This window comes from Humulus lupulus, chromosome 2 (genome assembly GCF_963169125.1).
Source record: "Humulus lupulus chromosome 2, drHumLupu1.1, whole genome shotgun sequence".
Classification (NCBI taxonomy): domain Eukaryota; kingdom Viridiplantae; phylum Streptophyta; class Magnoliopsida; order Rosales; family Cannabaceae; genus Humulus; species Humulus lupulus.
The window spans coordinates 107612282-107684370 of record NC_084794.1 but is presented as its reverse complement, the minus strand read 5'-3'; the positions used below and the strand labels follow the sequence as shown (position 1 = coordinate 107684370).

Sequence of the window (72089 nt, the reverse complement as noted above, 5' to 3'; positions counted from 1 at the left end):
ATTAATTTCTTGTCATGCCAAGCCTTTGTTCTTTCTTTATAAATCTTGGCATTCTCATAAGCCTCATTTCTGAACTCGTCAAGTTCATTCAGTTGCAACAGCCTTCGTTCACTAGCGGCATTCCAATCAAAATTCAACTTTTTCATAGCCCAGAATGCCCTGTGCTCCAATTCAACTGGTAGATGACACGCTTTACCAAACACCAACCTGTAAGGAGACATGCCTATTGGTGTTTTGAATGCAGTTCTGTATGCCCAAATCGCATCATCTAACTTTTTCGACCAATTTTTCCTCAAACTGTCAACGGTCTTCTCAAGGATACTCTTGATTTCTCTGTTTGAAACTTCAGCTTGCCCATTTGATTGAGGATGGTAAGGCAAAGCTTTTCGGTGATAAACTCCATAACGAGCCAGCAATGCATCCAGTTGCTTATTCACAAAGTGTTTCCCTTCATCACTAATCAGAGCTCGGGAAGTGCCAAATCTAGTAAAAATATGTTTATGCAGAAAATTAAGCACAGTTTTACCGTCATTGGCTCTAGTTGCTGCAGCCTCCACCCATTTGGAGACATAATCCACTGCCAATAGAATGTATTCATTGTTGTAAGATGGTGGAAAAGGCCCCATGAAATCGATGCCCCATACGTCAAACAGTTCCACCTCAAGAATCCCCTGTAAAGGCATTTCATTTCTCCTCGAGATATTACCAATTCGGTGACACCTATCACAAGCTTTGACAAAAATATTGGCATCTTTGAATAATGAAGGCCAATAGAAACCACTTTGTAATACCTTGGCCGCTGTTCTTGATGCTCCAAAGTGCCCTCCGCATTGTTGAGTATGACAGTGGTTAAGAATGGACTGCATCTCTTCTTCAGGAACACACCTTCTGATAATCTGGTCAACACAGTGCCTATAGAGAATAGGTTCCTCCCAATAGTAGTGTTTCACCTCAGAAAAGAATTTCTTTAATTGCTGCTTTGACATTTCAGGAGGCACAATCTTGGCAACCAAGAAATTCACTATGTCTGCAAACCAAGGGACAGCTAAAGTTTCACTTACCCCAAACAACTGCTCATCAGGAAAGTGATCATTGATTTGCACTGCCTTCTTATTTTCAGTCTCCTCCAACTCAAGTCTAGAGAGATGATCAGCCACCACATTCTCGCTGCCCTTCTTGTCACGAATCTCCAAGTCAAATTCTTGAAGCAAAAGAATCCATCTAATCAGGCGGGGCTTGGCATCTTTCTTTGACATCAAATATTTAATGGCAGAGTGATCAGTGTAGACAATCACTTTGTTACCAATCAGATATGGTATAAATTTGTCACAAGAAAACACCATAGCTAGCAACTCTTTTTCTGTAGTGGCATAATTCAGCTGAGCATCATTTAGAGTCCGACTAGCATAGTAAATAGACCTGAATACCTTGTCAATCCGCTGTCCCAGAACTGCCCCCACTGCGTAGTCACTGACATCGCACATCAACTCAAAAGGCAACTCCCAATTCAGAGCTATCACAATTGGAGCAGAAATAAGCTTTTCTTTCAAGAATTTGAAATCCCTCAAACATTCGTCATTAAAATCAAAGACAACTCCATTCATAAGCAGATTTGAGAGAGGCTTGGACACTTTAGAGAAATCTTTTATGGATCTCTGATAGAACCCAGCGTGACCAAGAAAACTTCTAACTCCTTTGACTGAAACTGGTGGAGGCAGCTTTTCAATGGTAGAAATTTTTGCTCTATCTACCTCAATTCCCTCACTTGAAATTTTATGGCCAAGAACAATCCCTTCTTTCACCATAAAATGGCATTTCTCCCAATTCAGCACCATATTTGCCATCTTACAACGACGCAACATGCACCGTTGAAATGTTGCAGGGGCATTGCATAGTCCAAATGGCATTCTCCTGAAAGCAAATGTGCCATAAGGACATGTGAAGGTTGTTTTCTCTTGATCCTCTAGTGCAATAGCGATCTGATGATACCCAGAATACCCATCCAAGAAACAGTAGTAGCTATGGCCTGCCAATCTGTCAAGCATCTAATCAAGGAAAGGCAAAGGAAAATGATCCTTCCTTGTGGCCTTATTGAGCTTGCGGTAGTCTATACAAATCCGCCACCCCGTTACAGTCCTTGTTGGAATGAGTTCATTGTTCTCATTTTTCACCACAGTCATTCCACCCTTCTTAGGTACCACTTGCACAGGGCTCACCCATGCGCTATCAGAAATTGGGTAGATTACCCCAACATCCAACCATTTAAGAATTTGCTCCAACACTACTTCCTTCATAGCTGGATTGAGTCTTCTCTGGGCCTCTATGGATGGCTTGCTATTCTCCTCCAACAAAATTTTATGCATCACTGTCGATGGGCTGATTCCTCTAATATCTGCCAAGGTCCACCCAATGGCCAATTTATGCTCCCTTAGAACCCTCAATAGTTTCTCCAATTCTACCTTTGACAGGTCAGCTGACACAATGACAGGTAAAGTTTCATTCTCTCCTAGATAAGCATAGCGCAAGTGATCTGGGAGGACCTTTAATTCCAACTGCGGTGGCTGCTGAATGGAGGTTAGCGGTTTATCAGTCGCATCTGCTAGTTCTTGAAACTTCTTCCAATATGGTAAGAACGAGTTGATCCAGTTCACACATTCTCTGATCTCAGCATCATCATCATCGTCGCCCTCATCACCCAATAATACTGCCTCTAAGGCATCACTGCTCATTCTTCTCTTGGAGACTGCCTTTTCTATCACATCCACACTAAAGCAACTGTCACTAGCCACCGGATACTTCATAGACTTAAAGACATTAAAGACCACCTCATCTCCTTGAACTCTAAGCTTAAGCTCTCCTTTGTGAACATCAATAAGAGCTTGGCCTGTAGCTAGAAATGGCCTACCGAGAATAATTGGGACATCTGTGTCCTCCTCCATGTCTAGAACAATAAAGTCAGCTGGAAATATGAACTTATCTACCTTCACAAGAACATCCTCAATGATACCTCGTGGATGTGTTAATGATCGGTCTGCGAGCTGTAAAGTGACAGTTGTTGGTTTTAACTCCCCCAAACTAAATCTTTACTCGCCCTCTAGTAAATACTAAGTTAAACTGACAAAACGAAACAAACACAAAACGAACACACTAAACCATCATTACCATCTATACTGCTTTGCCAAAACTCATGAAATCTCAATTGCAATAATAATAACCAGAATTTCAGCTCAATTGCCTTAAAGTCCAATTTGTAAAGTTCAATTAGGGAAATCAACAATATATCATGAAAAAGACTGCAACATTTGGACTCTATCATATATGCTCAACTCCTTCCAGACAATTCCACAAACCAATTTTTCAATATGCTTGCATTACTTGACCTTCTCCACTAATGTCAATAACACGTGTTTTGAAATCAAAAGGACTTTCACAGGTTATAGCGTTAGGCTTAGGCAAGGGTAGATAAAATTGTCATTTAGGCTCAATCGTTACCATAAGCATAAAACCTTAAAACCAGCCAAATTTTTCTTTACCACACCAAAAATCACCCTTTTATACAATTAGAGAGAGAGATTACAACACTTTCATCATTTTGTTCTTTTCTTTTCATATCATATTATTTTTTATTTATTTATTTATTTTTTATTATTATTATTATTTTTTTTAATTTTATTTTATTTTTTCACGATTTTCACGGTTCAATCAATACATGAAAATAAAAATAACAACTAAATACTAAATCCCATCATTGTTCAAAACCAAATAAAATAAAATAAAATAAATTTACAACTCAGAACTGCCTCCTCAAAGCACTGTCTTTAACGTCATTTAGCCGGACGCTGGATCCCTCTTCAAAGAGGCTTCAGAAGGAGGACAGACTTTGCTTGATCAAAAGTACCACCCAAATAAGGTTTCAATCTCTGGCCATTGACTTTAAAGGAATCACCTGAATTGCCTCGAACTTCTACAGAACCATATGGAAAAACTTGAACAACAGTGAATGGCCCTGACCATCTTGACTTCAATTTTCTAGGAAACAGTTGCAGTCTTGAATTGAACAGAAGTACCTGCTGCCCTGGTTGGAACTCCTTTCTGATTAAGTTCTTGTCATGCCAAGCCTTTGTTCTTTCTTTATAAATCTTGGCATTCTCATAAGCCTCATTTCTGAACTCGTCAAGTTCATTCAGTTGCAACAGCCTTCGTTCACTAGCGGCATTCCAATCAAAATTCAACTTTTTCATAGCCCAGAAATCTGTGAAGATGGCACAGAATGAAGGGGATGGCAGGAATGTTCTAATTCCTGGAGTTGTACAAGGGGGTCAGGCTCAAAACAATGCTGAGAGGAGCCTGAGAGATTATGTACTGCCCACTCTGATGGGAGTACAAAATAGTATACGCCCACCAGCTGTACAGGCCAACAACTTCGAAATCAAGCCTGCTATTCTACAAATGGTGCAGTCCTCTGTGCAATTCAATGGGTTGCCTTGTGAAGATCCTCACACCCATTTGTCCAATTTTTTGGAGTTGTGTGGAACCTTCAGATATAACGGGGTGAGTGATGACGCTATTAAGCTTAGGCTTTTCCCATTTTCTCTGAGGGACAGAGCTAAAAGCTGGCTGAATTCGCTGCAGCCAAATTCTATTGTCACCTGGCAAGATCTAGCTCAGAAATTTTTGTCCAAATTCATGAGAAGACTTTAGCTGTAGCGCTGATGTTTTAGCGCTGTAGCGCTTGGACGCAGTTTTCAGGAAGTTGGTTCCTGACTTTAGCGCTACAGCGCTATCAAAAGAGCGCTACAGCGCTGGTGCCCAGATTTCCCCCATTTCGGCTCTGAGTTTAGCGCTACAGCGCTACAAGGGTAGCGCTACAGCGCTGGTTTCGCGATTTCTGATATAACTGGTTATTTTTGATGGGCAATTCAGTCTTTTCCAGAGGGAACTTTTAGTAGGGATTTTTGGGAATCATATAGGCGACTGAGACGAGGCAAAAGGGGATAACGACGGCTGGAGTAAGAACACCATATTGGAGGATTCGTCCCTGAGTTTTTCATCTTTTTCTGTTAATTTTCATGTTTGTAATTGAACTATTATATGGGTAGAATGAATATCATAGGCTAAATTTTCTTTTAGGGCTTTTATGTGAATCTTTTGGAAACTCTTGTTATGGTTTAATGCAAAATTGATATTCTTCTTCATCTCTTTCAATTCCTTGCAATCTATGTTAATTGTGCGATTATTGATTGATCACCTCTAATTGCTATTTTATGAATCAAATTGAAATCTGAAAAGTGAAATTTGATATGCTTTGATTGTTTGGATGCAAATTTAATTTAGAACGAAAGTATCTAAATTATTTGCCTATTTTCTGAGTTGCGTGGCTAATGCCCTCTACATGATTCAACTTACCATATAAATATAGGAAGTTGTCATTTAGATTGAATTTCATAAGCCTTGACCAGATTATGAATTGTTTTTGCAACTTATTCTTGAATAGGGAGAAGGGGATATAGATGCTTGCATTAGGAAATAACAGGGTGGAAAAATAGAGGATCATAATTGTCCTAATTGTATTTTCTTTGTTAATTTGTTTAATTCTTCATTGTGCTTCGTTAGTATTTTTCTTAGTTTAAAATTTCTAAAAAATTGTTTAATCAAATAGAATTAAAAGATTAATTGATTGGTAATTGATAAATCAGTCATTGAGGACGATACTTGGTTTTTACCATTTTATTACGAACTGCGACTGTGTGCACTTGCATAGCATAAATATCGCAACAAGTTTTTGGCGCCGTTGCCGGGGACTGAAAATAATTATCACCGATCTATTATCGTATTGCAATGTCTGCCTTGGTAAATGAACCTAGGTCTTGGTAAATGAACCTGGGTCTTGGTAAATGAACCCGTGTTTTGGCAAATGAACCTGGGCATCGGTAAATGAACCCGTATTAGGTATCCGGGTAGAACAAACTCAGTCTTCCTACAGATGGCGTGTCCCCGAGAAACCCGGCAGCTGGTCTCCCTAACTAACCTGCAGAATGGGGTACGTACAATGTTCTTAGGAAACGGTATTGCTACTACTCTGACAGATATTGTCCATAGGATCCCCCTGGTAGCCCACGGGAATCAGTCCGTGCCAACATACAAAGGGCAGCTATAAGGCTCTACTACCCTTAAGTCGGCCCAATGGGCCTAGATTAAGAACTTATAATCATGTTACACCCTTGTATTATGGTTTCGTTAGTAAGCACTTATAAATATATCCTTATTGGGCTTAGATTAGTCCATCCCAAGTCACATGACTGCCTATAAATAGGGTCATTCGTGCACTGTAGCGAGGATCCCCGATTTTCTCTTAGATGCATAAACGCTGCTGAACTTGCAGAAATCCTCCATTCATAAACTCTCTAAAACCTAATACTAGTGACTTGTGGACTAAGACTCATTAACGACCCAACCACGTAAAAACTGTGATCTTATTCATTTCTTAGCCTTTCTTTTTACCTCTTATTTCTCAATATATTTATAGTTTTCAAAAAACTCAGTAAACACCTAAAATAAACTAAAATTAAACAAAAAATACTCTCAACTAGAAATCAAGCCAAAATATACATCAGAACAACTACACATATACCTAAAATAAATTAAAACTCACTGAAAATTAACCAACACAATAACAAAAATTAAAAATATATTCATCCAAAGTACCCAAAATAAACTAAAGATATACCCAACATGTATCGAAAATAAACCAAAATATAATCAATTAGAAATTAGCTAGACAACAACTCACTGCTTACTAAAATATGCTAAAATTATACTTAAAATTTACTAAGAACATTTGAATATCTATTTTATATAAAAAATGTGTAGATAACAAAAATTATTTGTTTTAACAGTTTGTTTTGTTAACTTTAACGGAATATTCTAAATATTTAATGGAATATACCTTGAAAACTAACTAAAATAAATATTTATTAATTATATTAATATAAATTTAAATATTATAAAAGATTATTATTATAATAATATTTAATATAAGACTATATATATAATAATTATATTAATATAAATTCAAATTCAAATGTTATAAAATATCATTATTATAATAATATATAATACAAGACTAGATATTTAATAATTATATTAATATAAATATAAATTAAAAATTTATAAAATATTATTATGATAATAATATATAACCCTATTTTTTTACTAAATATATTAACATGTATTCAAATATTATAAAATATTATTTTAATAATATTTAATATAAGATTAGATATTTAATAATTATATTAATATAGATTTAAATATTATAAAATATTATTATTATAGTAATATCTAATATAAGACTAAATATTTAATAATTATAATAATATAGATTTAAATGTTATAAAATATTATTATAATAATAATATTATATAATTCTAATTTTTTACTAAATATATTAATATGAATTCAAATATTATAAAATATTATGATAATAATATTTAATACAAGACTAAATATTTAATACTTATATTAATATAGATTTAAATATTATAAAATATCATTATAATAATATATTGTTATCCCAAAAATCAGAAGTGAATGACATGGTAGGAATTAATTGCACGCGGCTGATACCTGGCAAAACCCGTATTCGACTATCGACCAGGAAGATATTCGGCATTATGCGATCGGTCTCTTCACGCGACTAGTCTGGTCGTGTGCACGTAACACGCGGAGGAAATCTTAGGCAGTTATGACGGAATCCGAAATTCTCTCCCATGATTTCCTGAGTATCCGATTATTTAGGAAATAATATCTGTAACAAATCAATGTAAATCTTCCCTGAGCTTATAAATAGAAGAAGATGGCTCAGGGAAGCGGATCCTGGATCCTTTTTCTTTTTCTGACTTCTAAATCGCTGGAGATTAGAGTTATCATATCACTCATATTGTATTGTTCTTCTGAGGTTAGTGAAACTCATTGAACCCTAGTTCTTTGATCACTCCTTTGAATCTCACATCAATAACAATCTAAGTGGATGTAGGTTATTACCAGATCCTGGAGCCGAACCACTATAAAATATCGTGTTCTTATTCTTTTCGTCATTACGTTCTTTTCAACGCATTCATCCACGTCAAGCGTATTCTGACTCCGTGTCAGTTGACCAAAATCAGGGTCAACATTCTGGTGCTTTCATTGAGAGCTTGGTATATCACCATTGAGAAAACCAATGGCGAAAACTGCAAGGAAAACTGGACAGGCGGCCGCCGCTGCACCATCAAACCCGCCTCCTCCTCCTCCTGCAAGCGTGGCTGAGGATGAGCCACATTTGGACTTTGAGGAGGAAGAAATGGATGATGCGACGCTGAAGAGTACTCTGGGGGCGTTGCATGAAGAGCTGGCCAATCTGAGGGCCAGTCAGGAAAGTGCTGCCGAAATCATGGCGCGACAGCAGCAAGAGATTGAACGGCAGCGCGCGGAGTTAAGCGAGAGGCAGGTAGAGATGGACCGTCGCCAGAGCGAAGCCATGGCAGCCCTTGAGGCAGCCCTGCAATTTCCTAGGAACCAGGCTGTACCTGCCTTGCAGCCTGATCAACCTACGAATGGGCCACCCCACAGGGGTCCCAATCCTAGTCCGCCTATCCAACCCTCGAGCCCACAAAGGCCCGAGCAGCCACCAGTACCTCAGGACGATGTCCCTCTAGGAGACCCTGAGGCACAGCCTCTTTCCCAAGCTGGTCGCGGCAATCCCCCGCGTCAGAGGCAGAATAGGACCGAGCATCAGCCTCGCAGTTCTAGACGCCATAGGGGCGACGAGCCGAACCTTCCGAACAGAGGACAGCATCCTCCTGGTAACAGGAGGAATTCAGAGTTGGGCTCTACGGTCCGAGGTCCCCCACGGCATGACAATGCACGTGTACCTAACGACCAACACAGGCCACCCTCTAACGCTCGGGACGTTTCAGCCCGGGGAGGAAATCGAGGAAACAGTCAATCCCGTCATAGCCAATCGCGATTCAGAGATGGCAATGGTTATGATGAGGCTGATTCTGGCAGAGGAAATGCCGATCGGAGGAATGAAGAAAGAGGTGGAAACAGGATTCAGCCACCTTAGGATGACCAACCCGGCAGACGGGAAGCTGGGGGGCAATCCAGGCAGAATAACGTCTTCAACCGGCTCGGAGCTAGCGAGTAGCGGAGAAGAGACGAGGATTTGAGAGATGTGCTCAACGATCGCCGTGAGCGACATGGCGAGAACATCCCCCAGCAACAGAGGCCACATCAATTCCTATCACTGTGTAGGCCCAAATAGATGCCCTCAACCAGGCGGTGCAATAGCTGGTCGGGGGAAGAACATTTCACATCGACCACGACAGGAGGAAAGGCACTCCTTTCGTCCAGAGGATAGCTATGGCAGAGACTCCTAGCAAGTTTAAAATGCCTACGCTTCCGAACTTTGATGGGTACAGTGACCCGGTATCTCACGTCAATAAGTTTAAGATACAAATGGACATTCAGAAAGTGTCCGAAGATGCTCGGTGCAGGATCTTCCCCGCAACACTTTCTGATGTCGCACAGGAGTGGTTTTTCAAGTTCCCTCCTGCAAGCATAGTTTCCTGGGAGATGTTCGTAAGGGAGTTTTACAGACAGTTCTACGTAGGTCGTGTGCATCCGACCGAGGCAAACCAGCTGGTTGAAATTCGCCAGCAGGATGGAGAATCGCTGAAGGATTACATCCAGCGCTTTATGCGAGCAGCAGCTAGAGCAAAAACAGTGGGGGACGAAGGAAAAATGATGGCCATAACCGCAGGGGTTAGGCGTTGCTCCCCCCTCTGGAAGAGCCTCCGCAAAGATGGGGTTAGAACTACCCAGGAATTCTTGGACCGGGCTGATCGTTACATTAAGCTCGAAGATGCCATTGCCGATGATGGAAAGCCTCTAGGAAAGGATAAGAAGGCTGCCAAGCCCGCCAAAGCCGCCAATGGGTCTAAACCTAACGGCAACGACAAAGGCAACGGGAATGGTAACGGCAATGGCAAGAATGGTGGAAAATGGCCACACAATGAGCCTTCCACCTCCGACAATAAACGAGCCAAGGGTAACCGTTATGAACCTCGGTTCACTAACTACACTGCCCTTGTTGAGTCTCGGGGAGAGGTTTATCAGGCCACGAGTTCCAGTGTGCCTTATAAGAAGCCTGCCCCCATTCGAAAGGATATTTCGAAAAGAGACACTACCAAGTTCTGTTGTTATCATAATGACTACGGACATGACACCAACGAATGCAATCGGCTGAAGGATGAAATCAAGTTCCTTATTAGACAAGGACACTTGAGAAGAGACGTACGAGCCTCGGGAAACTCCCAACGAGAAGCTCCAGGTGGCAACGAGCAAGCGCCCACACGCCAACGCTCACCACCTTTGCAGCCTGCCCCCGTGACTAGCACACTGTTAACCATTTGTGGAGGCCCGCACCTCGCGGGAAATAGCGGAAAGGCCAGGGAACGATATGCTCGAACTTTGCGCCACGACCAGGACATCGAGATGATGACTGTGGAGGACCGTGCGCCAAAAAAGGCTCGGTTAGAAGAAGTCGAAATAACCTTCTCTGATAGTGATGCCCAGCATGTCCGGTTCCCACATTCCGATCCGCTGGTCGTGGATATCCAAATGGCCAACATGATGGTGAAGAAAGTGCTAGTCGATACAGGAAGTTCGGTGAATATCCTGTATAAGTCTTCGCTGGAACGCATGAAATTGTCCGTTAAGGACCTGGAACCCTGCAACCAAACAATATACGACTTCTCTGGTGAGGGACTCGCCCCCGCCGGATCAATCAGACTGCCAGTGACGACATGTACAACGCTTGCTACCAGGACATTACTCGCTACTTTTATAGTAGTTGATTGTCCTTCAGCGTACAATACCGTCATTGGGAGGCCTATACTGGTTGATCTACAGGCCGTCACCTCCATGTGGCACTTGGCCATGAAATTCCCGACGGACGCAGGGGTAGGACGCATGTTGGGAAACCAGAGGGAGGCCAGAGAGTGCTATAACGTCTCAGTTACGAAGGCGAAAAAGGGAACATCGAAGAGCACTACCTCAGATAGGTTGCAGATGGAAATTGATACACAAGCCCAATCCGGTGATGAGGTCACCAAATAGGGTGTTGCCCAAAGGGAGGATAGAGATCTAGATCCTCGCTTTGGGGATTTTGAAGAGAACGTTGGACCCGTCGAGGACCTGGAAGAGGTCCAACTCGACGAAAAAGACCCGACCAGAGTCGTGAAGGTCGGGAAAAACCTAGAACCAACCACGAAGCATACACTGGTGGAATTTTTGCGGAAGAACCAGGAAGTCTTTGCTTGGTCACACAAAGACATGGCTGGGATAGACCCTGCAATTATCAGCCATGTCCTGAATATAGACAAGACTTTTCCACCCGTGCAACAAAAAAGAAGGCTGCTCGATAAAGATCGGTCGAGAGCCTTAAAAGAAGAAGTTGAAAGATTAAAGGAGAATGGGTTCATCAGGGTAGCGTATTATCCATCGTGGGTCTCCAATCTAGTACTGGTTCCCAAGCCTAACGGAAAATGGCGAACCTGTGTGGATTTTACAGACCTCAATAATGCCTGCCCAAAAGACTGCTTCCCACTCCCAAGAATCAACCAGTTGGTCGATGCTACTGCAGGACACGAGATCCTCTCATTCATGGATGCATATTTGGGCTACAATTAGATTAGCATGCATCCCCCTGACGAGGATCACACCAGCTTTCGGACCGATACGGGCTTATACTTATAAAGTAATGCCCTTCGGACTGAACAACGCATGTGCGACTTACCAGCGGCTAGTCAACCACATGTTTAAAGGGCTGATCGGAGTAAACATGGAGGTATACGTGGACGACATGCTAGTAAATTCTAAGAAGGCAGAAGGACATGTGAAGGATTTACAAGAATGTTTTGAAGTATTGAACAAATACCAGATGAAACTAAATCCTCTCAAATGTTCCTTCGGAGTTGGATCAGGGAAGTTTTTGGGGTTCATTGTAAATTCAAGAGGAATCAAGGCCAACCCCGACAAAATAAAAGCCTTGATCGACATGAAATCTCCAGAGAGGATCAAAGATGTACAAAGTTTAACCGGGAGAATCGCAGCCCTCATGAGGGGAGGGGGCTGGCCATTTCTTGAGTTTGTAAAGGATATAGAGCGCGGTCAACATCCTATATCCGTTCGGGGTAATCTGAAAAGGGGCCACCCCGAAGTAATTAACCACCCCTTGGAAAAATGAATGCAGAGGCAAGGTGGCACCCGCCTCAATGTGATATCTCGACTAGGCGCTATAAGCCCCCCCTGGCAGGTTGGCTCGCTGGTCGATGGAAGGTCTGACTAGTGTTATCCCCGTCAGATTGTACTTATTTAAATAGTTGGAGACCATGCGAATGGTCACCGTGCTTGGAGGTACCACGTGCCACTCGACAGCCGGCTGGTTGGCATGACGAGGACGGGCACGTGCCTGAACTTTGGTCTCAGGAGGGAATTCTCCTCGACCACTGGTCGAGGGGGCATCAGCAGGAGGCTGACTTGGAGAAGGGTTGCGTCTTTTTCTGGCCTTGGTTTTTGTTCTGACCAATTTCTGGGTAGGAGCTGGTGGAGGATTTGGGTTAGAACGTGAAAATGGAATTTCTGGAATCAACGTGGATGGATTCTCTTCGCCTTCGAGCAGTTGGGCTAAGAGTTCGTCTTCGATAGGTCTTTCTCCCCCCCAAGGGTCTTGCATATGAACTGTAAATAGACAATGGAGGAGATAAGACACAATCCGCGAAGTAGTGTGGGGAAGCTGGGATAACGTTGCTCGTGCCTAAATAGCCAGCAGCATCCTAATCCTACGCTAACTTCAACGTGGGAAAATTAAAAAAAAAAAGGGAAAGAAGAACGTTTTCTGAAAACAACTTTTTTTAACTCCTAAAGGGCGGGAAAAAATTTCAGTTTTTTCATCTAGCTTAAAGGTTGAATCTTTCGACAACCTAACGTCCCAAATCAGAAACTCTATCTATCAAAGTATTGATCTAACCCATACAAGGTATAAAGACGCACTTCTACAGAATATTAGGCAGTTTATACCAAAAACCCTAAAAACCCTATTCAAGAACGCAGACATATCAGAGCACAAAAATAGCATGCATGGCGTAATACAGAGCTTAAAGGATGGAATCTTTACCTGAGAGGAGGAGGAGATTCGGAAGAAAGTGAAAACTTGAGGCGGAAGACCTGCGGCACGACGTCGGACTGGTTTTCGAAGCTCTGAACACTGGCGCGAGTTCTTGAAGATTTTAGCAAAGTTGATGGGTAAAAATTTCTTGAAAGAGAAGAAAGGCCTACTTATAGAGGTTGAAGGGACAGCCTAAAGTCGGTAATCATCACTTCCCACTTTCGAAACGTGGGGAAGTGGACAAGCCGTCAGATTGCCTTTTTGGAAATCGAAAAGGCTTGATTAGACATAATTATGACACGGTTTTCGAAAATGCACGGGGACTCTGACACAGACGTGGGAAGACGAACGGTTGTTCCCTTAAGTTTCTTTATTACTGGTCGCACTAAACAAACTTAGGGGGCAAATGTTATCCCAAAAATCAGAAGTGAATGACATGGCAGGAATTAATTGCATGCGGCTGACACCTGGCAAAACCCGTGTTCGACTATCGACCAGGAAGATATTCGGCATTATGCGATCGGTCTCTTCGCGCGACCAGTCTGGTCGTGTGCACGTAACACGCGGAGGAAATCTTAGGCAGTTATGATGGAATCCGAAATTCTCTCCCATGATTTCCTGAGTATCCGGTTATTTAGGAAATAATATCTGTAACAAATCAATGTAAATCTTCCCTGAGCTTATAAATAGAAGAAGAGGGCTCAGGGAAACGAATCCTGGATCCTTTTTCTTTTTCTGACTTCTAAATCACTGGAGATTAGAGTTATCATATCACTCATATTGTATTGTTCTTCAGAGGTTAGTGAAACTCATTGAACCCTAGTTCTTTGATCACTCCTTTGAATCTCACATCAATAACAATCTAAGTGGACGTAGGTTATTACCAGATCCTGGGGCCGAACCATTATAAAATATCGTGTTCTTATTCTTTTCGTCATTACGTTCTTTTCAACGCATTCATCCACGTCAAGCGTATTCTGACTCCGTGTCAGTTGACCAAAATCAGGGTCAACATATATAATACATAATCTTAATTTTTATTAAAAAAATTATTATTTAAAAAGATTATCATATTATATATATTTAAAAAAAATCATAAACAATGTTTTGGTTTAATTTTTCATTTAATATGTTTATGTCATTCTTTTATATATAATATTAGGAAATATAACTGTGTTTCTCGTGATTTTATAATATATTTAAAGAATTTTTATATTAATCTTGATAATTATAATATTTCTAAAAATAGAATATAATCTTAAGGAAATTATAATTTTTTTTATAATGATAAAAATCTATATATTTTTTTTTGTATACATTTGGCAATTCCTCTATTTTTAATGTTATATTTGTGTATATATATATATATATATATATATATTAGTTCATCACTAAATCTATCTAAAAAATTCAATATTTTTTCAATTTCGTAATATTTTTTTTCTTCACTTATTCTCATATAAATTACCTTTGTATAGCTCTCCTTTATATATAACTAAAACATATAGATTTTTTTCAATATATAATTTACAAATTAATATGATATAAAAATATATACTACAAAATTAAATATATAAATATAAATAATATATTAAATATTAATATAAATTTAATTAATTTAAAAAAATATTTGGCAAGATTGAGTTAAATTAATCACCTATATAAGAAAAAAAGAATATTAATATTTCAACATATTACAAATTAGAATGAATAAATGATACTTTATATATAGCCTAAAAGTATAACATCACAATGAATTTGTAAACCATGTGAGACTATATGAATTTTTAAATTGTTAATTAATTCTTTTGCTAAATAAAAAAATTAGAAAAAAATCACAAATTATGACAAATTAGATAAATCATATATAAATGATTCTAACAAGCCACTTCACCTCCTTATAACTTTCCTTTATATAAGTATATAGATATAGATTGTTTATTTATTTGAAATTTATATGGTAATGATACAAATTTAATAAAAATAATTAATAAATTCTATAAATAAAACTAAGCAAATGTGCATTGCACTTTACTTGTATCTAATATAACAAAATAAACATGTATAGTTTAATTAATCTTAAAAAAAATTCAACCCAACATATATTGAATGTAAATTAAAATTATACGCAAAGTATACTTAAATGAAACTTAAATTAAATTAATAAAAACTATATTGAATTAAAAATCAACTAAACATTAACCCTAAATAAACTATAAAATCACTGAAAATTAACCAACACAACTACCAAAAAATTAAAATAGACTTAAAATAAAATAAAAATATATATTTCCCAAAGTACACTCAAAATATATCTAAAAAAACTAAACATATATTCAAAGTAAACTAAAAATCAACTTGTAAAATCTACCATATTTTCATGTAGACATTGTTAATAGTATTGAAATTGTTAATAATAAGCTATTATATGTACATATATATTAGCAATATATAGCATTTATAATTAATGGCTATTTATTACTAATTTTGAACCCCGATGGAAATCAAATGGCTCTCAATATTACTGGTTTGGTTTTAATGAAAGTTTGATAATTATTCTTTTCAATAATATTGATTAAAGTGTCTTTTGTGCCTCTAGCACGGTCTTTATAATAGTTGAAATTACATTTTTGTAAGTTTATATATAAATTTTTTAGGGTAGGGAATTATACTTATTAACATTTTTACTAAACGTACCACATAAAAAATATATTTTCACTTGTTGACGCCGTTTTTCGTCAACTTAAAATGTAGAGCACGTAAACAGTAAAGAACTATGGCAAGAATAACACAATAAAACAAGGAGCGTTTTTTACGTGGTTCAGCAGTTAACTCTGCCTAGTTCACGAGTCTTTGTTATTAGAACTTAGGAAATTTCTGGAAATTCTTCAGGGATGAATTCTCCAGAGGTTCTCTAAAGATCACAAAATTTCAGTCCTTTACAATGGTACATGACTTCTCTATTTATAGAGGAGGTCTTAGAATACTATCCCACACGTTTCGGGAAGTTATTCTGTATATTAATAAATTTAATGGCTTTAAAGCCTGTAACTCCTATATACAAGAAAACGTCCCTTGAAGACCAGGAGGTGTATAACCGACTAGTTAATATCCTTTTATTGTAGGGAAGTTACAACAATAAATATCTCTTAAATGCATAGACTGCGTCTCCTCAAGTGACCTATTAAGTCGTTTGAGATCAGCAATCAGCACATGCCCGTCTAAGTCTCTGAGTAAATTACAAGTTGCCTTATTTTCCCAAGATCAACTCGGAAAGGGTAAATACCACTGAGGTCACCTTACCCCGAGCTCACACTCATGCCAAGCTCGGGCCACTTGATCCGAGGTCACTCGACAATGGACGTACTCTGATGTTCTGTCTTTCGAACTTGTAAGGACTTCGAGGCTGCCCATCTTCGAGGTTGCCACCTGCTTTGAAGATTCGACGTCTAGATTACGAGCATGTATTTTAACTATCGCGAACTCACCCCTGATGGATCCAGCTTTCGAGGTCACAACCTCAAGTCTCGAAATCTGGGTGTAACATTTTGCCCCCTTAAAAGTATTTGTTCGAATCCTATGAGAAGGAAACTTTTGAACTACTTTCTTCGGGAACCGCACCGCCACACATACTCGAGTATGGACACGTGTCAGTTGAGTATTGCTTATTCAAGGTACTCGAGTGCCTTGGAAATCTGCCCACGATCATTCGCCTGCCACCTTTACGGCACCATCTTGTCTCTTATCCCTGACCGTCGGATTTGATACGGAATCTGGCCAATGGCTCAGATTAATCCCTATTTTACAATTTTTGATAGCCTATATATAAGACTCCAATCGTCTTCTTCCTTTCATTTGCACGTTTATCAGAGGAAAAAAAAAGGAGAGAAAACCAGAGGCAAGCCCAGAAAGTGTTTGCTATTACATGTTCTCTCAGCCAAAGAAACAAAGGACCATCAGCTTGTTCGAGACCGTGAGACTGTACCTGCAGCCTCTTCTTCAATTATCTATTTCGCTGCAACCACCATCTTTAGTGCGTAAGTATCTGATCTTGGCTTTATGTATATTTTCTTTTTTCTTTACATCAGTTTCTGCCTTTGTTGCTTTTTAATTTCTGGGAATGTGCTGGTTCAGTCTTTAATTTGACGTACTAGAATGCTTTGATCAATAGATATTAGGCTTAGGTTCCCTCATTACTGGTTCTAAATCCAGTTCATATGTAGGAAGACCCAAATATGGTCTTTTTTCTGGGTTTTCAAATTTCGGAAGGCGTATCTTGCACACCAAGATATCGGGTACACAATCTTGGTTTTAAAGAATGCACGATACTCAAAAATACCATTTTTTAATAACCGCCACCTTTTTTCCCTGATATTTCAGGATTTTAAAAAATTAAATCCACTTCCCTCCCTTTTTCGTGAAATACACGTCGTGACACTAATCGGGTCCCCAGGATCGAACTCATCTCATATCCAAGCATTTTCGAGCTTGACCCACCGAGATTGTTATTCTTGATTCCTTGCATGCATGGCCCTCACCATTTTTTCTTTCTTGCTAGATGTCACAGAATCTGGAAAGACGGTGGGGGTCGTTGCTTGCCATCCCGTATTCGCCAAAAACTCCGAGCCCGGAGTCGTTGTTTGCTTGGAACCAGCGTCTAATTTGTGAACACGAGCTGAGGTGCGAGCAAGAGGACACTCGAGATCACTTCCGACGTCAGATAGACGAGGTTGATGAAGGAAAAAGGAAGAGACTAAGGGTCGCCCTTCATCGAGACCCTGACACTGAGCCTAGACCGATTCCCCTCGACCCTAAACTTAGAGTGACAGTTGCCTTCAAACCTGGTGACTTGCAGTTTTCACTGATGGGGGAGCCCTCTACCTCAAAGCCGAGGAGGGAATTTTTCGAGGCCGAGCATTATTGGAGCTCAGTTACGTCGCTAGGTCAGATAACCGATATCCTAGCCTTTCATGGTATAGGACTTTCAGGCTCGCTAAGGTGTCGAGCCCCGACCTCCCACGAGCGAAGCTGCCGCGCTCCAGGAGATGGAAATCCTGACAACAAGCTGAGATACGCAGCTTGGAGCCAGGAGCCAGGAGCACATGAAGGCAGGAGTGATACTGCCTTTATAGTCTTTCTTCAAAGACTTCACAGATTTTGTTGGGTTGGCCCCATTCTAGCTCAACACCAATTCTTATAGGGTTCTGTCTGCCCTAAGGTCGCTATACCATGAGCTGAAGTGGGAAGGACCATCGCTAGAGGAGATCCTATATCTCTTCTGTTTGAAAAGCAATCCCTCCCGAGCTAGGGGAGGAGATGGCTTCTATTATCTCTTGAGCTACCCCAAGGAGAAAAAGATGTTCGAGGATCTTCCCAACCATCCTTCTGACTTCAAGAAGGCCTTCTTCTAGACAGATGGCCTAGCTCTGTCTTGATACTACTCATTCAGAAGGATTCGTAAGTATCTCAACCTCCTTCTTTTCTGTGCTCGGACTTTTGTTTATAGGCCCGTACTTAGTTGAAATGCGTTTAATTTTCCAGCCAACTATCATCGCCCTGCTCCCACCGATGAGATGAAGCAGCATAGAGAGACTCTGCTCCAACTCCCTTATGGCAGGAGATCCCTCTCATATCTTTTGCACGAAGACAAGCTTCGAGCTTGCAGGCTCTTGGGAAAGGATCAGTCCACCTAGGATTGGTTCAATAAAAAATATGACCGCTGGGAGCTCATGCCTTTGCCAACAGGCATCCTCCCCCCAAGGAGAGAGGTGAGGCCTCCACCTCCAGTTCACCGAAGGAGTCCGTAATCAGGGAATGAGGCCAACGATGAGGCCTCGAGCTCGGGCTCGGATGAGCAAGGTACAGTCATCCTAAGCTCGAAAATGTGGTCCCCCTCCCTATTAAAGCACAAACCTGATAGGTTAGTTATGTGTGAGGATGATAGAAACCATTTTTATGTATGGTCTTGGGTAGATGAATGGGTTCATAGGTTCGATAGCTGGCTCGGGAAATACAACACCATGTATAGCCTGAACGAGGTATGGAATGGAATAGCCGTCCAATATGGGACCAATGACTATAGGGACCTTTCGAGGTTGACGTCCACCTATAGGGAAGGTACTCCCCCCGCCTTTTCTGAAGATGGGGGAATTTCGTGGTCTCCGAGCTCAAGCTCGGGGGAGAGTTCCAGTTAGGTTTTTCTCCACTTGTCTTTTTATTCTTTGTCTGTTAGCGCCATGCTAAATCTTTAATTGCTATTATGCAGGTGCCATGGATTCCGACCTTGACGCCGTGCTCACTAGTGGCGAGGGGGCTCAAAAAAGCAAGCGCCCGCGAGGCTCGTGGAGGTCGGACCGACCCTCCAAGGTCCTTAAGCGAACTGAGAAAATTCCACCAGCTCCGACTACTGCGAGCACAACCGAAGACCCGATTGCCTAGGTCGACGCATCCATCTCGGCTGCTTCTGCTATGCTTCCTCCGACCACAATTCATCCAGTCCTCGGCCTACCTCCGAAAAAACCCTCAACCTCCAAGTTATAGTTGCTGTCGGTCCGAACTCATGTTGATGAGTTCGTGGTTGACAATGCCGCCGGGGCCCACGGAGCTGTAATTGGTTCGGATATCCTGACTCGGGTGTGTCAGAGCCTTACGGGATTCGACGCTGAGCACTGGGAGTTTGTGAATAAAGCCCAGGACTACAATACTCTTTATGATAAGAGTATTGAACTTATTGCCGCGGTAATTTTCACAATTTACTTTTAATTGCTTATGTGCCTTGGTTTATGTTCTAATTCAATCTCTTTGTGTTTCAGGCTCTTGTTGTCTCAGCTCAGCTTAATTATAAGTTGACCAATGAAGTGCACTCGAGCATGTCTTTAGCTCAAGAGTCAAAGGATCTTCAGCTTAAGATGGCTAATGACCTCAAGGCTGCGAAGACAGAGGTCGAGGCTAAGACAGCCGAGCTAGAAAAAGCGAACGCTCGGCTTGCAGAGCTGGAGAAGACCAATGCCAAGCTTGAGGAAGAGAAGGTCGCCACTTTCGAGATAATTGAGAGTGAAAAAGCTCATCTCCTTGCCGAGTACAAAGAGAAGAAGGACAAGGCGGTTGATCAAGCCATGTACAGGATCTGGGCCAGCAACGCCGACCTCGACACCAGCTTCCTGGGCTCTTTCGAGGCAGGATTTGTGGCCAAATGGAAAGCTCGGCTTGACGTGGAGGAGGCTGCTTGGGAGGTTGCTCAGAAGGATAGTCATGCTATTCGTCCTGGAGGATCTAGTGCTACTGGTGCTGAGAAGGCTAAGGAGACTGCTCCTTCATAAATCTCACCTCGGGGCTGCGTCCCTTTATTTTTTTAATTTATGCCCGTAGGGCTGATACAATTTCTCTTTCTTTTAATATATATGCTTTACATTTCTTGGTTTGAAATATTTTGCACATTTTATATTAAAGGGTCGTATATGCTTGTTTATTCATACAAACATAGTTTGGATTTAGGCTCGAGGTTCAATGCATTCATGCACAGTTTGCTCGAATTATCCGCTTCTGATCTCGTTATTTGTCAAGGTCGGATATTACTTTAACCATGCACCCGAAAGTACTTGTATGGTGTGTAATGCAAATGGTTTAGTTATATCTTTTTTTTAGTTACTTTTGCTCGTCCTCGTTTATTTCTCCGAGGTTATGAGTTCGAAACTTTTGTGTTATAAGATACTCCAGCCTCGATCTCGACTTAACTCGAAGTGGGTTTATGTTCCAACTTACTGTCGATTAGTTTTAGCTAGTTTGTTCCAAACCTATTAAGGTCGTGTTTGGTTTGTAATCCATACACTTATATTTTTAATTCAGTTCGCATATTTGGTTACATCCAAACATTTTTATCTTTTGATAATTTGGTTATGTCCAAACTTTCTTAGCTCGCGCATTTGGTTACGTCCAAACACTTATATGTTTTTGATAGTTTGGTTATATCCAAACTTTCTTAGCTCGCGCATTTGGTTATCTCCAAACACTTGCATGTATTTCGTATATGTTATTTTATTTTTCAAGTTGATGGTATTTATATATACCAATGATGCCCCCTTAATATCCTATGAATGTGACCATAGGTTATCAGATTAAGAGAGATTGCAAAAATAAACCATATTAGATGAAATAAATCTTTATTTGACAAAATCCAAAAGTAGACAAAACAGCACAAATAAACAAGCATGGTTACAGGCAACATCCTTCCTATTGATAGTAAGGTCGTAGGTGTTCGCCATTCCATGCTCACGGTACTAGGCTCCCATCCAATCTCGCCAACTTGTAAACACCAGGTCGGATGACTGACTCTATCTGGTAGGGTCCTTCCCAATTTGGCCCAAGCACTCCAGCTACTAGATCTTGAGTTGCCAAGAATACACGCCTTAGCACTAAATCTCCCACACAGAATTTTCGATCCCGAATTGAAGTACCTGGCAACTCGCTGTTGGTATGCAACATTTTTTAGCTGGGCTTCATTCCTTCGCTCTTCGATCAGGTCAAGAGTTTCTTTGAGCTGGGTGTGGTTCGAGGCTTGATCGTAAGCTAGGGTTTGAATTGTGGGAATTTCGGCCTCAACTGGCAACATAGCCTTGCAACCGTACGCCAGAGAGAACGGGGTATGTCCCGTCGATGTTCGGGCCATAGTTCTATATCCCCATAGGACTTGGGGCAATTCTTCAGGCCATCGTCCTTTTGCTTCTTCCAAATTTTTCTTCAGCGAACATTTTAGAGTTTTGTTTACAGCTTCGACTTGGCCATTCGCCTGGGGATGAGCTACTGACGAAAAACTCTTTATTATTCCATGTTTTTCTGCAAAAGTTGGTGAACAGATCGCTATTGAACTGGGTTCCCTTGTCGGATACAATTTTCCTTGGCATCCCATATCGACATATGATGTTCTTCACTACAAAGTCAAGGACTTTTTTGGAGGTTATAGTTGCTAGCGGTTTTGCTTCTGTCCACTTCATGAAGTAGTCTACGGCAACTACTGCATACTTCACTCCGCCCTTGCCAGTTGGGAGAGAGCCTATGAGGTCGATTCCCCATACCGCAAATGGCCATGGGGAGGTCATTATAGTCAGCTCGGATGGTGCAGCTCGAGGAATCGTGGCGAATTGTTGGCACTTATCACACTTATTTAAGTACTCGAAAGAATCCGACTTGATGGTAGGCCAGAAATAACCTTGGCGTATGATTTTCTTGGACAGGCTATGTCCCCCAGTATGTGTTGATGCTCAAAATCTCATCAAGGAAAAACACGCAGTTTACAAGGTGTGGATGCTAAGATGTCATAGCCTTGCACGACCCCGCTCAGATGCTTAGGCGCGAGGCGACATGGCCTCGCTTGGCCTCGCGAGTTGCCTAGGCCACACCTCCCAAGTGGCCTCGCGAGAAGGTCTCGGCCACACCACCAAAGTGGCCTCGCGAGATGCCCAGGCCACGCCACCCAAAGGGCCTCGCGAGATGCCTAGGCCACACCTCCCAAGTGGCCTCGCGAGATGCCTAGGCCACACCTCCCAAGTGGCCTCGCGAGATGCCTAGGCCACGCCACCCAAAGGGCCTCGCGAGATGCCTAGGCCACACCTCCCAAGTGGCCTCGCGAGAAGGTCTCGGCCACACCACCAAAGTGGCCTCGCGAGATGCCTAGGCCACGCCACCCAAAGGGCCTCGCGAGATGCCTAGGCCACACCTCCCAAGTGGCCTCGCGAGATGCCTAGGCCACACCTCCCAAGTGGCCTCGCGAGATGCCTAGGCCACGCCACCCAAAGGGCCTCGCGAGATGCCTAGGCCACACCTCCCAAGTGGCCTCGCGAGAAGGTCTCGGCCACACCACCAAAGTGGCCTCACGAGATGCCTAGGCCACGCCACCCAAAGGGCCTCGCGAGATGCCTAGGCCACACCTCCCAAGTGGCCTCACGAGATGCGCCCATGGCTTCGCCCATGGCCTCGCCCTGGCTTCACCCATGGCCTCGTCCATGGCCTCGCCCATGGCCTCGCCCATGGCCTTGGAGGCGAGAATACTCACAAGGGGCACGGTACATGCATGAGTATGGAATGTGCCTACACACCTAAAGAAGTCAGAGTACGGATATAGTACCTCTACCAGACAAGTAGTGGGAACGCCAGGAGTGGGTATGCAAGGATAGGAGTTATGGTCCGTACGTGTACGGCCATAGGTCAGAGCCGACACCACTACCCCTTGCGCCACTACGCCTGCCACCACGCGTTAGACATGGGTACCGACAAGTAGTGGAGACATCCTCCTGACACCTACTTCTGTACGGGATGTACGACCACAACCTCTGAAGCCACTCCTCTGACACAGTACGTATGTACCACTTGGTCCCCTGGACCACTATGTATCTAAAGCCATTAGAGCCTACTATAAAATGGACCCTAAGACCACCTGAAAGGGGGTTGGAAATTTAACTGTAGCAAAGACATTAGTGTGAATGAGATACTGAATTCTCCATTGTTGTTATTCCATTGTTCTTGAGTTATTGTTCAAGTTTTCATAGCTTTCCAATTAGCGATTTTAATTTGATAATTTTTCCAACTTAACTTTGTTGACGAGTTCACACCGTCAACAGTTTGGCGCCGTCTGTGGGAACGTAAGCACCAAGCTACTGTTCTGCCATTACTTCCGGCAAGGAGAAATGCCAAGACGTTCGAAGCGACTCAGGGAGCCTCAAGAAGTGGAGGTCCACCTTACCGGAGTCCAGTTGAAGGCCTCCATGAAGGATCCACCTCCACCCCGGGACGTAGAGCCCCCAAGGGACCCTGAGGTTCACGAGAATGACAAGGAGGCCTCGTCACCGGCCATCCCACACGGTGAAAGTCCTCCAAGGACAACTACTACACCACCCGGGAATACCAATGAGTTCCCTCCTCCCAAACCACCACAAGTACCGAACCCCGGCCGCCAAGACCCGGGCCCCTCGACGCGTAGACACGATAAGCAACCCCGGGTCCATTCCGTGAGCTCGAGTTCCAAATCTCGTTTCTATGAAGAGGAGATTCGTGAACTGCACCGTAAAAACCAAAGACTAGAGACTACCCTAGAGAACATGCAGGAGGTGCTGAATGGCCTGTTGCAAGGTAAGTCGAACATGACCCTGCCCCAGAGGAAAGAGAAGGGTCGGGAAACCACTGTCCCAGTAGACGACGGGAGGACCAGACACTCCACCAGTAACACCCCCAGGGAGAAGCCGCAGGAGCGTCCCGGACCGTCGAGGCCACCCCAAGGGCCAAGGCAAGGGAACAATGGTGGCTCTCACAACGACATCGAGGTCACCTCAAGGAGGACGCCTGCGGATCTACGAGAGGAGCTCAACAAGAAGAGGGCGGATAAGAGGACTACCCCTCCTACTGTCCCTCGGGACGGCGATGGAAAGGAAGGTGTCGACCCGTCCATGTTAAGAGACTCCCTGAGGAAGAAGAGGCAAGACCTCGATACAGAGATGAAGAGCCTGCGGAGTAAGATTGTTATCGCGTCTGGAGGGAAAAGCCTTGAGGAGGAGTTCGACTATGAATCACCCTTCACCAAAGAGATCCAAGCCATCCGACTCCCAGCCAACTTCAAGGAGCCTCATATGACCCCGTATGAAGGAAGCACCGACCCCAAGTACCACCTAGACACATTCAATGACTTGATGAAATTAAGAGGGATAAGTAGCGGGGCTAGATGCCACTGTTTCGCAGTCACGCTGAAAGGACCCGCATACAAATGGTTTAAGAGACTTCGGCCGGGATCCGTCAGGTCTTGGCAACAGTTTTCAGATGAGTTTCTCCAACAACATCATGCTGTGCGTGATTATACTATGCCGGGCACCAGCCTCGCCAATGTAAAACAGGGCGAAAATGAGAGTCTCAAAAGCTACATTCACAGGTTCAACATGGAAGCAGCCAAAGTGGGGAGCTTGACCCGCAGAGAGTTAAAAATGGCCATTACTGCTGGAGTGCTCCCAGGAAGCAAGTTGTGGGACAACATGTTGAAGAGGGAAGTCGCCGACTTAGACGACTTCTATGAGAGAGCGCAGAAGTACATCCGCGTGGAGGATGGCCATGCAAACCTGAAGGTGGGAAAGGAGGAGCCCCCCGCGAAGCCCCCAGCTAACGACGGGTCGAATGTAGCAAAGAAGAAAAGGGCATACGATGGATCAAGAGATGACCACCAGAGGAAAACCCAACATGGGAATGATCGTAGGCAAGCGGCTTACACTTACTACACAGACCTCACAGACACCAGGGAGCACATTTACCTCACCAATGAAGATCGAGTTCCTTTCAAAAGACCCCCACCAATGAGAAAGGAGTGGTCCAAGAGAGACCCTGGTAAATACTGTCAGTACCACAAGGATACCGGTCACACCACGGCAGAGTGTATCCATTTGAAGGAAGAAATTGAGGAACTCATCCGTAGGGGACATTTGGACAAGTATGTGCGCAAGGATAACCAGAGGCCGGAAGGAGGAGTGCCCACCTCACGGGCACGTGAGATGGCCCCGGAAGTGCAGGGGGAGGTTAGGACCATCTTTGGAGGACCAGGATTCGGAGGCGATTCTAGGAAAGGGCGAGACAGGTATGCCAGGGAGGCCCGGAAAAGTCCACCACATTGCGTTTTAAGTTTGGAGCAACGCCCCCCGAAGAGCTTCAAGGGCGAGAATGACTCAATAACTTTCACTGAAGAAGATGCGTAGGGGGTGCACTTTCCTCATAATGACCCCCTGGTGCTAACCGCCCAGCTAGCTAATATGAGGGTACATAGGGTCATGGTGGATAACGGGAGCTCTGTGGACATCTTGTATCGACAGGCGCTGGAAAGGATGGGGTTGAGCCTCCGTCACCTAAAGCCTTGCACCACGACTTTGTATGGGTTTACGGGAGATTCGATGCGACCCCTGGGGACGATCGAATTAACCCTCACCATGGGGGAGCAACCCAAGCAAGCCACCGTAATGGCCAACTTCGTCGTAGTAGAATGCACCTCAGCCTTCAACGTGGTGTTAGGGAGACCCTCTCTGAGAGAATTGAAGGCAATAACTTCTGTATATCATCTGGCCATGAAATTCCCCACCCCTGGGGGAGTAGCATGTGTGAGAGGGGAGCAGAAGGAAGCGAGGGAATGCTATAACATGTCCCTCCGTGCAGCCACCCAACTGTCCGTGCCAATGGCGATGGCTGTGCATGAAGGAGCGACCTGCACAAGTTAGACCCGCACAAGATTGGACCCGCAGGTTATGGAGCCTCTCGAGAAGTGCAACCAGCAAGACTTCGGCTCTTAGTGCCAAAAGAACCTATGTTTAGCTTGTTCTTCGTTATGTTAGCTTAAGTAAGAATCAAAGAGACTACCCTAGGTAGCCTCCTAGTTATATGTAACCTTTTTCTTTTTTATTTACAAAGTTATATGTAAACCGCGTGCTATAAATGAAACCGTTTACTACTTCCCGTGTTTACTTTCTTCGCTGCACAAGCATCAGCCAAAGTGCCTGCCGAAATAAATTTCACCAAGCGCTTGGGGGGCAGGATAGGAGGCAATAACATGCAGCTAGCAAGGGGAACCTAAAAAGGGCCCTCTAACGGAGGATCTTAGAAAGGACCCCTCGCCCTCCTAAAAAAAAGACTTCTAAAAAAAAGAGGCTCCTAAAAAAGACCCTTTAATAAGGGATCTTAAAAAGGGCCCTCAATTAGGAGTAACCTAAAAACGACCCCCTATCAGGAGGATCCTAAAAAGGGCCCTCCATCAAGAGGAAGTGGCCCGTGGAGACGAAGCAAGCAACAAGCAGGAGAATCCAAAGAAGGACCCCTTGCACCAGGATCCTAAAAAGGATCCTATGCACCAGGAGGATCCTAAAAAGGGCCCTCCATCAGGAGGACCCGAGAGGGACCATGGCCATAAAAAGGACCGTTTAATGGGAGGTCCTAGAAGGACCCCTTATATCGAGGCCCTAGGCAAAGTCCCTAAACACAGGAAACAGTAAAAAGACCTTGCAAGGCGTCCCCTGGGTTTACAAGGATTAGCTACCCTTGTGAACATCAAGGAGGCCAAAAGGCCTTACAAAAAAAAAATTATATATATATAGTGACAACACTAATAAGTCTAGAGCGGCCACCAAGTCGTCTAGCCAAAAAGGGTCCTAAAAGAGACCCTTGCAGAAATAGTACTATGCATAATGACGAGAGGGACGCTTCTCGCAAAGAAATAATAAGCGCGCGCAAGAAAAACATAAAAGGATAACTAAGACCCAAGGGGTCAAAATATCCTTATGAAAGCAACCAAGAGGCACCAAAAGAGGTCCCAGTGAACCCTTTCACATGGGCTCCAAAGGACCTCTAGCCTGATAGATAAAAGAGGGGAACCAACTAAACCCCTTCACACATGCTTAAAAGGGCCTCAAATGCAATAGAACAAGAAATAAACAAGCAGCATATGTATTTATACATTAAAAGAAAAAGGGAGTTCTTGAGACAATACAAGAGTTACCAAAAGAGAAGTAATACTAATAATGAAGTAAGGTGCAAATATTAAGCCATGCATGAAGGCCTATGTATAAGAACCAAGATGAATAGTCTACAAGAGCACCTAAAGGTCCTCTCCTAGACTAGGGGGGCAAGTGTTGATGCTCAAAATCTCATCAAGGAAAAACACGCAGTTTACAAGGTGTGGATGCTAAGATGTCATAGCCTTGCACGGCCCTGCTCAGATGCTTAGGCGCGAGGCGACATGGCCTCGCTTGGCCTCGCGAGTTGCCTAGGCCACACCTCCCAAGTGGCCTCGCGAGAAGGTCTCGGCCACACCACCAAAGTGGCCTCGCGAGATGCCTAGGCCACGCCACCCAAAGGGCCTCGCGAGATGCCTAGGCCACACCTCCCAAGTGGCCTCGCGAGATGCCTAGGCCACACCTCCCAAGTGGCCTCGCGAGATGCCTAGGCCACGCCACCCAAAGGGCCTCGCAAGATGCCTAGGCCACACCTCCCAAGTGGCCTCGCGAGAAGGTCTCGGCCACACCACCAAAGTGGCCTCGCGAGATGCCTAGGCCACGCCACCCAAAGGGCCTCGCGAGATGCCTAGGCCACACCTCCCAAGTGGCCTCGCGAGATGCCTAGGCCACACCTCCCAAGTGGCCTCGCGAGATGCCTAGGCCACGCCACCCAAAGGGCCTCGCGAGATGCCTAGGCCACACCTCCCAAGTGGCCTCGCGAGAAGGTCTCGGCCACACCACCAAAGTGGCCTCGCGAGATGCCTAGGCCACGCCACCCAAAGGGCCTCGCGAGATGCCTAGGCCACACCTCCCAAGTGGCCTCGCGAGATGCCTAGGCCACACCTCCCAAGTGGCCTCGCGAGATGCCTAGGCCACGCCACCCAAAGGGCCTCGCGAGATGCCTAGGCCACACCTCCCAAGTGGCCTCGCGATAAGGTCTCGGCCACACCACCAAAGTGGCCTCGCGAGATGCCTAGGCCACGCCACCCAAAGGGCCTCGTGAGATGCCTAGGCCACACCTCCCAAGTGGCCTCGCGAGATGCGCCCATGGCTTCGCCCATGGCCTCGCCCATGGCCTCGCCCATGGCCTCGCCCATGGCCTTGGAGGTGAGAATACTCACAAGGGGCACGGTACATGCATGAGTATGGAATGTGCCTACAAACCTAAAGAAGTCAGAGTACGGATATAGTACCCCTACCAGACAAGTAGTGGGAACGCCAGGAGTGGGTATGCAAGGATAGGAGTTATGGTCTGTACGTGTACGGCCATAGGTCAGAGCCGACACCACTACCCCCTGCGCCACTACGCCTGCCACCACGCGTTAGACATGGGTACCGACAAGTAGTGGAGACATCCTCCTGACACCTACTTCTGTACGGGATGTACGACCACAGCCTCTGAAGCCACTCCTCTGACACAATACGTATGTACCACTTGGTCCCTTGGACCACTATGTATCTAAAGCCATTAGAGCCTACTATAAAATGGACCCTAAGACCACCTGAAAGGGGGTTGGAAATTTAACTGTAGCAAAGACATTAGTGTGAATGAGATACTGAATTCTCCATTGTTGTTATTCCATTGTTCTTGAGTTATTGTTCAAGTTTTCATAGCTTTCCAATTAGCGATTTTAATTTGATAATTTTTCCAACTTAACTTCGTTGACGAGTTCACACCGTCAACAGTATGGTTTCCACAGAACCCTTCGTGAATTTCTTCAATGATTTTCTTGGCTTCGGGTGGAGTCACACACCGAAGTAACGGCATGGAATATCCTCTTCTATATAGTCTTCCATCCATAATGGTGTAACATGGGACTTGATACATTAATTTTCGAGCCTGGTTTCGATCTTTCGGAAGGACGCCGATCTCAAGATATTCGACTATCGGAGTCATCCAGGTAGGCTCGAAATCAATCATACACACGTCTTCCTGCTCTGGCTCATTAATACTAGGTGTCGAGAGATGTTCAATTGGTACGACATTTAGCTCATCATTCTCGGTGGAAGTAGCGAGCCGAGCTAAGGCATTTGCATTCGAGTTTTGTTCTCGGGGGACCTGTTCGATTGCGTAAAACTCGAAATGTTCCAACGCTGACCTTGCCTTTTCTAAGTAAGCTGCCATTTTCGTGCCACGAGCCTAGTATTCTCCCAAAATTTGGTTAACCACTAGCTGGGAGTCACTGTAACAATGTATTGCTTTAGCATTGAGCTCCTTGGCTATACAAAGTCCCGCCAGTAAAGCCTCGTATTCGGCCTCATTATTTGATGCGTTGAAGTCGAATCTTAAGGTAGAATGAAATTTGCTTCCTGCAGGAGTGATCAAAATTACTCCTGCCCCCGATCCATTTTCATTAGATGACCCATCAACGTAAAGTTTCCACAGCTCGTGGGCCGGGGTTATAACTTCATCGTTGGTCATGCCATTACATTCCACTATAAAGTCTGCCAAGGCTTGTGCCCTAATGGTCATCCTTGGATGGTAGGTGATCTCGAATTGCCCAAGTTCAACTGCCCATTTAAGAAGTCGTCCTGAAGTTTTTGGCTTGGATAAGACTTGTCTTGGTGGTTGATCAGTTAATACATGGATGGGGTGCGCTTGAAAGTAGGGTCAAAGTTTCCGAGATGAATGAATTAAGCTGAGAGCTAGCTTTTCCATCAAGGGGTATCTCGACTCTGCTCCCAGTAACCTTTTACTAACGTAGTATACGGGCATTTGCACCTTTTCTTCCTCTCGCACGAGCTCTGCACTTATGGCGTGCTCGGTAGTGGCAAGATATAAATATAGCACTTCTCCCATAATAGGTTTTGATAAGTTAGGTGGTTCTGCGAGGTGTTTTTTAAGCTCCTGGAAGGCCAACTCGCATTCTTCTATCCAGTCAAATTTCTTGCCTCCCCTCAATAGGTTGAAAAACGGAAGATAATGGTCTATAGATTTCGAGATAAACCTACTTAGTGCTACCATCCTGCCGGTCAAACTCTGGACATCTTTGTGTTTTCGAGGTGAGGGCATATCGATCAGGGCCTGGATCTTGTCTGGGTTAGCTTCTATTCCTCGAGCGTTTACAATGAAACCCAGGAATTTTCCTGAAGATACCCTAAAGGAGCATTTCTGAGGGTTAAGCTTCATGTTATATTTCCGGAGCACGACAAAGCTTTCTTCGAGATCATCAACATGGTTATCATTAAGTTAGGACTTGACTAACATGTCGTCAACATAAACTTCCATGTTGTTCCCTATTTGTTCCGAGAACATCATGTTCACGAGCCGCTGGTATGTGGCCCCAGCGTTTTTGAGTCCGAATGGCATGCCGTTATAACAATATAGCCCTTTGTCTGTTATGAAGATCGTATGTTCCTGGTTAGGGGCATGCATGGCAATCTGGTTATATCCAGAATAGGCATCCATGAATGACATCAGTCCATGCCCTGCTGTGGCATCCATGAGCTGGTCAATCCGCGGTAAGGGAAAGCAGTCCTTTGGACAGGCCTTGTTGAGGTCCGAATAGTCAATGCAGGTTCTCCACGTCCCATTAGGCTTCGGGACCAGTACCGGATTGGCTACCCAATCGGGGTAAAAAGCATCCCTAATGAATCAGTTTACTTTTAACCTATCGACTTCCTCTTTCAGTGCCTTTTTTCTATCGTCGTCCAGTTGTCTTCGCTTTTGTTGCTTTGGTGGGAAGCTTTTATTGATATTTAGCGCATGGCTCACAATATTTGGACTTATTCCTACCATGTCCGAATGTGACCATGCGAAGACATCCTGGTTTCTCTTCAAAAAGCAAATTAATTGCTATTTAGTTTCTTCGTGTAGATGTTTCCCGACCTTTACCGTTCTCGAGGGATCTGACTATTCGAGCCTGACATCCTCGAGTTCTTCTAATGGTTCGAGATCAGCTCTTTCCTCCACTCTTGGGTCGATCTCTTCATCTATCTCCAAGACCGTCCTGTCCTTATTCTGGATAATGGCGAGTGCTTGTTCGCTCGCCTGTTTCTTTCCTCTTACGGAAATGCTATAGCATTCCCTTCCGGCTAACTGGTCTCCCTTCAGCATCCCAATGCCACTAGAAGTCGGGAACTTGATGGCCAGATGCCTTACAGACGAGACTTCCCCCAGCCCTACTAGGGCGGGTCTCCCGAGCAGCACGTTGTAGGCTGACGGCAGGTCCACTACTACAAACTCCATCATCTTAGTTACCGAGATCGGGTAATCTCCCAAGGTTACCGGGAGTTTGATGGACCCCATACAGGAAATCCCCTCTCCTGAAAAACCATACAAAGTTGTTGCACATGCTTTTAGGTCTCGAAGCGCGAGTCCCATCTTTTCTAGGGTGGCCTTATAGAGGATGTTCACGGAGCTCCCATTATCAATGAGAACTTGGTGAACTCTCTTATTCGCGAGCTGGAGAGTGATGACCAGTGGGTCATTGTGGGGGAACTAAACATGGGACGCATCGTCCTCAGTAAAGGTTATCGGCTGAGATTCAATTTTCTGGCATTTTGGAGCTCTAGGTTCGGGTTCACAAGGAGACCCGTCCCCAGTTTTTAGCTCGTTCACATATCATTTTTGGGCATTCCTGCCCATTCCAGCGAGATGAGGCCCACCTGAGATGGTTATCACGTCTTCTCCATCAATTGGAGGGGGCCTATCTTTTTCCCTTGCTCGGGAATTGTTGTTTTGGGCAGGTTGTGGTGCAGCTGCCCTCTGGCTAGTTGACGCCTAATTATTATTCTGGTTTTTGACATACTGTCTAAAATTACCTCTCGAGATCAATCCTTCGATCTCGTCCTTCAACTGCCGGCACTCATCAGTAGTGTGCCCAGTGTCTCGGTGAAAATGACAGTACTTGCTGGAGTCCCTCTTGGACTTCTGATTTCTCATGGGGTCCGGATGCCTGAAAGGGACCTGGTTTTCATTAGCCAGGTATATATTCTCCCGAGACTCGTTGATCTCGGTGTACACTTTGTACACAGAGAAATACCTCTCCCCCTTCTTCTTATTTCCCCCTTCGGCCTCGGGGTTACTCCCTTCGTTCTTTTTTCTTTTGGAAGGGTTTTCCGCAGTAGGCTTTGAAACTGGTGGGTCCGCCGAGGTTGAGGTAGAGTTTATGTTTATCGTTGTAGTTATGGGCTGAGAAGTCATATTCAGTGTCGACCTCGCCTCTTCTACATTGACAAACCTCTGAGCTCGCTTATTAAACTCGGTTTAGGACCTCACCGATTTTCTCTGCATATCGTCCTAAAGAGGACTTCCTGGCATTACTCCAGCTTGGACAACCATTAGATGACCGCTGTCATCCACATTTCGAGCTTGGGAAACTTCTAAATTAAACCTCGTAAGGTAGCTTTTCAACGTCTCGCCTGGCTGTTGCCGAACGTTGGTCAGAGTTGATGCCTCGGGTCTTACCCCGATCATGGCTCCGAACTGCTTCTTGAAATCCTTTGATAGCTGATCCCAAGAAGTAATCGAATGTCTTTTATATTTCTCGAACCAGCTTTTGGCTGGTCCCGTAAGCGATGCTGGAAATAATATGCATCTGAGCTCGTAACCCACGTTACTTGCTCTCATTATGGTATTGAATGTACTCAGATGGCTGTATGGGTCGGACTTCCCCTCAAAAGGTGGGACATGAGGGATCTGAAACCCTTGAGGAAACAGAGTGTTGGAAATATGGGGAGCGAACGGTTCGAGCTCCTTGTCAGAATCCTCATCCCGACTCCGACTTCGCTCATTTTGCAAAAGCCTAAAGGCTTTTTCTAACTGATCAATTCTTTCTTGAACCGGGTCCGCAAGGGGTCTTGCCCGGAATTAGCTATCATCGATCACAATTCTAGGCTCGCATCTTCGCATGGGATCTTTACGCCCATTTAGACGATCTCTTAGGTCCGGGTTCAATGGGTTACCATTACCCCGATTCTGATTCAAGTGTTCCCGCAGGTTGGAGCGGTTCCTGTGGTTCCCAGTATTTTTTCGACCTCGATCATGCATACTGACTGATCTAGTATCTCCTGAGTCATCACTGGCAAGGCTTGTCGCATGATTATTCCAAGATAAATCCTTTTCATGTTGCCTCGTGTCTGCAGTGCGAGACCGGGACATTTGACTTCTTGTAGACTGGGCGCCTCTCCGCTCCCTGAAGGCTTCTCTGCTACCTTGTCTCCTTCCCACACATCTTTCCCCATCATCTTGAACTGGTTGAGCATTCCTGCGAGGCGATGAAGGGTATCTTATAGGTGATGGAGGGAATTGTATGGGTGACGGTGGCTGCCACCCATTTCGAGCCCTAGATGGTCCGGAGTTCGCCTGTGTTGGGTCGGTAACATTCTGCGTGTTACCAGGGATTTGAGTTTGAGCCTCTGTAGGGGATCGGTTATTCCCAGTTCCCACTGGTGCCTCCGCAGTTGAATTAACCGGTGCCCTAGCTTGGGTACTTCTTCGGGGTCTCGAGGGAGCGGATTTCTCTACTGGTGCCGAAGGTTGCTCTGGTCTCCTTGTGGCAGCATTTTTTTGAGGTCGTCCACGAGGCCTGCAGGGAGGAACATGCACGTCCCTCGGAGGTGGGGCTTGGTTATCACATGGAGGTGGGGGCTGAGCCGCCTGGGCCTCTGCGGCTAATCTAGCCAACTCCTCATTTCGCTTGTTGGCCTCAGCCAACTGTTTTTTCAGCTGTCGGTTCTCAAGTTCCACAATGGGGACGTACCGTTCAGGATTATAGTACATGTCCTCATCCCTTGGAGCTGGAGGTGCTGGAGGTCCCCGAGAATCGGAGGACTCGCTTCTCTCTTCAGTCTCTGGATTTACCATTGGCTGCTTCCCAGGGCGTCTTGGATAGTTTTCTTCAGGAATGTTTTGATCATTCGCGACCATAACTGTTCAGGGATCGTACTGCTCAAGGCTCTCAATGAAAGCACCAAACTGTTGACGCCGTTTTTCGTCAACTTAAAATGTAGAGCACGTAAACAGTATATAACTATGGCAAGAATAACACAATAAAACAAGGAGAGTTTTTTACGTGGTTCAGCAGTTAACTCTGCCTAGTCCACGAGTCTTTATTATTAGAACTTAGGAAATTTTTGGAAATTCTTCAGGGATGAATTCTCCAGAGGTTCTCTAAAGATCACAAAATTTCGGTCCTTTACAATGGTACATGACTTCTCTATTTATAGAGGAGGTCTCAGAATACTATCCCACACGTTTCGAGAAGTTATTCTGTATATTAATAAATTTAATGGCTTTAAAGCCTGTAACTCCTATATACAAGGAAACGTCCCCTGAAGACCAGGGGGCGTATAACCGACTAGTTAATATCCCTTTATTGTAGGGAAGTTACAACAATAAATATCTCTTGAATGCATAGACTGCGTCTCCTCAAGTGACCTATTAAGCCGTTCGAGATCAGCAATCAGCATCATGCCCATCTAAGTCTCTGAGTAAATTACAAGTTGCCTTATTTTCCCAAGATCAACTCGGAAAGGGTAAATACCACCGAGGCCGCCTTACCCCGAGCTCACACTCATGCCAAGCTCGAGCCACTTGATCCGAGGTCACTCGACAATGGACGTACTCCGATGTTCTGTCTTTCGAACTTGTAAGGACTTTGAGGCTGCCCATCTTCGAGGTTGCCTCCTGCTTTGAAGATTCGGCGTCTAGATTACGAGCATGTGTTTTAACTATCGCGAACTCACCCCTGACAGATCCAGCTTTCGGGGTCACAACCTCAAGTCTCGAAATCTGAGTGTAACATCACTAAATAACATAATATAACTTATCACATTTTGCGCTTGGGAAATCATCTTTTTTTATAAATTAATATTAATAAATCCAAACACAATAAAAAATAATTACTTTATTATTATTATTCAAATCTATATATAAGAAATTTATATATAGTATTTATGTACGTTAATAAATTAATTTAAATAATTAATATCTATTATAATTATTAATAAACAATTACTTTATTATTATGAATCGCGATTCAAATTAGTTATATATAAAATATTTGTATATTATTATTAATTTATAACATAAATTAATTTTAATAATTTCAAACACAATAAAAATAAATAATTACTTTATCATTATTCAAATCTATATATAAGATATATATAGTATTACTAATTTAAATAATTTCAAAACAATAGAAAATAAAAAATTAACATTTATTATAATTATTTTTAATTAATAACCATAAATTAGAAAAACTAGAATACTGTAGAAATAACTCTCACTCAACATGTGCCCAAACCTAATGACTAAAATTCTCTTAATTGTTGCGTGCATTAAAATACAACCTTTAAAGTAATAAAAAAAGAGTTATTTGTGGCATAAATACCATATTTTTTTTCGACGGATTAAATACCAAATGTTATGATTTAGCCAATTCTGTCACTATACTCCGTTAACTGGGAAAAGAAAAGATATGTGTAGGGTTCTGAATAAATCCCATTTATTTTTGTCAAAAACTTATAAAACAAAATTAAAACATAAAACTAAAATAAAAAACCAAAACCCCAAAAAACTAAAATCCATTCCTTCAAAAACAGAAACCCCAAAATTCAAACACTCAAATTCTCCCTCTCTCTATTTGGGTCAACACCAGGGGACACAAACCATTTTCGACAGTGTAGCATGAAATCGACAATGGGAGATGCTTCCTCTTCATCTCACGTAAGCCCTCGAAGAAATTGGCAAAGAGTAAGCCCTTGTAGTAACTCTGGGAGGAAGAAAGATTTTTCAAAATCTAGGGGTCCTAACACTTGTCACTGTGGGGAACCATGGTTCAGAGGATGTCATGGATAGACGCTAATCCTGGAAGAAGGTTCATTGCTTGCTGGAAGAAGAAGGTAAGATCGTTGTCCCTTAATTTTTTTTTCAATTTTTTTTTGTTTAATCGCAGGTTCTTTGTTGCCTTTTTTATTTTTTTTTTGTTGAATTTCCAGTCAGCAGGTGGGTGTAATTTTTTTCATTGAGTTGACCCTGAAATTTGTGAAAGATCCAAAAAAGTCATACTGGGGCTGTTGAGAAGAATTAGGGAGCAGAAGCACGAGATTAGCAATATCAGAGAACCACTGTAGACTATGGAAAATGAAGACAAAATTATGGGACCAATGGCATGTGGAACTTGATATTTGAGAGACCAAGCTAATGAAAATGGGGCTAGCCTTGTTTGGATTTGTAAAAATTTCAAATTAATATTGTTGATGTCTATATTTGTTGTTGTGTCTGTTTGGATAAAAAATTGAACTTGTAATTTGAATCAACGACTGTTTGTATATTGACAATGAAAATGGAATTTGTAGCTAGTATTTTGCATCAATAAAATTTTATTTATTTTGAATCCAAAATGTTCTTGCAAGTTGTCTTTTTAAATGTTGCAGCTGGTATTTTGCATGATTTTGCACCAGTAAATAAGCCATAAATGAGTAAATAGCTGCTACATCATTAATTAAGTCAATTTGAGTGCCATTATCATTGTAAACCTTCAAATTGGTCAACGACACGGAGTCAAATAAACGATATAAAATGAGATGAAACCAAGAAGAAATTCAAATGAAAAAGTAAACGACACAAACGATTTGTAGTGGTTCGGCCCCAATTGGATGGTAATGACCTACGTCCACTTAGTGTTCTTATTGATGTAGAGTCTCAATACTGTGATCAATGAACTATGGTTCACGAGTTTCACAAGCTTTGGGAGAATTACCACTTCGGTGAATAATCACACTACAATTTTCTCTCCGGATTCAAAGCTCGAAAAGTCCCTTCCCTAGAGCCCTTTTATTCTTATTTATAGGCTCCAGGAAGTTACACGGGCCAATGGGCCTTAATTACAATTAAGACTTGCGTATCTAGGTAATAAAAGAAATTACAATTAATGCATAATTAGAGATTTGCATGAATAAAGGAAGTAAATGAAAGTATGCGACCAGGCTGGTCGCACATAAGTATGATGCTTGATAAACCAATAAGTTTCTAGTAGATGGTCTAGCAGGATATTATTCACTTAAAGCCGCCACGTGTAGGTCAATCTTGCCATGTCATCAGGAGCCGTTTTTGGGTAAACATTTGCCCCCAAGTTTATTTTACTGCAACCAGTATAAAGTAAACTCAGACAACCGACCTTTCGTATGCCCTGTCAAATCTGTTAGAGTCATCCATGCCTTATCGAAAAAAGGCAACCAATAATGTCTTTGTAGTTTCCCAAAAAGTGATTTGACGGCTATTACGCTTACCCATGCCTTGAAAAATCACCCCTCATGATTACCTCTGTAACCGTGCTTCGACCAATGTATATATAGCCCTTCATATTTACCTTTTACCTTTACTTTCTATCTTTTTCTCAAGAACACTGGAGAACAGAACCCTTCGAACCTAGAAGACCCAAACGATCCCAACGATCCACAGAGTTTTTTCCCAGCCATTCATCGTCTCGGAAGTTTGCACTAATCTTTATCCGAGTAAGTTTCTCGAACTTCTCCGTCGTCAGACTGCCATGCAATATTTAATTTCTGGTTTGTTTCAGACTTTGAGTTTCTGAATGTTCTTGAAAAACCGATTTGGGGTAAATGGGTACGTAGGTCTTAGGATGATAGGATAAGAAAATAACACTATATGAGGCTTAGGAATCAGTTTGGGAGTTAGGATTATTGATTTAGGGCATAAAATCGAAGTAAAAATTCGACTTTCAAGCATGCAGAAAAAACTGGGTTTTCCCCGCCCTTTCAGAGTTGAAAAGTTTTTCTTGAAAAACTTTTCACTTTTGCTTTTTAAACCGTTTCCGAAACTGTTTGCATAGAATTTAGTGTTTTTGTTAGAATGCTGCTGGTCGTATAAAAGCTTAACTTTTATACACGAGCAACGTTATTCCAACTTTTCCACTTTCGAGGTCGCTCCTTTCCAAATCACCCCAAACAGATATAGAGTGCTCTCTGCTCTCTATATCCTGTACAGCCATAAGAAGTGGCTCGTTCCTATGCCACACGAGATCAATTATTTTTTTGATCTCAAGTCCAACCCCAATCACAACAACACGGGGTTCTTCCACTTTTACCACTAGGAATCTGTCACACTTTCTAGAGTGAGATCACCCACAAGTCCAACGTGGGAAAGTACTTTCAGGAGTAATTTTTAACACTGGACTTGACTTGGTCACCAACAATCTAGCCTTCACTGAAGGAGGTAAATTGTTTATTCACTGGTCGCTTAATTTTCTTTAGCTTTTCTGCACATTCCTTAGAACTTTGGTGTCATCCAGGTCCATGGTGTCGACCAACTCCTACTCCAGAAATGGAGATACGAGCAACTTCCCTGGTCAGCATGACCGATATAGAAAAAAGTGTTAAAGAGTTGGTCATGGAGAATAATCTAAGGCTAGTTGGCCTTTTGGCCCCTCACCAGGATGTGAGGGAATCAACTGCAGGGAGTGCTACCGGTGGAGAAGTTCCCGAGCAACACCAAGATGTGTCGCAACCTCTGAGGAGGAGGACAATGGGAGTGACCATCAGGGAACCCTCCAGCATCCCGCGAGCAGCTGCTGCCCCTGCCCCACTAGGAAAGGGCAAGCGGAAGGTTTCTGAGCATCCTGAGCCTATTCTTCAATCTTCAGATGAGAATGGTACTGACTTCTCACTCTTAGACAGTTTGCCCATTCCCTGTCATTTATTTGACGGGGACGACAACTTTAAATACATGCCTAATTTAAATTCAGACTTCTTCAAGGTAGTGAGTGAGTGTAGCAGTAGTACAATAAGTAATGTAGCGACCAGTAGTTGTAGCTCGAGTATTTTACTTATAATTTCCTTGATCCTATTTTCTTGATTTAGTAGATATCTCCATCTATAATGCCTGACTGTTCACTTCTTTTTTTTGCAGTCATGTCAACTGAAGATTTGTTCGACCTGTACTGCGAACCTAAACCCGTCACTCCTTTGAGCAAGAAAAAGGGGAGTAGGCAACACCGCAGAGAAAGTAGCAAGAACTCTCCGACGAAAAAGGTTCGGACCGGGGATCCTCCAATGCCAGTTCCTTCCAAGGAAACAAAACCTCCTCCAGCTCCCATCGACCAGACATCTCCGCCAGCCCCTGTCAACCATACACATCCTTTAGCGCCTGTTAACCAACCTCCTCCAGCTCCTGCTGACCAGACACCTCCTGATCAGACAGGAGAAGCTTTGACAAACATTGTGCTTAGTTCGGCCAAAGATAGGATGACTAAGCTATCAAGGCACTGACACAGCCGAGAAGCCATCATCGGTACCGACTCCATGGAGGTTGACCAGATCATTAACCATGCGCTGAATGAAGTGCTTAGTGTGAGTTGCCATTTCCTACTGAGCTTTATTTTTTTATCTTGTCATTTTATTTCTACTAGCAGTTTTACCTTCTTGCTGATCGTAGGGAGTTCTAACCATGAGCGCTAGCTGGCGCCACTCGGGAGCCCTGGCTGTTCAATTTGAGAAGAGACTTGGCGAGCAGCTTAAGGCGTCCGAGGACAGACATGCTGAGGAGCTTAAAGCGTTCGAGGCCAGACACGCTGAGGAGCTTAAGATGGATGAGGTCCTTAAGGTAAAAAGACCTAAATGCCCTCAAGTCTAATTAAAATCCTTAACAGCCACCAAGGGAAAAATCGTCCTTTCTCACCTATCCCTTTAACCATAATTAACACCCTCCAATTCTTGTTATTCTCAAAATTCTCGAATGCCAATAATTCATATCCCGTTACCCCTTAACTCCCAGCAACGCTCTAATCACCAAATTACCCCGGGACTCACCCCGAGCCCCGAACTTAATCCCGTTATGACCAAACCGCTAACTTATACTCAAAGATCGTCTCATGTCGAACAGTTCGAACAAATCCACATTATAATGTGGTCTCAATAATAGTTTACCAATACACATACCAATATACAATTACGCCCTCAACAGGCCAAATTACCAAAATGCCCTCATAACAAAATATATACCCCTATGCATGCATTTATCATCATATAATAATGTGATCCACATAATCATGCATATAGTCATATAATGAAACAATAAATCAAGTATGGCCCTCCTAGCCTCCTAATCAATGTCCTAAACCTTATTAGGAAATTTGAGTTGTTACAACTATCCCCTTCTTACAGAAATTTCGTCCTTAAAATTTTATCTGAACTGCTTGGAATATAAATTTCGCACAATTGATTCCAGTTTCCTAGGTCATTCCTTGACCTACTGTTTCTAAAATATTACCTTAACTCAAGGTACATTTTTATTCCTCAAAACCTTATTTTTTCAATCTCATAACTGAGCTAGCCACTCCACACAGAATAACTCCATCTTCAGCTGCAGATCCCCATAACTCAACACATGAGTTTCTCTAACCCATGTCCCCAACATGGAATATATATACACTGTGTACAGCTGACAGTGCCAGAACTGTTATCAACTTAAAAGCAACCTCATTGATCCTTTCCAGGATCCAAACAGTCTTAACATTCTAGGGTCCAACTTGCTCTTATCTCCTCACCCCTTTATCCTTGGTGATACTTTGAGAAAGGTACAATCTTCTAATTGGAACCCCATATTTTTTCTTTCCAATTTAATAAAACTCTTTCATTTACTTTGAAAAGTGAGCCTCCAAGCTCTAACCTTTAATAATCTCAATGATCCTCTGAGCTACCTTAGGATCCAAATATAACACCTCACTTATCTCATTCCAACAAATGGGTGATATACATTCTCTATCATACCTCATCTCGTCAAGTGTTCTTCCAATAACTGGATAACTCTCTCTGATTTACCATCAATCTGAGAATAATCATCTGCACCAAATTCCAATTATATACTCATCGTCTTCCTTAACCCTCCCAAGACTTGGGAGTAAAACAAAGTCCTCATTCGATAAAATAGACCTTGAATTCCATGAAGGCATACTATCTATCTCACATAGAGTTCTGAATATTGATCAACTGTGTAACTTTCCCTTACTGATAAGAGTGAATTCACCCAAAATGCTGGTCCATAATGACCCAACCATCCCACCCTGACCCACCGTCCTGGCAGCCCACCGCGAAACCCATCGCAATGATTCTTTATTCCCATTATAAAATACTCAAAGGCTGCAATAGCCTTACTGGTTTCTGATACCTTGTCCTGACCTACTAACAGGTTAAGAGCTTTGTCATATATTCCATTATGTCCCTCTCCATCCCAGGCCACCAATATAAAACCTCCAAACTCTGGTACCTTTTTCCTGATGCCTGGATGAAAAGACCAAGAGAGTAGTATGGGATTCATCTAGAATTTTCATTTAATTCTAATGTCCATTAGATTCCAGATCCGATCCTTATATTACAATAAACTTATACCTGACATTGTATAATCCTTAGCTAATCCAGCTAAGACTTTGCCTTCAATTCTCCCATCTGTGGTTCACTTAACTGTCTTTCCTTAATCCTTTATGAGATAATAATCTCAAATATCAAATTGGCCACTTAGCTCACTAGAAACTCTATTCTAGTTCTGGTAAGATCCTTTAATCAACACGATGCATAGAAAATCACTTTTTCCTGTCACCGAGGTGTTGTAACAACTCACAAACTGATTCTGACGTGTAAAAAGACTCAGAATTCATCCCAAAATACATGTACTATCACGCCCGTCCAAGGAAACTCCTACTCTTAAGGCGTTCCTTAACCTTGGTGAATTTCCAACCAAGAACACATCACAATACCAACGATTGAGACAATCACAAATCTAATTTAGATAATCCTTGGATATTCTGTTCACCCATTCAACAAAAGCAATTTGGCATTGACCAAATCCTCAACACATGACTCAGCATCCCCAGTGCCCTTATCTAATATGATAACAGTCTTTTTTTGGATACCAAAAATCCACCATAAAAAAAAGAAGTTTCTAGTCCCTTAATGAAGTAAGCAACTAAGGGGCACCAAAGGCGCCAAGTACGTGATGGAGGCAGAAGATTATTACAGGCCATCAAAATGTCAGACATTCGCAAGGCTCTAGGCCTCATGAGGTCATTCCAGGCCTCCAAGCTGCATCACCTCGTAAGACGCCTCTATCATGCACACATGGCCCTTAGCCATGCCCCTCGGAGTCAAGGCCCCAGCCTCGCGAGATGCCTCCATCTAGCGCAGCACCCAGCTGCGCCTCGCGCATGGGCCTCGCGGACACCACTCCGGAAACACCTAGCTGCACCTCACGCATGCCAACACCTCATGGACCACGCCTAGCCTTGCCTCGAGGGTCTCACACCATGTGTCTCGCGCCAAGTGAGGCGCGCCTAGCCTTGCCCCGAGGTGTCCCACACCATGGACCTCGCGCCAAGAAGACACCTCGCACCTGGGATGTGTCCCACGCCTCACCAAAGCATGCGCCTCGCGGCCCCCAAGCACCTGGTGCCCACGCGCACCAGGGCCTCGTGCCCACGTGCACAGGGGCCTCGCACCCGCGCACACATGAGCCTCGCGCCTACCACACGCGCACTAGGGCTTCGCGCTCGCGCGCATAGTGCCTCGCGCCCATGCGCACAAGTGGCTCGTGCCCGCGCGCACAGGTACCTCGCACCGGCGCACACAGGGGCCTCGCGCCTGCGCGCACAGGGGCCTCGCATCCGCGCGCACCAGGACCTCGCACCAAGGCCTCGCCTCATACGCCTAACGAAATACATCTTGTGCCCAGAGTACACACGTGGGGTCGAGGGGCCCTTCTCACCTCTTTCTCATGGAACCATTTCGCAAGGTCCATGAGTTAGAGTACAGACGTGATGTCCATGCCAGACAAGTAATGGCCGTACAAGAATGGTACATGGTACAGACTCCCTCAGCACGCTTATGTGGTTTGTACCCGACAAGTAGTGGAGGCATAACATGGCATCAAGACATGAGCACTTTTGTAGACCTCTGACACCTACTGGAGCCAACCACCACTCTTCCAACACCACTACCACCTGTGCCATGACCCTGATAGTGTACTCCTATACTATTTTGTCCAAAAGGACCATCATGTATAAGGGGCCATAAGAGCCCTGCTATAAATAAGGCTTTACCCCTCAGAATAGGGGTTGGAAAATTCATTGTAAGCTGGAGCTATTAAGCAATATACAGTTTTTACTCCATTGTTGATGTGTGCTTATCCTTCCATAAGTCCATTTTAAGTTCTCATCTGAACATCACTTGACTTAACTTTGAGTTTTTCGATCTAATTTCGTTGACGAGATTTCACCGTCAATAGTTTGGCGCCATCTGTGGGAAGAACAAGCATCAAGCCAGCGTTCTTCCATCACTTCCAACGAAGAAAGATGCTAAGACGTTCAAAACGCCTACGGCAAATACAAGAGGATGAGATTCGCCGGGACGAAGTAGAGCGGAGGGCTTCCAAGAAAGACCCCCCTCCGCACAAGAATGGAGGTAGACCGAATGAGCCTCTTCCCCCAAGGGAGGATAAGGAAGCATCATCCCCGGCCATCCGGCCTGACGGAGGTCATTCAGAGCTGCCAGTGCATCCACTTCACCAGCCCCCGGTGGCACCACGCTCAGGCCACCAAGACCCAGGTCCATCGATGCAAGGGCCAAGTAAGGGTCCCGGGGTACACTCGATAAGTTCCAGCTCAAGGACTCACTTCTACAGGGATGAGATTCAAGAGTTACATAAAAAGACTCGAAGGCTAGAAACCACAATAGAGAACATGCAGAAGGTCTTAAACGACCTACTACAAGGAAAGTTGAGCACACCCCTTCCTAAGCGTAAAGAGAATGATCATGAAAAAGGGGGAAACACTGTCCCCATAGACGATGGGGGAACCCGACTCTCCACGAATAAAAGTCTCCCGACAAGGTCCCATGGAAAACCTAGGCTGACGAAATGCCCCCAGGAGCAAAGGCAGAAGGAAGATTATGGTCGCAAGAATGAAGCAGAAGTCACCTCAAAAGAAGCGCCCCCCGCGGTTCCCCCGAGGAGCACGACCAAAGCAAGGGTTCAGTCTGAGGACCCGCGAGACTCCTCAAGCAAAAAGAAGAGGAGACTAGACACTAAAATGCGAAGCCCTCGAGACAAGATTACCACTGCACTTGGGGGGCACAAAGATGAAGAATTTGACCGTGATTCGCCCTTCACAAGGGAGATCCAGGCTGAACAAATGCCTACTGGCTTCAGAGAGCCTCGCATGACTCCGTACGAGGGTACTACAGACCCAAAATATCACTTAGACTCCTTCAATAACTTGATGAGGTTAAGGGGGGTCAACAACAGGGCAAAGTGCCATTGCTTTGTCGTTACGCTTAAAGGAGTGGCGTACAAGTGGTTCAAGAGGTTAAGGCTAGGAACAATCAAATCATGGCAGCAATTCTCTGATGAATTTCTTCAGCAACACCATGCAACATGTGATTACATCGTGCCAATTACTAGCCTCGCTAACATAAAACAAGGCGAGGATGAAAGTTTGAAGAACTATATCCATAGGTTCAATATGGAAGCAACGAAGGTGGGAAGTTTAACCAAAGTAGAGCTCAAGATGGCTATTACAGCCGGAGTACGACCAGGAAGCAAGTTATGGGGTAACATGCTCAAAAGAGAAGTTTCAAATTTGGATGACTTCGAGAGAGAGCACAGAAGTACATACGTGTGGAAGAGGGCCATAAGAACTCCCACGTTGAAGAAAGCAAACCTTCCTCCAGTCGCCCTACTACCAATACGTCTGAAGATTCCATATTGAAGGGGGCGTCGTGCTAGAGGGGTCGCTGACCAAGTTTGAGATTGAACAAAGACCATCTAGCCATGAAAGTCCCGACCCGAGGGGAGATCACCTCAAAAATTGCAAAAAGGGTCTCCAAAGTAGATGCTTGCAAAAAGGGTCTCAAAAGTAGATGCCTGCAAAAAGGGTCTCAAAAGTAGACGCCTGCAAAAAGGGTCTCCAAAGTAGATGCTTGCAAAAAGGGTCTCAAAAGTAGACGCTTGCGAAAAGGGTCTCAAAAGTAGACGCCTGCAAAAAGGGTCTCAAAAGTAGATGCCTGCAAAAAGGGTCTCAAAAGTAGATGCCTACAAAAAGGGTCTCCAAAGTAGATGCTTGCAAAAAGGGTCTCAAAAGTAGACGCTTGCGAAAAGGGTCTCAAAAGTAGACGCCTGCAAAAAGGGTCTCAAAAGTAGACGGCTGCAAAAAGGGTCTCCAAAGTAGATGATTACAAAAAGGGTCTCAAAAGTAGACGCTATCAAAAAGGGTCTCAAAGTAGACGCTTCCAAAAATGGTCTCAAAGAAGACGCTTGCAAAAAGGGTCTCAAAGAAGACGCTTGCAAAAATAGTACTATGCCTAATGACGAGAAGGACGCTTCTCGCAAGAAATAATAAGCGCGCGCAAAAGTATGCAAAAAGATAACCAGAACCCAAGGGGTCAATATAACCTGATAGATACAATCAAGGTGCACCAAAGAGAGACCTATCGAACCCCTTTTTGCGTGGGCTCCAAAGGACCTCGAGCATGATAAATACAAAAATAAAATAAAATGATAATAATAAATAAATAAAAAAAAGAGTCTACAAGAATGCCTAAAGGCCTCCCTATAGACTGGGGGGCAAGTGTGGATACCAAAAATCCACAATAAAAAAAAAAAAAGTTTCTAGCCCCTTAATGAAGTAAGCAGCTAAGGGGCACCAAAGGCGCTAAGTACGTGATGGAGGCAGAAGGTTATTACAGGCCATCAAAATGTCAGACATTCGCAAGGCTCTAGGCCTCACGAGGTCATTCTAGTCCTCCAAGTTGCATCACCTCGTAAGACGCCTTTGTCATGCACACATGGCCCTTAGCCATGCCCCTCGAAGTCAAGGCCCCAGCCTCGCGAGACACCTCCATCTCGTGCAACACCCAGCTACGCCTCGCGCATGGGCCTCGCGGACACCACTCCGGCAGCACCCAGCTGTACCTCGCGCATGCCAACACCTCATGCACCATGCCTAGCCTTGCCCCGAGGGTCTCGCACCATGTGTCTCGCGCCAAGTGAGGCGCGCCTAGCCTTGCCCCGAGGTATCCCACACCATGGACCTCGCGCCAAGAAGACACCTCACACCTGGGATGTGTCCCACGCCTCGCCAAAGCATGCGCCTCGCGGCCCCCAAGCACCTGACCTCACCTGGCACCCGTGTGCACAGGGGCGTCGCACCCGTGCGCACTAAGGCCTCGCGCCTACCTCGCGCACACCAGGGCCTTGTGCCCGCGCACACAGGGGCCTCGTGCCCGCGCGCACAGGGGCCTCGCGCTCGCGCGTACAGGGGCCTCGCGCCCGCGCGCACAGTGCCTCGCGCCCACGCACACAGGGGCCTCGCGTCCGCGCGCTCCAGGACCTCGCACCAAGGCCTCGCCTCATACTTCTACAGAAATACGTCTTATGCCCAGAGTACACACGTGGGGTCGAGGGGCCCTTCTCACCTCTTTCTCATGGAACCATCTCGCAAGGTCCATGAGTTAGAGTACAGACGTGATGTCCATGCCTGACAAGTAATGGCCGTACAAGAATGGTACATGGTACGGACTCCCTCAGCACGCTTATGTGGTCTGTACCCGACAAGTAGTGGAGGCATAACATGGCATCAAGACATGAGCACTTTTGCAGACCTCTGACACCTACTGGAGCCAACCACCACTCTTCCAACACCACTACCACTTGTGCCATGACCCTGATAGTGTACTCCTGTACTATTTTGTCCAAAAGGACCATCATGTATAAGGGGCCATAAGAGCCCAGCTATAAATAAGGCTTTACCCCTCAGAATGGGGGTTGGAAAATTCATTGTAAGCTGGAGCTATTAAGCAATATACAATTTTTACTCCATTGTTGATCTGTGTTTATCCTTCCATAAGTCCATTCTAAGTTCTCATTTGAACATCACTTGACTTACCTTTGAGTTTTTCGATCTAATTTCGTTGACGAGATTTCACCGTCAACACTTTTGCATGTCCTACTCTCTGATCTTTAGCTGGTAATAACCAGATCAAAGATCTCTAGCTGTCCCTGATCTCTAGCTGGTAATAACCAGATCAAAGATCTACCTTGAAGAACATTATCCTACTCAACAATTGAGCCTTTAATTCTTACAGCTTTGTTGAAATCGTTCAATACAACGCCCTAGATCTAATTCCACCCCTGGCATCAATCCAATCACCATTCTATCTCTTTATACAGATGTACCCCTTGACAAATTCCTTGGAAACTTATCCGGAATCTCACAGACTAATCCAGTTTGTCTTGATCCCACTGGTACAACTTAAGTAGTGTCCATCACACTAGCTAAGGTTCTAAACATCCCCCTGCAGTAGACCTCCAACTCTATATACAAATGCCATATATACAACGCCAATTACTGCTAGGGTTTCTCCCTTTTAAACTCAAGAGTTACTGTTCCTTCCTTACAATCCATCACCGTCCCCATACTTGACTAACCATTCCATATTCAAAATCCTTACGTTGTAGCTGTCTTCGAAGATACTTTAAGTAGTAGCTGATATGTTCACCGGTCTTGATGTGCTTTTGATCAAATTTCTTCATACCCAATCTCTTCCCTTCCTATAATATGACCTTGAGTACCCTTGAAAAACGAAGTTAATACCTTCTGAAACCTCACCTATGACCCTGCTGCTTCAGTCGTAATATCATCAGTGTAGTAGTCGTTCATATTCTGATTCTAGCTGGGGAGTAGTTCAACACATCGCTAGTGCACCTGAATGCAACCCATTCATGTTGTATTTTGTATTCTCTGCTTGCCGGACTTATCAATGTCATTGAAGTACAAAATGATTAGGAACCTTTACTATTGATCCATCGCGCCCCACTTGGTAGAAGTAATAATTCCTGAAATGTCTCTTTCCTTGATCCTTATCTGGTGATAACTAGATCGATGATCAATTCCTGAAGACATTGTCCTGTCTTGTAACGGGGCATTTAAACTCTTCATCCCTAACATGCGATAACAATGAGTCCCATGATACAACGCTCCGTCCAATCCAACCCCTAAGTCAAATACTTATTCAGATGAACCAGGAATTCCTTCCACCAAATTAATATCATTCCTTATAGCGTCCCTGATACCAAATCCACCCATGCCCAAGTTTTGAAGTGAACCCAACAATTCCTTGTATACTCAGTTGAACCCTTACAGACCAATTTAGTTTCCGTTCAATTAAGTCAATATACTTCAAGTAATATTCCCTACAATCCATGGTTGTCCCTTATTCAACACATTAGCTTTCCTCAGGCCTATGTCGAAGCTCTTATATGACAAGCTCAACCACTTCCCCTATGAACCCCTCTAGCACTCATATTCTAATTCCTCTTTGTAGAGTTGCTAACCCTTCCTCAACAAGTACTCACATCTCAAGCCCCTCGTATAACCACCTTGCGGTATGTACTTCATATCTAAATCTTTCCTGGGAGACACCCAGCACCAAATTCTTCCAGATTATTTTCTAACCAAAACAAAAATGATCCAATCCACTGGTCAAATCTGAGGAACTAGTCTCGGGCTCAGAATGTAACAAGGCATCCCACTCTTCCTTTCTCTAATCTTGGGAAATCCGCCCTAGCGTACCAAATCATCCCATATAGAAAACATATCCTTACCTAGCATCTTTCAGATAGCGTCTTTCACTTCTGGTGCATACTAAATAACATCACTAAGCCTCATCCTTATCTTGATGGCCAACCTGTAAACTAGACCCCCTGTTGCCCAAGTACAGATAACCATCTCATGCACTAGAGCGGCCCCAATGCTCCGACCCATCCCAGAGTTCAATCCATAGCTGAGCCACAATAGTGAGCATAGCTCCCTCTAGCCATGTGACGATAGGGTCACCAGGGCTTAACTGATAAGTGATTCTTTCATAAGTTTGATCAGGACAGGTGCATGGTGATTGGTCACCAACATAACCTTCCTCTCAACTCTAGAGTCGTAACTATGGACAACGTCTCCTAGCCATGTGACAAACAGTCACCGGGGTCATATACCTTGGCTATAAACATCTGGTCTTAGACCAGGCAAGCACTTATAAGTTCTTCGACCTTAGGGTCGGTCCCGCATTAATGCCATGGAGCCATTCAATGCGTGTTCATCGACTTTAGGGTCAGTCCCTGACCAGTCAATGTCATAAACAGGTAATCAACATTCACTAGCATTTAATATGCAATCCATGTCCACATATATCAACCAACATGCTTCAATAGAAAACCATGCATGTCATATATCTATACAGGGTGCAACTGTATCCATACACTGTTTTCTTACCTCAGATTCGAGCTAGAAAGATTAAAAGAACGACCCGTGAGAACGATCAACCTTTAGTCCTTTAGCGGTCAACTAATTAAAACCAAACATGAGCCATCATTAATAATAATGATCAACATAGGTTCCCACACCAATATCTAGCCTCCGGAAGATCAATCCCAACTAATCCAAGTAGTAGGAACACTCCCGAGGCCTATAACTAAGTTCCCGGGGTCAAAACGAGCAAACGGGGCGAAAACAGGGCAAGGGCTGCGGCCCTAGCACCTTGGGCCGCGGCCCCCAGGGTTCCCAGAGGCAAGGGCTGCGACGCCCTCCATCAAGGGCCGCGATGCCCAGCAAGCACAAAGCCTCCACCTGCTTCTTCAAAGAAGGGCTGCGGCGCCTCAAGAACAGGGCCGCGGCTCTCCACCCTGGGCCATTCCCAAACGTGATTTTATCACTCCAAAGCCTCCAAAATCATACCTAAACATTCCCCAATCAACAAAACAAAGTTCCCAAGCTTCCCCATGCATCAAAACCCTCAAAACCCAAGGTTCAAACGAATCAGAAACTCAACAATTCACAAAATCAATTCAAAGCTTAAAAACCCGGAAAAACTCAAAACTTAAACCTCGATTACCTTCGATTGGGTTGTTTTCCGTCAAATCCTTCGGTTAAGATGCTTCTAATCTTCCCTAGGATCGCTATGCCTCAATCCTTGCTTGATTCCGACTCCTAGAACTCGAGATATCTTCGAAAATGCTCAAACGGTAAAACGGGCTATCAAAAGGAAGAACGAGAGGTTTTCTTATCGTACGATCTATCTGACAGCTACTTCAAGCTTAAGTAACCTCAAATAAAACCTAGTGCTCGGGGTCCCAAAAACACCCCTGGGGACATTATAGTCAAAACCTCTGAAATTTCACCCTGATCTCAAATATTCCCAATTTTTCATCAAATAAGCATTTCTATTACCCCAAAATTGACCCCGCTACGACAAAACTGCTAATCCATCAAATATGACCGTCTCATGCCGAATAGCTCGAATATATCTCCATAATAATGGGATCTCATTCACAAATCAAGTTATGCACCCAAATACACAAATTCACCCTCAATGGGCCAAATTATCAGAATAGCATAATTATTTAAATGTGGACCCACATGCACGCATATAACATCATATCATAATATAATTCACATATACATGCATAAACTCATTTAATGGCATAATTAAACAGTTATGGCCCTCCCGGCCTACTAATCCAGCCATTAAACCATATTAGGGAATCCGAGGCATTACAACTATCCCCTCCTTACAGAAATTTCGTCCTCGAAATTTACCTGAACAGCTCGGGATACTGACTCCGCATATCTTACTCCAGTTCCCAGGTCGCCTCCTCGACCTTGCTGTTCCTCCACAATACCTTAACCAAAGGTATTGTCTTATTCCTGAGGACTTTATCTTTCTGATCAAGTATCTGAACAGGCTACTCCTCAAAGGAGAGATTTGGCTCAAGCTCTAGATCTTCATAACTTAAAACATGTCTCTCATCAGATACATACCTCCGAAGAGCGGATACATGGAACACATTATGCACGGCTGACAATGCCGGAGGCAAAGCTAGCCTGTAAGCCACTTGACCAATCCTCTCCAGGATCTCAAATGGACCCAAAAACCTGGGACTCAGCTTGCCTTTCTTCCCAAACCTTCTCACCCCTTTCCATGGTGAGACTCTAAGGAAGACATAGTCTCCTACCTGGAACTCCACGTTCCTGTGTTTGGGATCTGTATAGCTCTTTTGTCTACTCTGAGAAGTAAGCATTCGAGTTCTAATCTTGTCAATAGCCTCACTGGTCCTCTGAACTGCCTCAGGACCTAAGTATCTCCTTTCACATGTCTCATCCCAATGAAAGGGGGATCTACACTTCCTACCATACAGCATCTCATAAGGTGCAACACCAATGGTAGACTGATAACTGTTATTATAGGAGAACTCTATCAAAGGCAGATACTTACTCCATGATCCACCAAAGTCCAGCACACATGCCCGCAGCATGTCTTCCAATATCTGGATCGTCCTCTCAGATTGCCCATCTGTCTGAGGATGATAAGCTGTACTGAACTTCAGTCGTGTACCCATAGCTGTTTGTAAACTCTCCCAGAACTTGGAAGTAAACGTATGGTCCCGATCTGACACGATCGACCTAGGAGCTCCATGGAGGCGCACGATCTCTCTTACATAGAGATCTGCATACTGGTCAACAATATAAGTAGTCCTCACTGGAAGAAAGTGAGCTGACTTGGTATAGCGATCCACTATCACCCAAATGGAATCATGCTGACCAACAGTCCTGGGCAAGCCCACCACAAAGTCCATTGTGATGTCTTCCCACTTCCACTCTGGGATATCCAGAGGCTGCAGTAACCCTGCCGGCCTCTGATGCTCAGCCTTGACCTGTTGACATGTCAAGCACTTAGCCACATACTCTACTACATCTCTCTTCATCCCTGGCCACCAATACAATGATCTCACATCCTGATACATCTTCGTGGTGCCTGGATGCGAAGAGTAAGGTGTAGTGTGAGATTCATCCAGAATCTTCCGCCTTAACGCAGTGTCTAACGGAACACATATCCGCCCTTTGTATCTCAACAACCCCAAATCAGACACTATATAATCCCTGGATGCTCCAGCCAAGACATCCTCTCCAATCTTGATCAGCTGTGGATCATTCAACTGACCCTCCTTGATCCTCTATAGCAGCGTAGACTGTAGCGTAATATTGGCCAACTAGCCCACCAGCAACTCTATTCCAGCTCCGGTCATATCATCAGCTAATTCCCTGGCTATCAGCCTAATACCATGAATCTGTCCCGGACCCTTCCGGCTTAAGGCATCAGCTACCACGTTGGCTTTCCCTGGGTGATGCAGAATCTCACAATCATAACCTTTTACTAATTCCAGCCAACGCCTTTGCCTCATATTCAAGTCTTTCTGGGTGAAGAAATACTTCAGGCTCTTGTGGTCTGTATAAATCTCACACTTCTCTCCATAGAGATAGTGCCTCCATATCTTTAAAGCAAAAATCACCGCTACCAACTCTAAGTTATGAGTAGGATACCTCTTCTTGTACTCCTTCAGCTGACGAGAAGCATAAGCTATAACCCTCTCTGATTGCATCAAAACACAGCCCAAACCCTGATGAGAAGCATCGCAGTAAATCACAAACTTCTCCTGGTCTGTCGGAAGACTCAGAACTGGAGCTGTAATCAACCTCTATTTCAACTCCTGGAAGTTGTTCTCACATTTGTCTAACCACACAAACTTCTGACCCTTGCGTGTCAGCTCAGTCAACGAAGTAGTAATCTTTGAGAACCCTTCCACAAAACGCCTGTAATACCCTGCCAATCCAAGAAAACTCCTAATCTCAGAAGCATTCTTCGGCCTTGGCCAATCTCTGACCTCTTCAATCTTTGATGGATCTACTTTAATCCCCTCCTTACTAACAATATGCCCAAGAAAGGACACCTGAGACAACCAGAATTCACACTTCTTGAACTTTGCAAACAATTTGTGTTCCCTTAATCTCTATAGAACCAACCTTAGATGATGTTCATGCTCTGAATCAGTTTGAGAATATACCAGAATATCATCGATAAAGACGATCACAAACTGGTCTAAATAATCTTTGAACACTCTGTTCATCATATCCATGAAAGCAGCAGGGGCATTAGTCAATCCAAATGACATAACTAAAAACTCATAATGCCCATACCTGGTACGAAATGCGGTCTTCGGTATATCTCCCTCCTTAACCCTCAACTGATGATAACCAGAACGAAGGTCGATCTTAGAGAATACCGTCTTACCCTACAATTGATCGAACAGATCGTCTATCCTTGACAAAGGATACCGGTTCTTAATTGTCAACTTATTCAGTTCTTTGTAATCTATACACATCCTCAGAGAACCATCTTTTTTCTTTACAAACAGAACTGGCGCACCCCAAGGTGAAAAGCTAGGTCTGATAAAACCCAAATCCAACAGCTCTTGCAACTGCACCTTTAATTCTTTCAACTCAGCTGGGGCCATTCTGTATGGTGCCCTAGACACTGGCTCCGTCCCTGGGGCCAGTTCTATAACGAACTCAATCTCCCTGTGTGGTGGCAACCCTGGCAAATCCTCAGGAAACACATCCAGAAACTCACATACAAGTCTAGTATCCTCTGGTCTCACTGGCATGACCTGGGTGGTATCAACCACACTGGCTAAGAATCCAATGCAACCCCCTTGCAATAAATCCCTAGCCCTCAATGCATAAATCATAGGAATACGGGGTCCATGCACAGCACCAACAAATACAAAAGGATCCTCACCTTCAGGCTCAAAGGTGACCATCTTCCGTCTGCAGTCAATGGTTGCCCCATACTTGGCTAACCAGTCCATACCCAGTATCATATCGAAGTCAGTCATAACCAACTCTATAAGATCCACTGACAACTCTCTGCCCTCCACTATCACTGGCAAAGACCTGACCCACCTCCTGGATACAACCAACTCCCCAGTGGGTAACAAAGTACCAAACCCCACAGCATAGAAATCACAAGGTCTACACAACCTATCAATAACACTACTAGCAACAAAGGAATGTGTAGCACCAGAATCAATCAATACATTATAAGCAGTTCCTGCACTAAGAAGCTGACTTGTAACAACTGAGGGGGAAGCCTCAGCTTCTGCCTGAGTCAATGCAAACACTCGCGCTGGGGCCGAGCTGTCTGCCTTCCTGGGTTCTTCCTTTCTTGCCTTAGGGCAGTCCTTTTTTAGATGACCCACTGCTCCCCAAGAGAAGCAGGCCCTTGCCTTACACTCTCCCAAGTGATGCCTCTTGCATCTAGGACACTCAGGATAAGACCTCCAGGCTTCATTGCCACCTGGACGACCCATAGAAATACCACGGGGCCGTCTGTCAGGGCCTGGAACTGGGAAGGTATCAGGAACCTTCCTCTTCTGATCACTGGGGCCAACACCCCTACTAGAACCCACAAATGGAGGACCTGGCCTCCTGAAATCCCTTCTGGCTGCATTGTCACGCTAGATCTTAGTCTCTGCACTCTCAGCTGTGAGTACCTTCTCCACCACCTGTGCATAAGTAGTCACTCCTGCCACAGTGGTGATGCGTACATCTCGGGTTAACCTGGGCTGTAGCCCCTATAAGAAACGCTCTCTCCTGGTCCCATCAGTGGGCACCAACTCCTTGGCAAACTTTGCCAACCGGTCAAACTTTAAGGCATACTCGGTTACTGATAAGCTTCCCTGAAGTAGCCTCATAAATTCATCAGCTTTCGCCGCTCTAATAGCGTCATTATAGTACTTTTCATTGAACAAGGTCTGAAATTCCTCCCAGCTCAGGAGATTAACATTCTTGGTCTGACCAACCACTTCCCACCAAATCCGGGCATCATCCTGAAACATATAGGCAGCACAGGCCACCCTCTCAGTACCAACTACCCTCATAAAGTCCAGAATAGTGGTAATCATGCTCATCCATTGTTCAACTTTCGTAGGATCGGCACTGACTTCAAACACAGGAGGTTGTTGCTTCCTGAACCGCTCATAAAGAGGTTCCAATCTGTTTTCAACCCCAGGCAGTTGCCCAATAACTGGCACCGACACAGAAGGTGCCTCTGCAACACTGGCCACAACAGACACTTGCTGCTGTCTTAGGAGACGAAGCTCCTCTCCCCGTTTTAACACTGTAGCCTGCAATTCCTCAAACATCTGTTGCCAGTTTGCAGGTGCTGGCTGTGGAATCTGGGATTGGTCATTCTCTTGACCCTGACTGTTATTATTCTGGCCTGGATCACTCTGGCCAGCTGACATGTCTGTTTGCCCTGTGTTCATTCTGTCACTGATACCTTACTGAAACAATAATCAATACGGCCAGTCAGGTAGTAATAACTAAACCTCTTGCCGCCTTACGGTCTAAGAACAACAGACAATTATCACATTCCATAGTCATTCAATATTCACATTCAGATACATGTTCATGGCACTCAACACTCAGCATGTATCACATAATAACTTATAAACAACCATACTAATAAGCAGGTGCCAGCAATCTCAGTACTAATTAGCACACATTTGCTGAAGATATAATATTTCAGGGCACAGGCTCAACATGGTATCTCATGCACACAGGTAAAGCATATATATCACATTTAAATGATTATTCATATAACCACATAAATAGTTACCAAACCATGAGTCGAGCTTGACTTCGGTGATGTGTGTACATAGCCGGCCAGTCTACAGGAACCTTAACCTTGGCATTGCTCTGATACCAAGTTGTAACGCCCTGGTTACCCCAGAACAGTTACGGTGAACAGTGAACCGGAAATTTGACTCGCTACCCGAGTCCTTTGGTTAAAAACGTGATCTAAGTGTTATTATTAGATTAAGGTGGAAAACTAGTAAAAAGGAAAGGATACATTTCATGAAGTAAATAAACTGCTCATGAGCCTTTCAAAATATTTACAAGCTATTCATAATACAAAAGTGTCGCTACTGTTTCAAATATACAATTCCTGCCGGCCTAAGCGGCAAAAATAGGGTAAACCCCTAGTTCCTCTGAGAACTCCTTGACCGTGGCGGTCAAGCGGCCCAATATGTACACCACATCGCCCAAGCTCTCCACTCAGGGTTGGTTAAGCTTCTCCTTTCCTTTACCTGCACCACACAGCACCCATGAGCCAAGGCCCAGTAAGAAAACACAATAAAGCATGACATAATATCAACAATGATCATAATAACCATTCAGGACTATCAGTCCAAACAAATAGGTGACAATAGCCAAAAGCCACAATAGTGAGCATAGCTCCCTCTAGCCATGTGACGATAGGGTCACCAGGGCTTAACTGATAAGTGATTCTTTCATAAGTTTGATCAGGACACGTGCATGGTGATTGGTCACCAACATAACCTTCCTCTCAACTCTAGAGTCGTAACTATGGACAACGTCTCCTAGCCATGTGACAAACAGTCACCGGGGTCATATACCTTGGCTATAAACATCTGGTCTTAGACCAGGCAAGCGCTTATAAGTTCTTCGACCTTAGGGTCGGTCTCGCATTAATGCCATGGAGCCATTCAATGCGTGTTCATCGACTTTAGGGTCGGTCCCTGACCAGTCAGTGTCATAAACAGGTAATCAACATTCACTAGCATTTAATATGCAATCCATGTCCACATATATCAACCAACATGCTTCAATAGAAAACCATGCATGTCATATATCTATACAGGGTGCAACTGTATCCATACACTGTTTTCTTACCTCAGATTCGAGCTAGAAAGATTAAAAGAACGACCCGTGAGAACGATCAACCTTTAGTCCTTTAGCGGTCACCTAATTAAAACCAAACATGAGACATCATTAATAATAATGATCAACATAGGTTCCCACACCAATATCTAGCCTCTGGAAGATCAAGCCCAACTAATCCAAGTAGTAGGAACACTCCCGAGGCCTATAACTAAGTTCCCGGGGTCAAAACGAGCAAACGGGGCGAAAACAGGGCAAGGGCTGCGGCCCTAGCACCTTGGGCCGCGGCCCCCAGGGTTCCCAAAGGCAAGGGCCGCGACGCCCTCCATCAAGGGCCGCGGTGCCTAGCAAGCACAAAGCCTCCACCTGCTTCTTCAAAGAAGGGCCGCGGCGCCTCAAGAACAGGGCCGCGGCTCTCCACCCTGGGCCATTCCCAAACGTGATTTTATCACTCCAAAGCCTCCAAAATCATACCTAAACATTCCCCAATCATCAAAACAAAGTTCCCAAGCTTCCCCATGCATAAAAACCCTCAAAACCCAAGGTTCAAACGAATCGGAAACTCAACAATTCACAAAATCAATTCAAAGCTTAGAAACTCGGAAAAACTCAAAACTTAAACCTCGATTACCTTCGATTGGGTTGTTTTCCGTCAAATAATTCGGTTAAGATGCTTCTAATCTTCCCTAGGATCGCTATGCCTCAATCCTTGCTTGATTCCGACTCCTAGAACTCGAGATATCTTCGAAAATGCTCAAACGGTAAAACGGGCTATCAAAAGGAAGAACGAGAGGTTTTCTTATCGTACGATCTATCTGACAGCTTCTTCAAGCTTAAGTAACCTCAAATAAAACCTAGTGCTCGGGGTCCCAAAAACACCCCTGGGGACATTATAGTCAAAACCTCTGAAATTTCACCCTGATCTCAAATATTCCCAATTTTTCATCAAATAAGCATTTCTATTACCCCAAAATTGACCCCGCTACGACAAAACCGCTAATCCATCAAATATGACCGTCTCATGCCGAATAGCTCGAATATATCTCCATAATAATGGGATCTCATTCACAAATCAAGTTATGCACCCAAATACACAAATTCACCCTCAATGGGCCAAATTATCAGAATAGCATAATTATTTAAATGTGGACCCACATGCACGCATATAACATCATATCATAATATAACTCACATATACATGCATAAACTCATTTAATGGCATAATTAAACAGTTATGGCCCTCCCGGCCTACTAATCTAGCCATTAAATCATATTAGGGAATCCGGGGCATTACATATAATCACGTGCAATCCATATACCAATCATTATCCAAGTATTCATTCACATGCAAGAGCAATGCTAATCAGCACGCCTCAATATCATCACACAGCAATCAAGGGCCAGGCCCTATCAGTATCTCATGCTCCCTATTGGTCATACCAATTAATACATTCATATTTCATTCAAGCACTTAAGCATATAGTCTCATGTATTCAATTACAAAACCTTGAATCAAGCTTGTCTTCAGCGGTGAGTGTACATGTTCAGCCAGTCTTCAGGAACCCATAAACCTAGACCGCTCTGATACCAAGTTGTAACGCCCTGGGTAACCAAGACCATTGCACTGTGTGTTTAAAATAGTGCAAGACTTGCTAATCAAGTCATTTAAACAAAATGTGAATCTAACGTCATCGACGGATTAAGAATAAAATATTTTGGTTATAAACATGTTATTTTATTAAAAAAAAAGACAGTTTAGTACATGGAATCTCAAAACAGGGTTTAGATGACATATTTACAAAAATTCCAGAAGTTATAAATAACTCAGGCCACTCTAATGGAAAAATACACATTTTAGGTTTCCGTCCCTGTACAAACCCTCGACCGTGGTGGCCGAGCAGCTGACAATGTACCCCTCACCCCCAGAGCTCTCCAACTCATGGTTGAATCAACCTACCCTTGCATTTACCTGCACCACGTAGCACCCGTGAGCCGAGACCCAGCAAGAAAACATAATGACACAGTATGATCAATATCAATAACCAAATATTCCACAAAGCATAACCAAGTATTCAACAATTCATAACATTCCCCTATTCAGTGATAACAATCGACAAATTAATAATTTGTCATCCAGATAATCAACATATCATATTCATTAGATTAACAACAATAATCATAGTTTATTGCAACCATTACACAATATTCAGGGTCAACAATCTTAGGCTGCTCCCTCTGTTTAACCCACTATCTTCGGCTCACTTAGGCCACCGCCAATGTTATACCCACTGACTTTGGCCAGCTTAATCGAGCTCAGTGATTAATAAGCTGTCCTCAGCTACCAGTGGCTGAGCCACACCCTGTGCGCAAATATTGATTCCGACACTCTTAGGTCGTTTATCACATGTCCCTATGGCATAATACCATCTCATGACATTTATACAAATATAGGGAGCTCTTCGTCCCAACATATTCACATGGTTTATCACAATCATATAACAATGCATACAAATATAGGGAACACTTAGTCCTAACCTATCCACATAAACGAGTGTAGTTTTCTTACCTCTTGTTTGAGCGAGAAATATGTTACGAACGACCCTTGAGAACGATCTATCCTTTGACCCCTTAGTGGTCACCTTGTCATAACCAAATATGGAATCCAATTAATGAAGATATCAATAAATGGGTCTTAACCTAAACCTCACTCCCGGGACCCTGAATTGTACCTAAATGATGAGTAGATTCGATCCCGAGCCTTAAGGATTGAAACCCCGAGCCAAAAACCCTTGAAAACACCCAAAATATGCATTTGAGAAAACAGCGCCCCAGCGCTACAACCAGGGACATTTTTCCCTGGCTAGCACTGTAGCGCTACCCTCTGGGCGCTACAGCGCTAGGACCAGGCAAACATGGCCCTGGTTCTTCCTCCTTCGAATCCTCCATCTCCAACCTGATTCAAAAGCTTCCAAACACCATTTAAACCCCTAATTGAACCCAAATACCATATATACTAGTCCTAGACATCATAACCTACCCAAGCTTTGCCAAAAACCCCATTGAATTCTCAACTTTCAAACCCAAAATCTCAACTGAACATAATAAGAAAATAGAGTAGGAAGCCAGAGTTCTAATGGTTAGAATCTTACCTCAAGCTCAGTATGAACTCATCTTCAATGGTGGAGCAATACCCTAGATCCTCAAAACTTGATTCCCTAGCTTGGTTCCTCAAAAGAAGCTTCAAAATCCAAAGAAAAATGGAAGGGAGATGGTGTACGGAAGAAGATGTGAAGTGCTCTATTTTGCTTCCTATTTTCTACAACCTTCCTTGATTCATATATATCTTTAAGGTAAAAAGACCTAAATGCCCTCAAGTCTAATTAAAATCCTTAACATCCACCAAGGGAAAAATCATCCTTTCGCACCTATCCCTTTAACCATAATTAACACCCTCCAATTCCCGTTATTCTCAAAATTATCGAATACCAATAATTCATATCCCGTTACCCCTTAACTCCCGGCAACACTCTAATCACCAAATTACCCCAGGACTCACCCCAAGCACTGAACTTAATCCCGTTATGACCAAACCGCTAACTTATACTCAAAGATCGTCTCATGCCGAATAGCTCGAACAAATCCACATTATAATGTGGTCTCAACAATAGTTTACCGATACACATACCAATATACAATTACGCCCTCAATGGGCCAATTTCCAAAATGCCCTCATAACAAAATATATACCCCTATGCATGCATTTATCATCATATAATAATATGATCCACATAATCATGCATATAGTCATATAATTGCACAATAAATCAATTATGGCCCTCCCGACCTCCTAATCAAGGTCCTAAACCTTATTAGGAAATTTGGGTCGTTACAGAGCTACTGAAAAAAAGATGTTGATAATCCCGTGCCTTTCACAAAAATCCATGAACAGATCACTATCAAACTGAGTGTCGTTGTCTGAGACCATTTTTCTTGGCAATCCATAGCGACACACTTTTTGACCACAAAATCCATCACTTTTTTTGTCGTTATGGTTGCAAGAGGTTCAGCTTCGGCCCAATTTGTGAAGTAATCAATAGCTACCACGGCATATTTGACGTTGCCTTTTCCTGTGGGCAAAGACCCAATCAAATCTATTCCCCACACTGCGAATGGCCACGGACTTTGCATCTGCTTTAGCTCATTAGGGGCTGCTCGCGGAATCTTGGAGAATCGCTGACACTTGTCACACCTTCGAACAAAGCCCATAGAGTCTTCATTCATTGTTGGCTAGAAGTATCCTTGCCTTAGGATCTTCTTTGATAAACTTTGCCCCCCAGTGTGATCCCCGCAGAAACCTTCATGGACTTCTCGCATTAATTCGTTGGCCTTTTCTTTTGAGACACACCTTAAGAGTGGCATTGAGTACCCTCTTCTGTATAGAATTCTATCGACCAGAATAAACCAAGCAGCCTACCTTTGGAGGGCTCTTGCTTTGTTTCTGTCCGTCGGCAACACTCTATGCGTCAAGTACTCAATGAAAGGTATCGTCCATGTATCCGCTGCCTGAATTATCAGAGAGTTTTCTTCTGCTTTGATGCTTGGTGCGGATAGCCGCTCAACATGCACTAAATTCAGGGTGTCAGCATCCTTTGCACTCGCTAATTTGGCCAAAGCATCAGCGTTTGAGTTCTGGTCGCGAGGTACTTTCTTGAGAGTGTATTTTTAAAATTGTGCCAACAAATTCTTTGCTTTGTTCAAGTAAGCAACCATCTTCAGACCCCGGGCTTGATATTCTCCAATAATTTGATAAACCACCAATTGGGAGTCACTATAGATTTCAAGTGACTTTATGTTCATGTCCCTGGCTAATCGTAAACCTGTGAGCATCGCTTCATACTCGGCTTTGTTATTGGACGCTGTGAAGTCGAATCTGATTGTGCAGTGGAATCAATGTCCTTCAGGCGTTACCAAAATCACTCCGGCTCCAGCGTGGTGCTCGTTACAAGAGCCGTCTGTAAACAACTTCCAAGAAGGAGTTTGGTTTTGAGGCTCAGGCTCTTCTATCTGTTTACTGTTTGGAAGCCTAGTGAGCTCTGTGACAAAGTCTGCTAGAGCTTGTCCTTTTATTGCTGCTCGTGGTGAGTAAGAAATATCAAACTGCCCAAGTTCAACTGCCCATTTCAATAATCGACCAGTAGCTTCTAGCTCTTGCAGAACTTGCCGTAAGGGCTGGTCGGTTAGTAGTGTGATGGGGTGAGCTTGAAAGTATGGCCGCAACTTTCTGGAGGCTAAGATCAAGCAGTAGGCTAATTTTTCAATGGGCGGATACCGCAGTTCTGCTCCTATTAGCCTTTTGCTTATATAATATACAACTTTTTGCACATTTTCCTCCTCTCTTACCAAGACAACACTAGCAGCACATTCTGTGACCACCAAATAGATGAACAAAGTTTCTTTTTCAACTGACTTAGATAGGATTGGTGGCTGCGACATATGAGACTTTAAGGTCTGTAAAGCCTGCTCGCACTCCTCCATCCACTCAAATTTCTTATTGCCTCTAAGTAGATTAAAAAATGGGACGCACTTGTCCGTCGATTTGGAGATAAATCTACTTAGAGCGGCAATCCTCCCTGTTAAGCTTTGAACATCTTTTATCTTTGTTAGCGATTTCATATCGACCAGGGCCTTGATCTTTTCGAGATTAGCTTCAAGACCTCGTGAGTTCACTATAAATCCCAAAAATTTCCTTGATCCAACCCCGAAGAAACACTTGAGGGGATTCAACTTCATCTGATATTTGTTCAAGACGTTGAAGCACTCTTGCAGGTCCCCTACATGTCCTTCTGCCTTCTTCGACTTAACCAACATGTCATTAACATATACTTCCATGTTTGTACCGATCAGCTCTTTGAACATGTGATTGACTAATCGTTGGTAAGTCGCACCATCATTTTTCAAACCGAAAGGCATTACTTTGTAATGGTAAAGCCCTGTATGGGTCCGAAAGCTAGTGTGATCCTCATCAGGTGGGTGCATACTGATCTGATTATACCCAGAGTATGCATCCATGAATGATAGGATGTCATGCCGTGAAGTGGCATCGACCAGCTGGTCGATCCTTGGGAGCGGAAACAATCTTTTGGGCAGGCTTTATTAAGGTCTGTGAAATCCACGCATGTTCTCCATTTTCCATTTGGCTTGGGTACTAATACGGGATTAGAGACCCACGATGGATAAAATGCTACCCTAATGAATCCGTTCTCCTTTAGCTTCTCGACTTCTTCCTTTAGAGCCTTCGATTTGTCTTTGTCGAGCAACCTTCTTTTTTGTTGCACTGGTGGAAAGTTTTTATCTATGTTCAGGACATGGCTGATAACCGATGGGTCAATTCCAACCATGTCTTTATGCGACCAGGCAAAGACTTCATGGTTTTTCTTCAAAAATTCCACCAACTTTTGCTTTATTGTTGTCTCTAAGTTTTTACCGACTTTCACAACCATGGTCGAATCTGCCTCATCGAGTTGGACCTCTTCGAGGTCCTTAATTGGTCCTACTTCTTCATCAAAATCCCTAAAGTGAGGATCTAAATCCCTATCCTCACTTTGGGCAACACCCTATTTGGTGACGTGCTCACCTTGTGCCAAACCGAGGTTACAGCTCGCATGTCGACCAGAATAGGTCTTCCAATTACAACATTGTATGCGGAAGGAAAATCAACTACTATAAAAGTAGTGAGTAATGTCCTATTCACAGGTGCAGTTCCTGCTGTAACTGGAAGCCTAATTGACCTTGTTGGCACGAGCCCTTCGCCAGAAAAATCATAAATGGTTTGGTTGCATGGCTCTAGGTCTTTCACTGACAACTTCATTCTCTCTAATGAAGACTTGTATAAGGTATTTACTGAGCTCCCTGTGTCAACTAACACCCTTTTGACCATCATGTTGGCTATCTGGACGTCCATGACCAGAGGGTCCGAATGAGGAATTCGGACATGCTGAGCGTCAAGCTCAGAGAAAGTTATTATCTCTTCCTCTGTTCGAGCTTTTTTGGGAGTTCGCTCCTCCACATTTAGCATCTCGATGTCCTGGTCATGGTGTAAGGTTCGAGCGTATCACTCCCTTGCCTTCCCACTATCTCCTGCAAGGTGTGGGCCGCCATAGATGGTTAACAATGTACCTGCCACAAGAGCTGGTTGTAAAGGTGGCGAGCATTGGCGTACAGGCGCTTGCTCGTTGCCTCCTTGAGCCTCTCGTTGAGAACCTCCCGTGGCTCGTACGTATCTCCTTAGGTGTCCCTGTCTGATAAGGAACTCAATCTCATCATTCAGCTGGTTACACTCATTGGTGTCATGACCATAGTCATTGTGGAAACAACAAATTTTTGTTGTGTCCCTCTTAGAGATATCCTTCCTTATCGACACTGGTCGCTTGTAAGGGACATTAGAGCTGGTCGCCTGGTACACCTCCGCTCTGCTCTCGACAAGGGCTGTATAGTTGGTGAATCTTGGCTCGTATCTGTTGCCCTTAGGGCGCTTATTCTCAAATGTCAATGGCTCATTGTTTGCCTTTTTCCCACCATTTTTACCGTTCCCGTTGCCTTTGTCGTTGCCATTGGGTTTATCCGACCCGTTGGCGGATTTAGCGGGATCTTCCTCTGGTCCCTTATCTTTCGCAGGCGATTTCCCTTCGTTGGAAATCGCCTCTTCGAGTTTGAAGTACCGGTCTGCTCGATAAAGGAATTCCTGGGTACTTTTTACCCCATTCTTCCTTAAACTGTTCCAGAGGGGAGAATGGTGCCTCACCCCAGCAGTAAGGGCCATCATTTTCCCTTCATTACCAATTGTTTTAGCTCCAGCTGCGGCTCGCATAAAATGCTAGACATACTCCTTTAGGACTCTCCCTCCTTCTGGCGTATCTCGACTAGCTGGTTGGCTTCAGTTGGGTGAATGCGACCAACAATTAGTTTTTGGATATTTTCATTAATAAGATAATTAATTTATTAAAAGATAAATTGTAAATTAGTTACATATTTATTTTTTAAATTTGAATATTTTTCTTTTTAAGTAAGACTTATCAGAAAATATACAGATAATTCAAGACACTCAATTCATTCGCTCTGTGAAAAAGAATGATACTTTTCTAACTCTCCCTGAAAAGATATAGAACCTATTTCAGGTCTTATTCTCTTGATCTCATGTGTTGAGCACATCAAGTAGAATCAGAAATTAACCATTCTTTATTCTCTAAGTGCCCACACACTTCTTGAGGTGTAGATAATGTTATGGAAGATCTTGGTGTGAGTACCTGGGAGCAGCTTGGATAGGAAGTTCGTTCAAATTACGAAAAGATAGCAATGACACTTGATAAGCTTCAAGATGTATGTTTTCTATTCTTTTCTTGCTTATGATTAATGTATGTATATTAATGGATCCGCATACTTAAAGGTAGTTTAAATATGTTACAAAATTTTTGTTGTACACTAGGCCAACCCACCACCTTTCTGCTGCATATTAGGAAATTCGTTCCGAACAATTGGTACCAGAGCGGTCATTAATCTCTGCATACATTAATTACTATGTGGGCATAATATTCATTCTTATGTTATTGTAATAAATGTGAGTGGATGGATGTATGTAAGATTAAAGTTTATTCTTAAGGTTGTTAATTATATGGTGTTTTGGGTTTAGGAATTGTTCATAAAATTCTAGATGAAAAATGTAAGCCATTTTGGGGCATAGGAATTTTTTATAATTTAAGTTTATGCATTAAATTATTTTAAAAAATTATGTAAGGCCCAAGACCCGGGTTCCGTGCCTCGAAGCCCGAGCCTATACTCAGCCGTGCCCAACCCCTGTGTTTGCTGCCAGAGCACCTCGCCCGCGCGCGCGCCTATCGCACGCCCATCGTGCGCCCCAGCTGCGCACCACCCAGCAGGCTCATGTCGAGCCTTAGTATGCCGCCGGCCCTAAGATTTTTAATCCTAGCGTTTGCACATTGTTATCCATTTAAATTATGGGCCTAATTAATTTTAGCCCATAATTAAAAATTGTTTTATTTTGAATTAATTGTATGAGCCCAAATTCAAAACTGGACCTAATAACTTATAGGGCATGAAAGCTCAAGTTAATTATTCTTAAAATTTGTTTAAGATAATTAAAAGTTATTTTAATTCAAAATTAAATGGATAAGTGGCTTAATGGATCAAGACTACTTGTGAAGGCCCAAAGTTGAAGATAGAGATCTCTTTAGGTCTTATTTAGTTTCTTACATTTTTGTGTATATTTTTGCAAGTGCTGTAATTTTTCTAGAAATACCCAAGACACCCGGCCCGCATTTATTTAGTTAGTATTTATTTATTTAAATGTTTGAATGTGATTAAAATGTTTAATACTTTATCATGCATTTTTGACATGTCATACTTGTAACCCACACAGTATTTAAAATTATGCATGCATCTTATATGGGTAGAAACATACCATAGGATTCTCCCTTGTGATTATATGCTTTATGTGATGGACCATATAATAATAAATCTAGTTTTAACTAGTTCAAGAGCGGAAATAGATTTTAAAAGTTGTTTAATTTTTTGTATTTAGTAAAATTGTTTTATTAAATAATAAATTATATTCTTAGTAATTATAGCAAATTAAAATTGAATTAATTATGGCATAATTCTATAATTTTAATTTTACTTAATTAGATTAGTAATTATTAGAATATCATTTGGTAAAAATAGATCACTTTATTTTTACAAACCAATTAAAAAGCATAGGATGTTTTGATAGAACACATATTTTAAAATAATGAGTGGGAGAGGGAGTTATGACAATAAGTCCCATGGTCTCCATTATTAGTTGGCACCGAGGTAGCATGGAGAGGGCCTCGCGGCACCATTGCTTATGTCCCCCTAAGGAAGGCTTCCGACTGTGTTATTCTCAAGGCAAACTTCTTTTTCAAGAATAGAATTTAATGATGTTTTTCAAGTTTGACTAACCCTAAGGCACACTCTTGAGTTAAGTCATTGATCTAAAATAATTGGTTACACTCACAAGGTACATTAGGCTTTCGAGCGGACTAGTGTATTCTTGACCAAACAAACGATTGTTTATAAGTCAAAAGAGAAATATTGATTTGAGTTTTCACTTATAAATTTGAGAACTTGTCTCAAAATTAATTTGGAATTAGTCTGACATACCCTAAGGCTGGTCCATTAATGTTCAAATCAATTAATCGTGGAATTAGTAATTATTTTTTATGTGTTCTTTAAATGTTGCATTTGTGCATCACGTTTACCATTCTGAAAATTACTGATATATATTATATGCATAAATTCATTTTTGTTTATTTATTTATTTTCAGCAATCATGTCTAGCTCAAATCTTGTATCTTCTTTACTTGCAAATGAAAAGTTGACTGGTGAAAACTACATGAAATAGAAATCAAACTTGAACATTGTATTAATACGTGAGAATCACAAATTTGTCTTGACCGAGGAATGTCCTGAAGTCCCTCCCGCTACTGCTGCCAAAACTGCAAGGGAAAAGTTTGATAATTGGATCTTATCAAACAACAAAGCAAAGTGTTATATGCTTGCGAGTATGAGCTATGTGCTCAGAAAAAAGTTTGAGAACACTGAAAGTGCTTATGAGATCCGGGATACCCTTCAAGATATGTTTGGGCAGCAGTCAGATCAGTGCAGGCATGAGGTCACCAGATCCTACATGACCAAGAAAATGAAGAAAGGAGTTTCTATCAGAGAACATGTATTAGACATGATCAATATAATGCACGATAACATTATCCATGGGGCAATCATTGATGAAAGGACTCAAGTAAGCATTATACTTGAATCGCTTTCTCCAGCTTTCAAAGGTTTCACAACCAACTATGTCATGAACAAATTATCATATAACATGACACAACTGTTGAATGAATTGCAAACTTATGAATCTCTTAACAAAGGTTCTGAGAAAGAAGGAGAAGAAAATGTTACTGATTCTAATCCATCCTCTTCAAAGGCTAAAACCAAAATGAGGAAAAATGGAAATGGAAAGGACAAGGAGAAAGAGAAAGACAAGAATTCAAAGAAGCCTAAAAAGTCATCCAAAGGCAAAGAGAACAAGAACACCAAAAGCTCCAAAAAGAAGACCCCTAAAGGGACTTTCTTCCACTGTGGAGTAGATGGTCACTGGAAGAGAAATTGTCCAAAGTATCTCGCTGACCTGAAAGAGAAAAAGAAAGGTAAATTTGATTTACTTGTGTTAGAAGCTTGTTTAGTGGAAGACAATTCCCCATCATGGATAGTAGATTCAGGAGCCACTAACCATGTTTGTTTTTCTCTACAGATTCTTAGTTCGACGAGGAAGCTTGCTGATGGAGAGGTGACTACGAGGGTAGGCAGTGGTCAGATTGTCTCTGCAGCAGCAGTTGGAACAACCTGTTTGGAATTTGAGAAGAATAAATTTCTTGTTTTTGAGAACGTTTATTATATTCTTGGATTTTCTAGAAACTTAATTTCTGTTTCTATGTTGCATGAACAAGGTTTTAAAATTTCTTTTAATAATAATTCAATTGTTATTTCAAGATATGGTTTTAAGATATGTTATACAAAATCTATTGATGGGCTTTATAAACTGCAAGCTAAAGAGAAATTTGTTTATAATTCTGAATTATTTAAAACAGCTAATCCTAGATCTATTAAACGACAAAGGATTGATTCTGATAGTGAAACATATTTGTGGCACTTGCGATTGGGCCATATTGGTCTAGACAAAATTAATAGGCTTATAAAGGATGGTCCTTTAAGAGAACTATCTATTGGATCTCTCCCTGTTTGTGAATCCTGTCTAGAAGGCAAAATGACCAAGAGACCTTTGTTTGCTAAAGGTTCAAGAGCTACATAACCACTTCAGCTAGTACATATGGATGTTTGCGGTCCACTTAATATACAAGCAAGAGGAGGTTATGAATACTTCGTCACTTTCATTGACGATTATTCAAGATATGGTTACCTATACTTAATGCAAAGTGTTGTACCCAGTTTTCGAGCCATGTTAAATGTGACCTCGAAAGTTGGATTCACAAACAATTGGACTCGTAAGGTTTAGAGTATGCTCCAGGACTAAATAACGAGCCTGCAAGACATAGACGACCTCGAATATGGTGACCTCGAAGTGTTCATGACCTCGAAAGGTAGCTCCGGAGACGCATCCATCCTCAGGGATGACCTCGGATCAGCGGTCCCGAGCTCGACGCATATACGATCTCGAAAGCCATGTGACCTCGGGAGATGTCTCTAGCTCGAAAGCTGACGAAAAACCTGGGAAGCTAAGGCCTTGGAGATATATGATAAAAACCTTGAATATCTATAAGTGTTGTCCATACGAGATGTAATCCTCATTTATTACTGTAAATCCCCTAGAATCGTGGGATATTATTTGGTCAGTTATACGTCCCCTGGTCTTCAGGGGGCGTTTCCTTTTATATTTGATTATAGGCATTTAAAGCCATTTATTTTATTTACGCAAAAAGAGTAACTACCCAAAATATGTGGGATAGTATTCTGCAGCCTTCTCTATAAATAGAGAGGTCATGCACCATTGTAATGGATCGAAATTCATAACCTTGAGAGAAAACTCTGAAGAATTCATGCTTAAGAATTTTCAGAGATAATCTTGAGTTTAATAACAGAGACTCGTGGACTAGGCAGATTTAACTGCTGAACCACGTAAAAATCGTGTGTTTGTGTTGTTATATTTTAATTGGCCATTATCAATTATTGTTTACGTGCTCTCCTTTCACTGTTGACGAAAAACTGCGTCAACACAAAGAAAATCTGAAACTTTTATAAAGTTCAAAGAGTTTCAAGCAGAGGCAGAAAAGCAATTAGGTAAATTGTAACGTCCCGATTTCCCGAGATGTTACTCAGGGAGTCCATTTAAAAATAATAAACAATAAATACTTTAAGACACTAAGAGAAAATATTTATTTAAAATTTAAGCAGACAATGCGATCTCACTATTTAAAAATAAAATGTTGGACGCTAGGTTTAATAACAAAAACATAAAGAAAATAATCATTCAAGTCTGAAAATTTAAAAACATAACATTTATTTCTAAAAACATAAAACAACTGGAGCCCAGCCTCTAACATGTTCGGTCCATACCTTGAGCCCGCACTACTCACTGCTTTGCTTTGCCTTTACCTGCACACAGAGTACCCATGAGCTAACGCCCAGTAAGAAGAGATATGTAGGACATAACTCCCCAAACCAGAAAACATAAACTTTCAACTAAACATAAATAAACATCATAAGCACAATAATCATCGGGCGATATATAAACACCATATCACACTAACATAATGTGAGTTACACTCACACACATAAATACTAACAAGTCATGTTGATTGGACATGAAATGTAATCTGCCTTGCCTGCGCTGTACTCACACTCGACATTCCCACGGTGGCACCTAGTCTAGCCTGCACTGTACTCACACTCGGCCATTCCCTTGAGACATCGTTGCCCTGCCTGCGCTGTACTCACACTCTGAAATTCCATGGTGGTATCCTATTATCTTGAGTTATACACACCCAAGATAATTCCTGCAAGTGCTATACTCACACAAGCAGCTAAATTCTAGTAGCACGCCTACTCTATCATCTAAGCATGTCTACTAACTAAAATCCCTAACACTATCCTCATGCTAGTCAACCTAATGCAACAATACAAGTCACAAATATAATTACATAATTAAACAAATAAGAAAACAAGGTTGTACACATAACGTACACCCTGTGCGCAGATGTCCACTCTTCTTACCTTAAACTGTGCATTTTCCGCTGACGTGTCTCGAATCACTCGCTGTGTCACCTCGATGACCGCTAGCTCCTAGACGTCCAATTACACAGCGAAAATTTAGGAAAAATAAAATAGGCGTTAAGGTTTTATTTCTAAACCTTAATTATCGAAATAATTTAACTATGCCATTTATTGTGACAGTCATAATCCCGTGATCCGTAAGGGAAAAGACCGGGTAAGCTGTGCAATCCCACACCACCTGGGGATGGTCAAGTATGATGATTCTAAGACTATGTAGGTATGGGACTACACAGTTGAAAGAGGGCTTAAATGGATTAATGGGTACTACCTATATCAACAAGATGCATCTTCTTTTCGGTAGCCCATCACTTGAGAACTCCAAAGTTAAGCGTGCTTGACCTACTGTAATCTAGGGGTGGGTGACCTCCTGGGAAGTTTTCCTAGGAAGCATGTGAGTGAGGAAAAAGCACGTTGAAAAGACTCGTGTTGGTTTGTAGGGACAATCGTCATTCCAAAAAGCAGCCATAGTGACGTGGGGCGTCATAAATGGTATCAGAGCCTTGACCCAGCCGAAAGTGTGGCCGACGGGGACGTCGGGCCCGTAAGGGGGGGTGATTGTGACAATCATAATCCCATGATCCGTAAGGGGAAAGACCGGGTAAGCTGTGCAATCCCACACCGCCTGGGGAAGGTCAAGTGTGATGATTCTAAGACTGTGTAGGTATGGGACTACACAGTTGAAGATGGCTTAAATGGATTAATGGGTACTACCTATATCAACAATAATCATCTTCTTTTTGGTAGCCCATCACTTGAGAACTCCAAAGTTAAGCGTGCTTGACCTGGGGTAATCTAGGGATGGGTGACCTTCTGGGAAGTTTTCCTAGGAAGCATGTGAGTGAGGACAAAGCACGCTGAAAAGACTCGTGTTGGTTTGTAGGGCCAGTCGTCATTCCAGAAAGCAGCCAT

General features: G+C 43.2%; 1 protein-coding gene across 1 annotated transcript; it reads left to right on the top strand.

Annotated features, from left to right (window-relative positions):
* The first annotated feature begins 39007 nt into the window (after window positions 1-39007).
* On the top strand, window positions 39008-39951 carry LOC133814603 (pollen-specific leucine-rich repeat extensin-like protein 1). Its single transcript, XM_062247542.1, has 2 exons — window positions 39008-39335; window positions 39593-39951. The coding sequence occupies exons 1-2, from the start codon at window positions 39008-39010 to the stop codon at window positions 39949-39951; spliced, it is 687 nt and encodes a 228-aa protein (XP_062103526.1).
* Window positions 39952-72089: the final 32138 nt, after the last annotated feature.

What these genes read in the sequence shown, in the direction of transcription:
- LOC133814603 (XM_062247542.1), top strand. Translation starts at nt 39,008, where the DNA reads ATGGAGATACGAGCAACTTCCCTGGTCAGCATGACCGATATAGAAAAA. An exon ending in TCAATCTTCAGATGAGAATG is followed by an intron (nt 39,336 to 39,592) that starts GTACTGACTTCT and finishes TTTTTTTTGCAG; the next exon opens with TCATGTCAACTGAAGATTTG.